This window comes from Choloepus didactylus, chromosome 1 (genome assembly GCF_015220235.1).
Source record: "Choloepus didactylus isolate mChoDid1 chromosome 1, mChoDid1.pri, whole genome shotgun sequence".
NCBI classification, from domain to species: domain Eukaryota; kingdom Metazoa; phylum Chordata; class Mammalia; order Pilosa; family Megalonychidae; genus Choloepus; species Choloepus didactylus.
Window position 1 is genome coordinate 36,006,869 of NC_051307.1, and position 72,089 is coordinate 36,078,957.

General features: G+C 36.9%; 1 pseudogene; it reads left to right on the plus strand.

Moving 5' to 3' along the window:
* Positions 1-19,400: 19,400 nt before the first annotated feature.
* On the plus strand, positions 19,401-51,063 carry LOC119506948 (annotated as a pseudogene).
* The last annotated feature ends 21,026 nt before the right edge of the window (positions 51,064-72,089 follow it).

Below are 72,089 nucleotides of genomic sequence, written 5' to 3' on the forward strand. Positions count from 1 at the left end.
TGCTTCAGCTTGTGTCTGAAAATCAGACTAACATATCGTTTGAACATAGGTGTATTTTTGGCCCCCTTACCTCACTATTCTCCATCATTTCGAAGGAATGGGGGCTCGCGCTTTAGCCACACTGCATGCTCAATAAAATTTTGATCCATTCCTTTAAACCTTCCATTTTTCTACTTCACTTTTGTCAAGTGTTCCCAATTCTAAGAAATAGTAATTCATAATGTGGGGGAGGCTGCAGATTTTTGGCTCGGGAAGTTGTGCAGATGTTATTCCTTAAGGACGGCGATCGTGATTGCCTATGTGAGTAATGGCTGTGAGTCGGCAAGAAGCCAAAAGTTCTCTTATAGCAGAATGTATAAACCATTCTCCTACTGAAAGAAGGCCCCCAGTAGGATAATATATTATTACACATGATTCAAATTACAGGATCTGCAGCAGGGGAGCTCGTGGCTGATTCAGGACAGTCGCCCCTGAATACTGATGATGGGGTGATGGAATGCTTCATGAATTAAAAGGGCCGTGGTTTAGCGTCTAAATCCTTCATATGCTTTAAAAAGTGACTACGCCTATCATTGTCCTCTTTAAGCTTCTTAAACGAATCATGCACTCTTATGAAACCCTTGTCGATGTTTTTAAAACTCCATGTCCTTGAATAATTATACTGAAAACATTCTTTTAAAAGAAGATAATGAAAACTTTACCTTCTCTGCCAGAAAGCTGTATCTCTTTAAAGCCAATATGCAATAAAGATAGGGCTTAAGAAAAATCATATTTAATTTAAGTCTGACCCAGTTTTGCTCTTCGAGATTCTAGAAAGTAACCTGAAATCTTCACATGCCACATGTTCCAGCCTCTTTAAGTTATGTATTGAAAAAAAAAATGACTTTATCCCTGACAAACTAAATATGAATATGCAATACGAAAGCATGTTTCCAAAGGTTTTCTGCTGATAAATGAGCCCATTCATGAATATTATTTCATTTGGTCTACTTTGGTTATATAACAATCTAATAAATTTGCTGAAGGTATTACGTTGGAAATGAAGAACATATATTTGTATAGGAAAAATTAAGGCAGATGTTAAATATCACACATTCTGTAAAACAAACTGCTTTGCTGCAATATATTCTGAAATAATATGTAAGCTGGACCCTTAACCTCTTTTCAAGCTGGCTCTTGTATTCAGTTTTTCTAGCAAATGGATGCAAATCAGGTGCATTGTGCTGAGATGGGAAGGGGGAGATTTGTCCAAAAATGACCTCAGTTCTATTCATTAATAAAATGACATGTTGGCTGAGAGCAGTGAAGAATAAAATATAACAAGAGTGAACTTTCCTCCGTTGTGACAAATGCACATAAAAGCTTTTTGGATAAAGCACTGTATGTAAAATGGCCACTGCAGCATAAAATCTAGAAACATTAGGAAGCACTAAGATGCAGATTGCTAGGGAAAATGGCAAATTCCATGGCAATGCACCCTTTATTCCATTTTACCTGGCGCAATTCTGAACCACGACTTGGAGAAAGCAAGCTATTCATAAGGGATAAAAATATACAAAGGTTTAATTTTTTTCTACATCGTTTTTCAGAAAGAGAAGATAATTTTGCAACGTAAAAGCAAAATAGAATTGTACCCAGAATCACTTTCAATGACGGCAGACACCAATGGGGGTGGGGGGGGGAGGAGGAAAAAGCTATCAGTGAGAATGTAGCCAGATTTTTGCATAGCCGTTAAATTATGTCGGTAGAATAATTAATGGAAGGACCTAATATGGGGAGGGGAAGGGGGGGTAACAGGAAAGGGGGGAGGCTATGTTAAACAAAGTTCATTACTGCATGATGTAAATGAGTTTCTCACCAGTGATGTCACTGATTGGCTGAGCTGCAGAGCTGGCTTCGAGCATGGCCGGATTGGCTGCTAGCTCTTCTGGTGCCTGCCTGCTTGGGCAGCGGTTGAACCAGATACTTTCTGTCTCTCTTGTTGTCGTTTGAAGCAAATCTTGTTCAGCCCAGCTGTGTCTCCATAGTAGTGGCACCCTAAGACAGAGTCTCCCTCCTGCTTCCCACAGCTCATCTGTGAGGCGGTCGCTGCTGTGAAATACCAGCCCTTGGCACCAAGCCCAGACAGCATTTTCAGATCCATCTATAACACACACATACAAAAAGAATAATAATAAAAAAAATAAATAAAAAAAAAAACAGTTCTTTCATCGGAATTGCATCCTAAGGAGGATTAAGAAAGCTTCGATTCTACTGATCTGTGTTCTTTCCATTTGATAGCTAAAATCTTTTTTGAAATACAGTATCCTCTCTTCTTTAACCATTGGCTAAAATCGGTTAAAAAGATGGGGGAAACCCCCTCTCCCATGTTTACCTTGATTACAGAAAAATAATTCTTCTATTTCCTCCTAAGCACCATAACTGATGATTTTGGTCCTCTACCAGAATTTTAAACCCTCACCAGATTCCTAATTATATCCGAGTCATTATTTTCAGGTAACGACAAGGGATCTTAATTAGCATTCTTTTTTAGCTATGCGAATTAGACAGGGCGTGAAACAGAAACAATCTATGGAGAGGCAGAGAAAGAAAAAAATCTGTGCAGCTTTTACAGTTGAGCTGACACCCCTCCTTCCCCGCTCGCCCTTTCATCCCCCTTGCAGAAAAGAATGCAGTCATATGAACTTTACCAGACAATGGAGTACCTACAGGCTTTCCCCTAGACAAGTCCTTTATAACCAGCCAGTGCTATGTGCTGCAGACAGTGGCCAATCGGCAGGCTCCTTTCTGCAGCAGGGACACAATAGGTGCATTGGCCACACTGTCCTCCTAGCCCATGACAGCAGTTCAGGTTCATTCATTGTACACTGGAAGGCACATATGTCTTTAATATTCACTGTGAAATTATCAGTGAGGCTGCTTTTATTTCACCATAATTACATCAACCTAATTACCACGCACGAACTGCAATAGCACTGTTTGCACAGAGTGGCGCATGGGCATGCATGCTGTAAAAATATGCATGAACACACTTATTTCAATAATAAAATCCACCAATTCTTTCTTTCCCAGAGCTTACTGCTTCCTCCAGAATTCTTCAGCAGATATAGTCATAATTTCTTCTCTTCAAAAGAAAAAAGTGTATTTATATATATATATATACACCCTAGTTATGCATACACACGTGTGTGTATATATATGTATATGTGTATGTATAATTTAAACATTGCTCTACTCATTTATTGGGGTAAGGTATGGGATGGAAACCAGTCAGCAAATAAAAGGTTATTAAGGACCTAAGGCATTATCCCCTTGTCACTAGGCATCAGAGTGAAGTAATAAGTGAATCTGCATGCATCACCATAGCCATGCATAGATGACAATTTATAAAGAGCCCAGCTATCATGTGCATCTGCAAATGCCTCACTTATGTATTTCTACATTATATAATTATACTATCTCTTGCAAGTCTGACTCAAAGTACTTAAGAAATTAAATCTTTGCTTTTCATGTATTAATTGCCAATGTCTGCAGCAGGAACCACCCATTAATTTATTATTTTTTTATTTTACGCATGTTGCATTTACATATTCATGAACAGAATGACTGTTATGACTGCTGATTCTGCAGCAGGAGATGAAAAGGCATGATCATCCAGCATACAGAGTGTATTAATTTCTAGGGGGGGAGAATGGCAGCATATGATGACAAGGAAGAAAAGATGTTTGGAGAATTCATTTTAGAGCTACCTCATTATATAATAAAGGACCTGGGTAGACAACCTAGCAAAAAATGTGTACGTATAATGAACTTGGAAAGCAAATCAAAATTGCATTGTTCATGGCCCTTCAGCCACACTGTAAACAAATAAGCATTTTGAAATGGAGAGCTCTGTTTCAGGTTATTGCTGGTAAAACTGTATTTTGTTTTAAGCTTACTTAGAATATCATCAAAATGGGATAAACTTAGCAGCTCTTACTGTCTCACTATTTCATAATTCACATATTTCTTGTTAAAAATCAGAATGCTAATCCTGGAGCATTGATAATTTCCTAAGATGAAATTTCACCAATGTCTACCTAAATTCACTGATGCAGTTTGATTTTTAGTTCATGATTCTCCAATCAGGAATGAGTTCAACAGGAAGTAGGCACATTAGGAGAGACAGTAAATCACCTATATCCTATAGTTCTACATGTATATAACATACAATACACCCATACCAGAGAGAAAGATTCTCAATAATGCTTTTTATCAATTTATATTTTACAGTCTGCTTTATTATTATTTGCAAATTCCCATCATAACATGTATTCAAGTTGGTTTTGCATTTTATAAGCATTTTACAAGAAATGCAAAGGCTTTGTATCTACATTTTCCAAAAATCAATTTTTTGTAGGGGAAAATGGAGGGTGGCAAACTCCTATCTAGATTAATAAGAGATCAAATTGCTCAATCATAACAAACGCAAATAACACAAGAAAATAATGCATTTTGATTCCTGGATTGCTACACTCATTGAAATTGGAATCCCTGAAATAAAAAATGTAAATTAGTTACTTGATATATGTTGTAAGATGCTTCTTCTCTAGGTGGTTGCAGAAAATGTTCAGGAAAAAAAACTTAAGCAGCCACTTGTCTGAGCTTTTTGATGGTCTTCCTGCCAAACATTAGTTTTTCTTTATCTTCAAGTAAATCATGAACATTTTGCTGAATAAATCAAACTAATATAATATGTGTAGACTTTATCCCCATTACATACACACATACATGTAGGTATACATATACATATACATATACACACACATATACAAAATTTTTCTGCTCTTTCTTATATACAAATATGCAACTCTTCTACCCAGTCACCTCAAGCTATGATACGACTTGCACAAAAGCTTAAGAATTTCAAAGAGGAATATTAAGATTCTCAATAATGCTTTTTATCAATTCATATTTTACAGTCTGCTTTCTTATTATTATTTGCAAATTCCCATCATAACATGTATTCAAGTTGGTTTTGCATTTTATAAGCATTTTACAAGAAATGCAAAGGCTTTGTATCTACATTTTCCAAATTGTTAGTTGCCCATTTTGCTAAGTAAAAAAAATCAAAATGAGAGACCAACTTCTCATGATTGTTATGTACATTTAGACTCCAATAACACATAGAATGAATTTGGAAACTTTACTTTTATACAAAGGAATTTGCTAAGTATCTTAACTTTATAAAGAAGATTGATGGATGGTTCATATTTGACCTGCTTTTAAAAAAAATATGAATCTGTAAACAAATGAACACCAAAAATAAGGGAGTCCTTACTTAAGTACTCCAATTAGTTAAACCAGGGAAGTTAGGCTTCCTATTCAGAAACACTCTGCCATAGTTTGAGTTATTGGATAGAGTACCTGAAAACAACATTGCATTTTTTCAATAGTATTCTAACATCAGGTTTTACTATCCTTCTTGTACCCCAAACACAAAATACAATTGTGAGATAATAATACAATACTCAAATTCAAAATAGTTTGGCAATAAAATCTTATTTGGAATCATTTTACTCATGATCATAGACCTAAGCTATATCTTAGAAATTTAAATCTTTAATTTTAGAAATGACATCCAAAGAAAATTAATAACTAAAGTGTATTTCCCCCCATCATGATGCCATCCCTCATCAAAAATTCAGTTTTGACCTGCTGTCAAGTTATTCTTAATTGGTTGAGTTTTACTATAGATAAGGAATTTATACTCTCCTCCCATAAGATCAAAGACATGCATTTATAAGACATATGGAGGATATCTATGTTCCCAGGATGGAGGAACGCAAAATTCTTTACAAAGATCAAAAGAATAGCCTTAAACTCATAATCATGATGATCTCACCAAAAGAGCCAAGTCAGCAAAAACTGCCCATAAAAATGTGAAATTGAAGGCAATCATGTTAATTTTATAAATAATACAGTGCATTCTGTAAGCAGAAGCCAACTTGGAAAGAAAGGCAAAAATAATAAATTGAAAAGCAACTTGCCAGTCCTCTAATGTGACTCATTCTTTAAAGAAAAAAAACAACTTTCATAAATATGGAAAAATATTAATAGTGTAATCAACATTGAGAAGTCACTGTTTATATAGCTATCTACATAATGACAAGCATCCAGACAACAAAACAAGATACAGTTATTATCAGGATGCTTCTAAATATTTGGCAGCTTTTGTGCCCACAAAATCAGCCTAAAAGTTCAGTGTCCATATTTTGGATTCCAAATGAGCAACTTTTGAATTCTTAAATAATGATCATCTTTATGGGATACAAGAAGCATAGGATTTTTCAAGGTGCCATTCGTAGAACACCCAGGTCACAAGTCTTTTTCCAAAGAAACTTTTGACTGAATAGTATAATTAATCTCTTTCATGTTGACCTCAAAAAGATTAGCATTGCATCTACTTGTGGAAGAACCACTTTATATCCTAGTTTTGAAAACTAGATTCTCTTGCAGAGGTCCCAGTTGTTTTAATTAGGGGTGCCTATTAAAGGTGCTATGAAGATAGCATAATAAATCATAACAACTAAATATCCAAATGAAAAGAAAAATATAAAAGAGATTAATCATCTAAAGAGAAACATTCTATTAGAAAAAATCAGCCACAGGTCCAGTAACTGTTAACATAATATTATATAATTACTATTATTGGTGCTACATGAAAGGAACAGCAAATCAACTTGTGAATATAAGAAAACCTTTCATCGGAGACATGGCCATCCACGAAGTATCTGAAATTATCTCACTGTCTTTGAGTAATAATTTTCATCTCAGTCAAAAATTTTTTAACATCCAGGATGATTCAGAATGAAATGTTTCACTCAAGTTATGGGATAAATCCAGAATTAAATTAACTGGTGGTTGCTAAATCAGTTGTTAATAAGAAAGTTGTCAAAATGCAATCTCATGTCCTGCATGCAGTAGGGAAGAAAACCATGCAAAGGAAATATGGTTTTTCATTTTCTAAAAATGGTCTAATTTTCTTCATATGCCCCATTCCAATGGGTAGTTGGGAGTGGGGAAGGGAAATTAAATTTACCAATGAATTTACCTTATTTTTTTGTGGGCTCAACCCATCTCTTTTGAGTGAGTCCCTCGGTGGTAGACAGAATCAGGGACCCCCAAAGATATTCACCTCCTAACCCCCAGAATCTATGAATATGTTGCTTTACATGGCAAAGGGGAATTAATATTGCAGATGGAATTAAAATTGCTAATCAGAACATCTTAAAATATGGAGATTATCCTAGATTATCACAAATGTCCTTAAAAGTGGAAGAGGAGACAGAAGAAGGAAGTTGGAGGGAGATGTGACTAGTAAAGAATGGTCAGAGAGATGCAATGCTGCTGGCTTTGAAAATGGAGGGAGGGGAACACGAGAAAGAAATGTGGGTGGTCCCTAGAAGCTTGAAAAGAACAAGGAAATGGATTCTCCCCTAGAGCCTCCAGAAGGAACAGAGCCCTGTGAACATGCTGGTCTTAGCCCAGTGTGACCCATTTTGGACTTCCAACCTCCAGAACTATAAGATAATAAATTTGATTTAAGCCACTAAGTTTGTGGTAGATTTTTATAAAATCATTAGGAAACTAATAAACTCTGTCTCTTGAGAAGTCATCCCTTCCTCTTCCAAAATGATGGAGAAGAGAGGGACTTAGAGATATTGTGCTTTAGGGAATGGGGATGGGGGGTGGGGGGTTGTGCCTTGAGGGTCTCTGATCTGATTGTGCGGACTTGTCTGGTCTGGTTTCTGGACCACTATGTAGGGTTCACTGAGACAGGGCAGAGTAGCTGATCCCACCGGGCCTTGTGGAGCAATGTGCTGGCTCACAAACCTGAAGTCCATGTATATGACCACTTTTCCCTAGTCACAGTATTCCCATGCTGTGTAGCCTCTTTATTCCAGTTTCAGCCTTCTGTTAGACCACCAGTCCTCTTAACATAATTGTATTTACCAACCAGGGCAGGTGGGAATTTTTGAATCCTCTACAAACTATGTGGCCGTAGTAAATTAGTAAATACCTACAGCCCGTCATTTTTTGACACTTCATTCAGTGATTGCTAACTATATCCAGGTTGTTCTAGCACATATTTAAACCAGGGGCATTCAAAGGGGATTAAACATTTTTCAATTCATGCTGAGGCTATCCCTTTCCCTCACTGGCACCACAAATTTAGTTAGTAGTACATTATTAAAAACATTTCTTGGGATTTTTAGTCCAAAGGAAGTGGAGGAGAACACACATATATGACCCATCACTTGCTCTTCCTCCTTTTTTTTTTCCTTTTTCCCACAATTAATTAGGCTAGAAGGGTTAGGATTTTTTGTTCCTGCATGGTAGATACTTCATTTTGCACAATATTCTCTTCATATTCATGTGCCACCCACAACTCCTCTTTCACCGAGGCAAAATGGCAGAATGGCCCTAAGAAAATATAGCAAAAAAGATGTGGAGAGAGAAAAATTTATTAGTTTATTATTTTGAAAATATTATACCCATGGTTAAAAATGCCAGATTAGGTTCACAAATATTACAAACACTATGATAAAGGTGTTTTTGTAAGGTGGGGGGAGGGCTTAGAGAAAAAAAAAGAGGAAAACAAAAAATATTTGAAAGGTAGAAAGCAGGTGGATGATTGGCGGCTGACCTACCAGACCTGAGAAAATGAGATCCCAAGCCAGGCCATCTAAATCGAAGGCTCAAGAATTGAAAGTACCAGACACTTTTGCAAACGGGAATAGCAGGGGCTAGAATTAAGAAAATGGTTAGAACATGTTTACAATGAAGTTAAATCCCTGCATCTCCTCCCCTACTCCATGTCTGTGGGCAAATTCCCCTTTCTTACTATAGCAGAAGACTGAAGGTTTCATATGTAAAGAAAGTAAGACAGAGTTGACACAGCTGAGGATGGGCTTCCCATGGTTCCCATACTAGGAAGAATGTATACACTCAAAATACTGAGACTCTTCCCACACTACCTTCCTCCATAACTAAACGGGCTCAAAAAGCTAGCTATCCCATTTTTATCCGCCAGAAAGAAGATTAGAAGAGTCTTGATGATTAGAACATTTCCATGGAGGTGTGACCCTGTCCATCCAGGGTGGGTCTTAATTAGATTCCTGGAGTCCTTTAAGAGAACATGGAGAGAAGGAGCTCAGAGAAGCTAAGATATGAATCCAGAGTTTGTCTCCAGGAGAAGCCAACAGACCAGATGCTTGGAGATGCTGGCAAATGTAGACAGAAGAATATTTGGAGATGCTAAGAGATGAAGCCCAGAGTTTGCCCTGGAGAAGCTAAGAGAAGACTCCCAGATGCTTATAGAGAAATGCCCAGGAGAACAAAGCAGAGACCTGAATGAAGCTAAGAGAGCCAGAAGCCCAGAGACATTTTAGAGAAAGCCATTTTGAAACCAGAACCTGGGAACAAAGGACCAGCAGATGCCAGCCACATGCCTTTACAGCTAACAGAGGTACTCAGATGCAATAGGACTTTCTTCAGTGAAGGTATCCTCGGCTTGATGCCTTAGTTTGGACACTTTTATGGCCTTAGAACTGTAAATTTGTAACTTAAGAAATCCCTCTTATAAAAGCCAATGTGCATAATGGTAGCTTTAGCAAACCAGAACACCTTGCAAGTTGATATTGATGCAGTTGGGGAGAATTTGGGGAAAGCTTTCTTTAAAATCCTTTGAAGTTAATTGTATCAGAATTGAGAGCTTTTGTTTTTGTTTGTCAGATGTATGTTTGTGTCTAGGTAGGGGAGATAGACAAAAAGAGCTAGGAAATAGCTCTGTGGGTTACTCAACTGGGTTATTGCTGCAAATAAATATTCCACATGCTATCACTTCCTGAGCAATGTTAGTTCTTGCTATGGTTAAAATCACTCTTCTTTTCACCAGTTATTCAGATTAATAAATCTTTTTGCAATTTAAATATTGCCCTATCTGTGTCCTACAGATCTTTGTCCATGCTAGTGGACTTGGGGGGAATAGAAATAATCTGCTTTTATCTTCTAGCTAATTCAGGCACAACTGGAGCACAACCTTTTGCTACAGATCTTTGTTTATTTGTAACCTCTGCCAATGGAAGGTGCACAGCCTTTTAGTTGTACTGTACGTGGCTATTTTTATAGCTATAAGTACCATTGAAAATTTCTATTTTGCAACCTATCAATTTCAGTAATGCAGAGGTATTCATTTCCTCTATGGAATTTTAGACAATTAGCACACTTATATCTCCTTTTATCTTCCTCTCTCTCCTTCAACATCAAGAATTTTGTTGATGTGTTCTGAGATTAGGCCTCAGTTTGTTAAATTAAAGTTATTATATTCATATTGAATTTTATATTGTATATGGTGCTTCATTCAATAATTATAATGTTGACATTTTATATTGTAACTATTGTTATGGATTGAATTCTGTCCCCAAAATGATATGTTCAAGTCTTAACCCCAGGTCCTGTGAAAGTGACCCTATTTGGAAATAGGGTCTTCCAAAATGTTAAGATGAGGACAAAACTAATCTAATAGGACTGTTGTCCTTATAAAAAGAGGAAATTTGGACACAAGCAAAACAGACAGAGAGAGAAGACAGCCATGAGGTGGAGGCAAACAATACAATGGGTTGCTGGCAAGATCCTGCCAGAACCTTGCAGACTTCAGAGGGAGCATGGTCCTGTCTACACCTTGATTATGGATATCTAGCTTCTAGAACTGCAAGACAATGCATTTCTATTGTTTTAAGCCACACAGCCTGTGGTACTTTGTTATGGCAGCCACAGGAAACTAAGACAAAGAGTTTTACATGATTATTACTTTTTAAAAAGTAATAATCATGTAATTTTTTAAAAAATGAGTTCTATACATGGGTGTTACTGTAAATATTTTTTAACCATAACATGGTGAGATAAAAATAAGGCTAGATTTAGCAGTTCCTCATAAGTTCACTGAATTCTTAAAAATAATGTGTGATAGGGAGTCTTATTGAGGGATGTATTAGTTAGGGTTCTCTAGGGAAACAGAATCAGTGAGAGATATCTATAAATATAAGATTTATACAAGTGTCTCATGCAACTGTGGGTATGCACGAGTCCAAATTCCATAGGGCAGGCAGCAAACTGGCAACTCCAATGAAGATGTTCGACAAACTCCTCAGGAAATGAACTGGCAACCTGGATGAACTCCTCAGGAAATGCTTCGCTGGTCAGCTGAAGAAGAAGTGCACGTCCTCTATCCGTCTCGCTTAAAAGTCTTCAACTGATTGGCTTAAATCCAGCTGACTGCATTCTCTCATTGTGAAAGACATGCCCTTCATTGATGTAATCAGTCACAGCTGCAGCCAATTGACTGATGGTTTAACAAACCAGCCTTCTGGTTTGTTTATCAAGCAGACGCAAACGTCCTTGCAGCAAGGGTTAGGCCAGTGCTTCCTTGACCAGACACCTGGGTACATGGCCAAGTTGACTCATGAACCTAACTATCACAAGGGATGTCTTAGTTTTCCAGGCTGCTGTCTCAAAGATCCTGCTCAAAAATGAGTCCAATCCTTCACTAATAATGTCTTCAAAGGTCCTATTTAGAAATGGGTTCTCACCCACAGGAATGCAGATTAAGACTTGAACATGTCTTTATGAACATGTCTTTATGATTCAATCCCCAACAAGGGGTATCTGCCATAGGCAGCTGATAAAAGGGGCAGAGCTATGGAGCAGGCACAGGACAGAAAAGAAGACAGTCAGTTCCACTCTTCTAAAAATTATGGAGTTCTCTGACCAGAACACCTCGAATGTCCATTCAATCTGGAGTATTATACTGTCCTTTTCATTAAATAAAGGGACTCTCAAGTTACAAAACCCTATAGACAGTCTAGGAAATTATCTCCCACTGCAAAATAACTGTTGGTCAACCACCAACCTGTCTTTAGATTCTGACGGTCAAATTCCCTGGAAGTAAGCTGGAGCCGCATCCTTTAGACACAGTCCCAACAAACTCATTTTCGGTATGTCCCCTCAAGTCAACCCCCCAATATTTGATACAACTGAATTAAGTTTTTCTCAATTCATATATAAATTAAGTCAACTTCTAAATTCATTAGTTCAATGTTTGATACATTCTTAGATTTCTTCAGATAGTTCCCCCCAACACACTGCAGAAAGAGAACTTTGAAGACACACAGTTTCCAATTTCCTGTATATTTGGGTCTTTCTGTTGTTTCAATAAGTAAATTTCAATTGAGATGAAGATAGAATTCTAGAATCGCACTCTCTTCATTAATTATCTATAGCTATTATTCCATCTTCTTCAACCATCTAATACTGCTCATGGGAAAGACGGCACTGCTTTTCACATCCTTTGTGAATGTCTTTTTGTTCTTCCATGTTTCCAGGAAAAGGCACAGGTGGATGTAGACCTCTGATAAGTCATGCTAAGGCAGAGAACTTTATAGAATCCTTATCTTTAAAAATTAATGCTTTTACCGGACCTTCTAGATACTTCATATTTTGCCAATTTTGCCTTCTACACAATGAGTGCTTTTGATCCGAAGATTCACATTTTTACTTCAGTCAAAATTTCATCTAAAACTCGGATAATGGATGGTGGTGATGGTAGCATATCATTTTGAACTTAATTAACAGCCCTGAATTTTATATTTGAATGTGGCTCAAAAGGGAAATTTTAGGTTTTATGTATGCTACTAGAATAAAAATTTTTGAAAACATAGGACTGTATAACACAAACAGTGAATCCTATTGTAAATGATGGGCTATAGTTAATAGTACAATTATAAAAATGTTCTTTCATGAATTATAACAAATGTACCAACCAATGCAAGGTATAAATAATAGGGTGGTGTATGGGAACTCTGTATTTTATGCATGATTTTTCTGCAAAACTACAGCTTCTCTAATAAAAAAAATAAAATATATTTTAAAAGATTGATTAGTATTAATAAGTTCATTTTCACTTTGCTTTCTTTTTCCACTTCTGATATTATGATCTCTGGTTATTTTTTGATATAAATTCTAAGACAAAGCTCAAGTATTTTTATATTTGGGGCAGATACATCACTTTTCCAAAACCCCTTGAACTCAAGTTTCCTTATATAAGTAATATAATTAAGATTATATAACATCTGAACAATATGCATGATTAACATAACTGATAGGTCATTCATCCATTTATTAGAAACTATGTGCGAGGTTTTGTGATTTATTCAAAAAGTAATTAGAGTGTGAGTGTGTGTGCCCAGGCTTTTAAACAACTCCTTCAATGCCAACATATTTTCATCAAATTCACTCGTTTTTTGAAGTTACCATGTTTTCCTCATTGTTTTTGCATCATTTCCACACCGTCTTACACCATATGATGCTATGTAAGGTCATAAGCAGGAGTTAGATGATGAAGACTTTTATAAAGAAATATTACCAATAACTTTCCATAATTCATGACGGTGACTAGCTCTTACCATGAATTCTGGAGTTTCTTTAGTATCAAAAATTTAAAGAATATTAGGAAATGGCAACATAAGTATACAAAACCAAGAAACAGGGCTCAAAGAATCCTTTGGAAGACTAAAATTCATCCATTTGATTACTATATTACTATAAGTTGCTTACTAAATTATCACTAAGGTGGGACAGTGATTGACAACAGAATAATCCACAAATGATTGATATGGGTAATAACAATCAAACTGATAGGATATTTGGGTTCTTGGAAGCAAGTGTGAATAAGAAACAATATTAAGGAGAGTGCTCTCTATTTGAGAAATCAAAATAGGAGGCAATAGAAGACACATTTTGCTGTAGTATGCTGGTGAAAACAAAAATTCATCTATTTCATAGTTGACTGTTTTTTCAGTCCTATTTGTTACGTTCTTTTCTTCCGAAGCAATTTATCTTGCAGATTGGACCACAACTGCATACTCTCCATTTCTTTTATCTTCTTAAAAATATTTTTTATTTCTTTATTTTTGTTCCCTTCTCTGTTGTGGAGAATTTATGCTTTGGATTTGTTTTTCCTGCAATATTGATTCTATGCTTTTCTGATTCCACAGAAATTTTCAGTATTGATACAGTTTTATTTACTTCCTTAAATTATTTTCTTAACTTTCTAATTGAAGTATAGAATAATTACAGTGAAGCTCACTAATCTTAAATGTAGGGCATTTTTATGAATATACTAACCTGTGAAACTACAACACAGCTCAAGATATAGAAAACTACAAGTTAATGCCTCTCCAAAGCAGCTAATACTCTGATCTCTATCACCATTGATTAGTTTTGTCTATTTCGAACTTCAGATAGATTGACTCATACAACATGTACTCTTTTGTATCTGGCTATTTTGCTTAATATTATGTTTATTAGATTTTTGAACATAGCAGTAGTTTGTTCATTCACAATGCTGTATAGTTTGCTATTATATGAATTCATTTATCCATTTTATTGTTCATGGATATTTGGGGTATTTCACATTTAGTGCCACTATGAATAAATCTATTCATATTCTTGAAATGTCTTGCTGCATGTATGTGTGCCTTTCTTGAAATGAAAATGCTTGGTCATAGGTCTACGGATATGCTGTGATAGATAACGTCAACAGTTTCCTAAACTGATTGCATCAGCAGTGCACAAGAGTTCCATTTGATCAATATCTTTGCCAATGATCTTTTCATTTTATCTCTTCCTTAGAGTGTAGTAAGAGCTCATTGTGGTTTAATTTTTTTCCCAAAGAATGATGATCTTTAGCATATTTCATATGCTGGCTGGCCATTTAGATATATTCTTTTGTGAAGAGCCTGTTCAAGCTTTTTGCCTTCTTTTTAATTGGATAGTTTGTATTTTTCATATTGGTTTGAATGGGTTCTTTATCCCTAAATTATTTTGCTTGGCTCTCCAAATTTCTTTTTTTTTTAATATTTATCTTATTTTTTTATATAAAATTTATATAGGTCCCTTAATATATTTAATCTTATTGAAAAACCAAAGCAAGTAGAATCCAAAATTTCATCTGCTTTTTGGAATAAAACTTCACATGTAAGATCTTCATCTTTGGACATATGACAAGTATTTTTATGGCACCTGAATAGGTGAAGAAGTACAGAGAGAAGAAACACAACTTAATTCTGGGAGACCACTTTGCAAAGTATGCTACTTACTTCTTTTACTTCTCACCTCTTTTGTAGAATTTTTGTTTAAGTATGACTTTTCCCTTATGTGTACATATTTGATTCAGACTTGGTCTATCCAGGATTACTTGGTTCTATCTGTCATCAAAATAATGTTAGTTGACCTTCTTGATGGCTGTTCCTGTTAATGTATTCTTCCAAGACCACTGAAGAATCTTTCTTAATCATACACAGCTCGTGTGACATTGGGTCAAGTATAGGTACAAGTAGTCATGGTCAGAGAAACTGGTCTTTGAAAACTCTTCTCTGTTCATAGAAATTATTGCCCTTGGCTGTCTCTGGCTTTGGGGGAGTAGCTATTTCATTGGACTTTCTGGATTCCAATTCATTCACTGTCTAAACTGGAGAGAAAACCCCTGAAACTTATGGACCATCTTTCCATCTTTTTTTTTTTTTTTAAGGCTACATATATTTGTAGCTATATCTTTTGCTGCTTTTTATCTGCAACTACAAAATGACTCTAAGTCCATTCTTATTTCTAAATACTTCAAACTTGAACCTTGGCCCCAGACCTTATCTCTCTAGGTAAGCATGGCTCCACCTAATGATGAGACAAATTCAGCTTCCTGCTAGCATTCTCAGCTGGGGGATGTACGCACACTACTCACTCACTAAAACCTTGAAAGGCTGTGGATCAATGGTGGGGAAAGAGAAGCCTTTTTCTCCCATGTCCTGGGTAATATCCCCATCTCTTGTTCTTCCAAGCTGGCTTCATCGGAATTTTCTCCATTAATTTACCATGAATTAAAATGTTCTTTGGAGAAAAGGGATTGTGTTTCAGCTTACATTGTTTTATTTCAATTTGATCCAAAATGGGCTGTATCTGATAAAATTCCCTTTATGTTTGTGGCATGTGGTTTGAATACTTCCCTAGTCCAGTATTGGAGGCATTTCCCTTTCTCTTCTTTCTTCTTTTTGGTCTTTTCAGCCATTTTTTGACATAGGGATGTTGTGATCCAATTCTTAAGTTTCTATTTTCCCCAGAATTCCCTCTCATGAGTTGCTAAACAATTTTCTGAAAGTTTTGTAGCTTGATATGTCTAGATAACAGCTTATCTCAACTAATTTACTGGTGTCCTTGTCTTTTGGTGTCCCTTTTGGCCCAGTTTGCTTTGCCTTAATTGCTTATCTTGCTCCATTAGTAATAACCTAAATGGATAAGGAAAAAATACATACGTGCAAAATCATCTTGTTCCCATAGTCTATGGGCTAGATGATATTTCAGGGTACTCTCTTCCCCAACAGTAGATTCTTCCTAATTCCCTTTCTACCAGTCTGAGATTATTTCTTGCACACATGAAATGGGGTCTCATTACTCTGCAAATTATTTTAGAATATATGTTCTATAGTCTGAAGTAGAGAGAAGTGTCAATCACACTGTTCCTGGGAAAGACTATGAAGTACATTTGATTTTTAATACATTTTTTTTTAATATTGCTTGCTCACAAGCTGTATTTGGATGAGATCAGTGTATAGTATAGACAAAATTAGTTATATTTTTCTGCTGTGAAAGTAACTGTCTTTCTGAATACATCATATCATTCTGTAGATTTAAGAACGTTCAAGCATATGATACCATAGCACTGAATATTTATAGAATTAATTTCTAGTTCTTTATTAACAGTAAGGAATTGAGGTTGGGAAAATTTCATTAAAATGAGTGAAACTTACTCCTACCTTTGTGTTGTTGGTTTTTGTTTTGGTAAAACTAAAAATTTTATATCTATCTTAACTTAGGGTGTTTTATCATTTGATTTTATCAAAAGAAAACCTAGTTTTAACATGTAAAGATATTACCAGAGAGCTTACCTTTTTAGCACTTTCAGAGAGCTTTATGCTCGAGTTAATTAATGACCATAGCCCGTTTATCAAGGAAGGAGTGCAAATAGCCCTTCACATGGGCTACCCTTTGGGGAGACCCTGCGTCACCCACAGTCAGCCCTGAGCAATGGCCTCTCCTCCCTGTCCCACAGCAGATTATTTTAGGGTACGCACTTGACCCAAATACAACTCATAAAATTCCCTCTTCAGGAAATTTGGAATGGGACCCTAGAGACTAAGTCCATTCACTAGGATTTTGGTTTGGAATTACGGAGACTTTTCTCCATTTCAGGCGAGCCATGATGCTTCATATGAAGGCCTGTATGCAAGAAATAATCTCTCTTTATAAGATCATCAGTCATATTGGATTAGGGCTCACCCTAATCCTGTCTGGCCTCATCTTAACTAATAGCAACCTCAAGATCCTATTTACAAATAAGTTCACATGCACAGGACTAGTGGTTACGACTTGAATATGTCTTTTGGGGGAAAACAATTCAATCCATAACAGTGGAGAACAAGTCACGTTACAAGTTTTTAGATGTGTATTTCTCAGAGGAATTTGAATAGAGAGTTCCTGAAGCTCCAACTACAGCTATCCTTTCCACATCATGGGGGTTAGGGGCATGGTGCCCCCACAATCTGGAAAATCCCTTCATAACACAGAAGAAGTCTGAATTTTTTTTTTTCTTTTATGGGGTGTTTACAGTACTTTATTGTAAAATTTGGGTTAAGTATTTACATTTTATGCATTTATGAGTTACTAAACTTTTTCTGTGTCATCTGCTAGCTTTCGTGTGTCATCTGTGGCTTCCACAAAACTCCCCAAAATTCCCATTTAATTTTTTATGCCAACCCAGGGATGGGGAAAGTTGTACTGTGGATGGGATAACTGCACTTCTAAAATGTAACCATTGATCTCTAGATTCCTTTTGTTGACTTGAACATATTTATTTTGTGTTCCTTTCCTGTTTGTCTTCTGTGTTGCTTTTTGAGCAAGTTCTTTATTGCATTAGGAAACAAAGTATTTTAAGTATTTTGGATATTCTTTCATTTGGTTCTCTCTCTCCCTGTCTCTCTTTTCCCCAATATTGTTTATGTATGTTAATACTAGAGATGATTTAAATAAACGTTATAGAGGTGTTTCTTTAAAGAATAAAAATATTATATTATGGGTGATAAGCATATGAGATAAAGAGAAAAGTATAAAAACACTCATATACTCATGACCCAATTTCCATAATTATCAACACATGATTAATTTTGCTTCATCTCTAGTCCTCTCAATTCCCCCTGCCCTATAGACTATACAAAAGCAAATCTTAGACATCATATCATTTTGTCTGTAAATATTTCAGTATGCAACTCTAAAAGTTAAAGTTTTCAGTGCTTCCTTTTAAAAGAGTCAAGTTGGTTTGTGATACGTATTAAATCAATTTCTAATACTTCTTTTACTGAAACTAGTGTGCTTAATGACCTCAAAAACTAAAAACTAAAATTTGGTTTTAGCAAAATGGCATTGATTTTTAGCAAAAAGGCAATAAAATGTAGCAAACATCCTTTTATTATCTCCTTAATCACTTCTAGATTTCCAGTCTCTTTTCCTTCAGTGCTTGGCTAAGATCAGCAGAGAACTGCAACTCCTTTCCATTGTTTTACATTCCATTCTAGTGATAATGTGACAATTCTCTGAAAGTTACACAGAACTCTAAAACTGTATAGCAAACCTTACTCCAACTTAATAATATGGATTCATGTTTCACTGGGCATAGTCATTAAGTACTACCCTAGAAAATCTTCCTCCAGCTGTTTCAAATTACTTTCATTTCATATGTCATGTTTAATAGCAGGGAGAAGACTATTGCTAATGGTTTTTCTTGGAAATTAATCTGTCACCCTAGTAAAAATACAAAGTTTGTACAGATGAGCAGGGACCTTTAAATTTAACATCCTACGCATATTAACAGACTTAGCTAAAGCATAACGATATTAAGTAAGAGATGAGGATTTCCATTAGGAATGGGAAAATGTAGCACATAGAGATGGAGATTAACAGCCTTTCAATGTGATGTAGTCCTAAAATGTTAAAAATAAATTTAGATTTTAGGTAGTGATGGTTGAATTATAATATTGTGTCTTGGGGCTCGGGTTGTATGTATACAGGCAGTATATAGGTTTTATTATAAAAGTTCATGATGTGATATTCTATACTGAGGCAGTGTTTGCAGCACTAGAATGAGAGTATATCATTCCTTGTTGTCTGGATATGAAATAAGTTTTCCATTTCTCTGACCATAATCACCCATAGGACTTTCAAAATTTGATTTACGATCTGGGAATTGGATGAGGATGTCCAGTACCTGGAGTGCTTTTATTAATAAGAGTTTGGAGAAATATTCCTCCACGGTAAGAACAACACCAACACAGTTTTTAATCACAGGCACATGCAAGATTGTTAAAGAATCGAAGGCAATGATCATTAATTGCATACTTCTCCCAGAATGTAGACCCTCAGACAGTTTTTGATGTCTCCCTAGCCCCAGTCATTAATGTACTGCTTTGTCTGGCATTGAATCTGCCAGATATTTTTTCTGTTTTATTTCTCATGCAATAATTTATGTCATATCCCCTTTAATTCACTTGCCTTTTCACTCTAACTTAACTCTCACATCTCGGTTTCAATTTAAAGGCTGCCATAAGATACTTTCAATTTTTCTTTATCTTTATTTTCTATAATTTTAATAGCTTATGAGCAAACCATAAATCAAAGAGACACTTACAGCATTAGAGTTCAAAACAGGTGGGCTTAATTTATCTCCTGCAACAAACAGTTGCCTCTCCAGTGCAGATAGTAGAAGAATTCCTATCTTCCTGTCTATCTTTAACCACAGATACCACAGGTACTCACTTCTTCCAGCTTTTTTTTTTTTTCCAAATCACTGTAGACCTCAAAAAAACATTATATTCATTTGGATTACTAAATTTCCCATTGAGTATGAAATAGATTTTGTTTGAAATGAGAAAAGGACAGATCTACAATATCAGAAAGGGAATGTCATTATTCTTTCCTATTCTCAGACATCAGAAGTGGATGTTTATTAATAGGTAAATAGTGGAATTCTTATTAATAGATAATATATGTTAGGTAAATAAAAAATATTTTTCTCCCACTGACACAGTAATTCCACTTCTGAAGATCTAAGGGAAAACAGATAAGAATGAAATATTGAAGCAGAAAGTGATTCATTGCAGTGTTTTTTATGATAGCAAGAAATGAAAATAGCACAAATATTATATTACAGGTGAAGGGTGAACTAATGGTTAAGTAAATTTGAGAACATGCATTCAACATGCTATTAATTATTCATTTAAAATGACAGCAAAAGTATGCAATTTTATGAAACTTGCTAAATATAATATAATAACTATTATATAAAACATTTATAATACTTATGAAAAACAAAATGAAAGTGTATAGAAAATTTCAAAAATGTTTAACAGTGGTTGTGTTTGGGTATACAATTATAGTGGCTTCTTTCTTTTGCTTTCTCTATTTTACCAATTTTCTATTACACAAATATAGCACCACTATTTAAAATCTGTCTTAGAGAAGGTTGAACAACTTCATGTAAATTAGTGTCATGCTATAAGTTTAATTCAATTTATGTAACCTAGAACAGCAGCCAGCATCTGAAGGAAAATGTATTTGATTATATTGTGATATATGACATAGCAAATACAGTAAAATTTTAATGGGAGAATCTAGGTGGCCGTGTATATACTTGTTCATTGTAAAATTCTTTCAACTTTGCTGAAAGTTTTGAAATATTTTATGATGTGATATTGGGGGAAAAAACAACAAAAATATGCTCTAAATTTTAGGTAACCAACTTACAAATAAGATTTCAAAGTACAATCTCTTTGTAAGTTGGAGGTTGCTACTATATACTTATTTACTTTAAAATATTTTTTTCCTACTCTCTGTGGGTGTAAAATATTGGGGGTTGTGCAAATCTATTTGTAACATATATTGATTTTTTTCTTGTGCTTTTTGTCATCTTGACTGCTTCTGTGATAATTATGGTAATTTATTGCATTTTCAATTAAATAATATATTATTTGCCTTTAAATTTTGATTCATATGGAGATATAATATTTGAAGAATTTATTTATTGGGAAACCAAAGTACAGCTTTCACAAATACTGTCACTATAAATATATATATATTTATATGCATATATCTGAAATATATTGCACATTACATACAGATATGTAATTTAAACATTATTAAGGAGATAGTAGCCAGCTGTTTTCCCTCTTTGGTGATACTAGAATGAATGAAAATAGGATAAATATATAGCAAAAGGGATTCTATTATGCACATGTATTTAATTTAAGGACAATATATGTTTCATTGAAGTGATGTATATGTGTGTGTATATATATAGCTCTAAAATCATTTGAAAACAGAAATAATTGGCTTGAGAAGTTCTATCCTGAAATGCATTTGTACTAAATTGACAAATTCAAATACAGTTATATAGACATTTTTCATTTATGAGCTCACAGATTGCGTTTAGGAGGCTCGAGGCAGTACATATTCAATATCCTGTTGGATGAAAGGAAGATAAAAATGGTATCATTCCTGGTGTGCTTTTCTTAATTTTTTTTTTTATTTTTCTTTTTAAGGTAGTTAACAAACTTTATTTTTTAGAACATTTTTCAATTTGCAGAAAAATTGAGCAGATAACACAGAGAGTTCTCATAAACCCCTGGAACAGTTTCCCCCATTATTCACACTTCACATTAGTACGCTACATTTTTTCACAATTAAATAACCATTATCGATAAACTATTAACTAAAATCCACACTGTATTCAGATATCTATAGTTTTTATTTGACATTGTTTTTCTGTTCCAGGATCCCATCCCCGATACCATATTTCACTTAGCTTTCCTGTCTCTTTAGGCTTATAGTAGTTTAGGTTGTGGTAATTTATCAGACTTTCCTTGTTTTAATACCTTGATGGCTTTGAAGTGTACTGGTCAGGTATTTTGCAGGATCTCTCTATGTTGAAATTTATCTGATAGTTTTCTCATGATTAGACAGGGTTTGGGGGTGTTTAAATTTGTGTTTGGGGAGGGAAATAACAGAAGTGAAGTGCCATTTGCATAACATCCTATCAAGGAGACATAATTTCAGCATGATTTGATGTTGACCTTGATCAGCTGACTGAAGCAGTGACTGTCAGGTTTCTCCACTTTAAAGTTACTCCCTCCTCCTTCCATACTGTACTCTTCAGAAGGAAGTCTCTACGTGCAGCTCACACTTAAAGAGTGGAGAACTCTTCTCCCTCTCCTTTTGACTATAGTATCCATATAATTTTATGGGGAATTCTGCATGGGGTATTTGTTTATTCTCTACAATTTATTAATTTATTTGACCATTTATTTATATCAGTATGGACTCATACTGGGTTATATGGGTTATATGGGTTATAAACCAATACTTTATTTTGTTGTTCAAATTGTTCCATTTTGGCCATTGGGAGAAATTTCATTTTGGTTCCTGTGCCCCTTTGACTTACCCTCATCAATCATCTTTTTAGTGCTGCCTTCCTTTCTAGTACTACAAGATGCTCCAGGGTCATCTTATATGTTTCTTGCTCCTATCTTAGACTCAGCCATTTCTCCAAGGAGCTTGATTCATTTTACTGGAGAAAAGTATTATAAATCAAGAGTGTGTGCTAGGTGAGGTTGTTGCTACTGGAGTGCCATTTCTTTAAGACCCTCTCCACAACAGGGCAATAAAATATATATGTACATACTAACCCATGTATATACACATGCATGTACATATTTCCATAAATAGTCATCTGCATCTATATTAAGTTAAACATGAGTTCTTATTAACGTCTCCAACTCTCATCCATTACCACATGGTTCATTCTAGCCTCTTCCCCCTCTAATCTGTAAATTTCCACTCACCCATGAGAAACCTGGCTCCTGCCATCCACCATCCATTTACTTAATTGTTCAATTCCAGTGTACATGTATAACAGCATCAGAATTGTTAACCCATACCCCCAGGGAAACAACTTTATCACCTTGGGTACAGTCTTAAATACAGTTGCTTTTGCCTTTAGTCTTACAGACTCCATTCACTTCCAATGTTGCCTCATTTCCAGTATCTGCATCTTTTCCTCTACTACCTTCAGTGAAAGTGTTTCATACTTCTGTGAAGCAGTTAGATTCTCCTGCTATAGTCTGCATTATTTCCTGGGTTCCCTCCACTGTTCAAATTACTTTTTAGGATTTGAATACATTAGAACTAACCCTGTGTTATAAAGTTCTTTGGGTTTTGGCAAATGCATAACGTCATGTATCCATGATTACAGCAACACACAGTATAGTTTTACCACCCCCCACAAAACCTAATGCTTCGCTTATTCATCCCTTTCTCCTCATTCCGAACCCCTGGCAACCACGGATCTTTTTACTGACACTACAGTTTGCCTTTTTCAGAATGTCTTATAATTGTATACTTTATGACTATGTAGCCTTTTCAAGATGGCTTATTTCATTTAGCAATATGAATTCAAGGTTCCTTGACATCTTTTTGTGGCTTGATTCTTCATTTCTTCTTATTGCTAAATAACACAATGTACTACAGTTAATTTATCCATTTATCGACTGAAGGACATTGTTAACCTAAGATCCTACTCACCCAAAGATCCTACTTGCAATGGATCCACAGCCACAGGAAAGACTGATTTTAAGAAGATACTTTTCTGGGGTACATACTGATTCAAACCACTACAGACATGACATCTTGGATATCTGAAGTTTGGGCAGTTATTAATAAATCTGCTGTAAACATTCATGTGCAGTCTTCTGTGTCACACAGGTTTTCAACTCTAGTAAGGCAAATACCTAGGAACACAATTGCTGGATCATATGGCAAGCCTATGTTTAACTTTGTAGGAAACTGCCAAGCTGTCTTCCAAAGTGGCTGTACCATTTTGCATTCTCAGCAGCAGCAAATCCAAGTTCCTCTTGCTCCACATCCTCTCCAGCATTTGGTATTGCCAGTTCTATCCATTCTAATAGAGGTGTAGTGGTATCTGCTTGTTGTTTTAATTTGTAGTTCTCTAATGATAAATGGTGAGCACCTTTTCTTAACCTTATTTGACAACTGAATATCTTCTTTGGTGACATATCTGTTTAGATGTTTTGCCCATTTTTAAATTGGGTTGTTTGTTTACTTATTGATGATTTTTAAGCATTCTTCATGGATTTTGGATACAAGGTATATCATATATGTCTTTTCATTTTCTTTGCAGTGTCTTTTTTTTTTTTTTCCCCTGATACATGAACTTTTATTCAGGGCTTACTTACAGGGTGAGAAGTCATGGAGAGATCATGATGGCTCTCTCAGGCTGGGCAGTCATCACAGTCACAGGGAAGACAACCAAGAGATACAAAGAAGACAGAAAGCCTTTTATAAGGGTTTAAGACAAAGGCCTTCCTAAGGGTGGGGGGAGCACAGATGTGGGAACAGATCACTCTGACCTGAGAAGTGGTACAGGAAGGACTAGAATAACACTTGAACAATTGTATTTTGCTCTTTTTGTGAGACTAAGAGCCTCTCACCTCCTGCCTGCTTCCCATAAAGTTACATTTTAAGGTCAATTTACCCTTTTTCTCTTTACTGGCTTAGGAAGACAATAGGTTAAACATTTAGCTGCCTAGATCATGCAGACTGCTGTGCACCAAAGATCTGCAGGTCTGTTTTGCTCAGGCTACGGGTTGCCACAATCCACCCCGGCACCCAGTTTGCACTGACCATAAAACAGACTTTACATCTAAAATTCACAACAACAATACAATGAACAACATAGTAATAATATACTGGTACAGAGAGATAATAAACCTATTAGCAAGTGGTGCTATGGCCAGGTTAGTTAATGAGTTCTACCATTTAGCACAAGTACTGCCTGGGATAAAACAGCTAAAGGAGAAAAGTAACAGGCATTCTGCTTTATTCTGCAGTGTCTTTTGCAGAGCAAAAGATTTTTTTAAAAATTTTAATAAAGTACAACATCAACTTTTCTTTCATGGCATGTGCTTTTGGTGTTGTTTATAAACTCATCCTCAAACCTTAGATGACCAAGATTTTCTCCTATGTTGTCCTCTAGAAGTTTTATCGTTTTGCATTTTACATTTGGGTCTATGATCCATTTTGAGTTACTATTTGTGAAAAGTTTAGGTCTGTGTCTAGACTGCATATGGATATCCAATTGTTCCAGCACCATTTGAAAACACTATCTTTTCTGCATTGAATTGCCTTTGCTTCCTTGTCAAACATCAGATGACTATATTTGCACAGTCTATTTCTTGCTCTATTCTGTTCCATTAATCTATGTGTCTATTCTTCTGTTAGTACCACATTGTCTTGATCGCATTAGCTATATAGGAAGTCTTGAAGCTTTTAATCATAATTTGTTTTTTAAGCACACAGATAAAAAAGATGAATGAAGCCAGTCTTCACCAAGAAGACAGAATACATAGTCAAATGCTTCTAAAGGAGTCTTTCTAAATCAACATTGTTCTTTGGCCTATATTAAGTGGTAACCTTTAGATAAACCCTTTAAAGAGATAATTTGGTTGGGACTTCACTTTGGTCAAGGTAGTGATAAGGAAATAAACTCATGACATAAATTTATATTTAACCTTCCTAAATCCAATTTTTCCAAGAAGTTTTCCTTTGGTTCCTTTCATACATAAACATTCCCTTGAAGTTGTTTACTATTTAGGTATAATAATGATACAATCCCTTTACTTTTGAAAAGTATTTTATATACACAGAGCCAATGATATAAATTTTAGCAAGACGACTGCTTAATACTAACTAAATATAAAACAAAATACTTTAATATTATTTAGGATTCTTGTTGTAACAAAAAAAACACTAAATAATGGTGTCTTGAGCAAAATAGAAATTTATTTTTCTCTCACATTCAAGAAGTCTAGAGGTCAGTTCAGGGTTATTGCGTCCTAAAAGAGATTCAAATTTCAGCTGTTGGCTGTTTCACTACGTATGATTTACATTTCAAGGTTAACTCCTGATCCAAGATGACTGCTGGAGTTCCAGGCATTACTCTATCCCAACCATCAGGATAGAAGAAGGCTTAAGGGCTCAACTTCTTACTTTAGGCACACTTCCTGGAATTTTCACAGAATACTTCAGGTTATATCTCCCTAGTCAGAACTTAGTCTACAAATAAGCCTGAGAAATACAGTCTTTATCTCCGCTGGCCATGCACCAAGCTAAAAATCAGGCTTATCTTACTGTGGTAGAAAGAATAAATCCCAATGTCTATATCCTAATCCCCAACTATAAATATGCTACCTTAATGACAAAAGAGACTGCTGAGGTGAATAAATTAGGAATTTTGAGAGGAAATTACCCTAGATTTTCCAACGTATTTACAAAGGAGGCAAGAAAATCAAAGAAAAAAAGAGATGGAATAATAGAAGCAGAGGTTGGAGTGATGTGTTTTGAAGGCAGAGGAAGGGGCAAGTAGCCAAGGCAGCCTCTAGAAGCTGAAAAAGCAAGGAAAGGGCTCCTATCCTGGACCTTCTCCAGAAGGAATCAGCCCTGCCAATACCTTAATTTTAGCCTCTAAAAATTCATTTCAAACTTCTGATCTCTAGAACTGGAAGAGAATAAATTTGTACTGGTAAACCACTAAATGTGTGATAATGTTTTACAGCAGCACTAGGAAACTAATACACTTACTAAGGAAAAAGCGAGGAATAAACATTAGGCCAATTGGGAATCTGCCATACATTCACAGAGATGTATCCATATTTTTGGTCCTTGACCCTATTCAAAGTCTTACCATAGCTGAGTTCAGCAATCTGTGTCCTAGGTAAAGCGAGTACTCTGGTCTGGTTGCCTTAGAACTTAGGGCTCAGTTTAGCCACTTGGTAATTATTTTATACAGCAATTATGCAGCCACCAGTCCTGCTGGTGAAGGCCTCCCTCAGGTACTGTGTTTAGTGTTTGCATTCACATTCCTCAATTCTAGCAGGCCAATCAAATAGGAAGGCCTGGAATGGGGCCAGAGAGAAAACAAAAAGCCTGGTCTGATGGAGGAGGAGACATGGGGGAATGGCCTAGAGAAGGAGGGCTTCTCTCTTTGGGTCTGGTGGGTTTGCCTCCCAGGCCTTCCCTGCTGCCTATCCAAGTGCACCCTCCATCCCCACTTACCAGACTAATGGTGTTTCTCCCTGGTAATCTCACTTCAAATGCTGGTCAGTCCCTTTTTGAGAGGATTTTGGTTGTCATTCTTGATCCTAGATTATTCCATCATTCTGATTTTATATATATGGTATTAATTTGCTATTGTTATTTGAAGATTTGTTCCCTATGGTAAGCAGAAAATTAGGCTCCCTGTGATACCCATGCCCTAATCCCCAGAACCTGTGAATACGTTACATTGCTGGCAAAGGGGAATTAAAGTTTTGGATGGAATTAAGATTGCCATTAAGTAGACAGGGAGATTATTTACCCTGGATTATCTGGGTAGGTCCAATGTAATCACAAGGGTGCTTAAAGGTGGTCAGAAAGAGATGTGACTGTGGAAGAAGTGTCAGAGAGGTGTAATGTGGGCAGATTTGAAGACAGAAGAAGGGGGACTTGAAGCAGAGAATGTAGGCGACCGCTAGTATCTGGAAAAAGCAAGGAAATGTTTTTTTCCTTAGAACCTCCAGAAGGAACACAGCCTTGCCAACACCTTGATGTTAGCCCTGTGAGAGCCATTTGGTCTTCTGACCTACAGAACTATAAGTTAAGTCCCTAAATTTGTGTAAATTTCTTACAGCAGCAGTAGTAAATTAATACATCTCACCACCTATTTTTAAAAAAGACTAGAAGGAGATTAGAGGTTAAAGCACTGAATAAGGGGAGATATTTAATGACAAAATGATGTTATTGAAGGAAGCAGAGCAAGTATAGATTACAACACTTGCTCAATTTTTCTTCACATTTCCTAGCATCAAAGGTAAAAAGAAAAACATCTTTGATTTTGTAGTTTTATTTTCTGAGCACAGCATACAAATACACCTGAATGTGAAACAGTTTTCCATGAAAGGTACTAGAGCTGGGATTTATTTCAGTGACCTTGCTTAGAAGACAGAGAGGAACACTGTGGACCATTCCTCCACCCACAATTTTTTTTTTTTTTTTTTGCTTTTTGCTTTTGTTTTTTTAATAATTCATTTTTATTGAGATATATTCACATACCATGCAGTCATACAAAACAAAGCATACATTCAATTGTTTACAGTACCATCATGTAGTTGTGCATTCATCACCAAAATTAATTTTTGACATTTTCATTATCACAGACACAAAAATAATAATAAAAATTAAAGTGAAAAAGAACAATTAAAGCAAAAAAAAAAAAAAAAAACACTGGGTGCCCTTTTATTTTTTTCCTCCCCCATTATTCTATTCATCCATCCATAAACTAGACAAAGGGGAGTGTGGTCCATATGGCTTTCCCAATCACATTGTCACCCCTCATAAGCTACATTTTTAAACAATTGTCTTCAAGATTCATGGGTTCTGGGTTGTAGTTTGATAGTTTCAGGTATTTATTGCTAGCTATTCCAATTCATTAGAACCTAAAAAGGTTGTCTATATTGTGTGTAAGAGTGCCCACCAGAGTGACCTCTCGGCTCCTTTTGGAATCTCTCTGCCACTGAAGCTTATTTCATTTCCTTTCACATCCCCTTTTTGGTCAAGAAGATGTTCTCCATCCCATGATGCCGGGTCTAGATTCCTCCCCGGGAGTCATATTCCACATTGTCAGGGAGATTCACTCCCCTGGTTGTCAGATTCCATGTAGGGGGGAGGGTAGTGATTTCACCTGCCAAGTTGGTTTAGCTAGTGAGAGAGGGCCACATCTGAGCAACAAAGAGGCATTCGGGCCACATCTGAGCAACAAAGAGGCATTCGGGAGGAGGCTCTTAGGCACAATTATGGGGAGGCCTAGCCTCTCCTTTGCAGCAACACTCTTCCCAAGGGCAAGTCCTGTGGTAGAGGGCTCAAACCACCAGTCCCCTATGTCTGTGAGCACATCAGCAACCATCAAGGTGGGGAAGCCCAACACCCCTGCATTCTCCACCAGCTCCTCAAGGGGGCTCTGCACATTTTCTTCATTTTTTTTAATTAACTCTTTTTTTTAAAATCAACTATACAAAAAAATTTAAAAAAAACATACAATTAAAAAAACAATTCAAACAAACCATAACAAGGGAGTAAGAAAAAGACAACTAACCTAAGATAACTACTTTACTTCCAACATGTTCCTACTCTACTCCAAGAAAATAACCTAATATAGCAACATTTCTGTGAACTTGTTCCTACCATACCCATCAGAAATTAACAGACCATAGTCATTCCTGGGCATTCCCAGAACATTAAATTTACCCACAATAGCTTATCTGTTCTTTTTGGGTTATCATTCCCCCTTCCTTAATTGCTCACTATCACTAGTTTCCCTACCTTCTACATTATAAACCATTTGTTTTACATTTTTCAATGTTCACATTAGTGGTAGCATATAATATTTCTATTTTTATGCCTGGCTTATTTCACTCAGCATTATGTCTTCAAGGTTCATCCATGTTGTTACATGCTTCACAACATCATTTCTTCTTACAGCAGCGTAGTATTCCATCGTGTGTATATACCACATTTTATTTATCCACTAATCTGTTGAAAGACATTTGGGTTGTTTCATCTCTTGGCAATTGTGAATAATGCTGCTATGAACAATGGCATGCCGATATCTGTTTGTGTCACTGCTTTCAGATCTTCTGGGTATATACTGAGAAGTACAATCGCTGGATCGACTGGTAACTCTATATCTAGTTTTCTAAGGAACTGCCACACGGACTTCCAGAGTGGCTGAACCATTATATAGTCTCACCAACAATGGATAAGAGTTCCAATTTCTCCACATCCTCTCCAGCATTTGTAGTTTCCTACAAATGTTTAATATTTAATGGAAGCCATTCCAATTGGTGTGAGATGGTATCTCATTGCGGTCTTAACTTGCATCTCTCTAATAGCTAGTGAAACTGAACATTTTTTCATGTGTTTCTTGGCCATTTATATTTCCTCTTCAGAGAACTGTCTTTTCACATCTTTTGCCCATTTTGTAATTGGGTTGTCTGTACTATTGTCACTGAGTTGTAGGATTTCTTCATACATGCAAGATATCAGTCTTTTGTCAGATACATGGTTTCCAAAAATTTTTTCCCATTGAGTAGGCTGTGTCTTCACCTTTTTGACAAATTCCTCTGAGGTACACAAACTTCTAAGTTTGATGAGTTTCCATTTATCTATTTTTTCTTTTATTGCTTGTGCTTTGGGTGTAAAGTCTAGGAAGTAGCCGCCTAATACAAGGTCTTGAAGATGTTTCCCTACATTATCTTCTAGGAGTTTTATGGTGCTGTCTTTTATATTGAGATCTTTGATCCATTTGAGTTAATTTTTGTGTAGGGTGTGAGGTAGGGGTCCTCTTTCATTCTTTTGGATATGGATATCCAACTCTCCCAGCCCCATTTGTTGAAAAGACTATTATGTCCCAGTTCAGTGGCTTTGGGGGCCTTATGAAAGATCTCAGCCATAGATCTGGGGGTCTATCTCCAAATTCTCAATTCAATTCCATTGATAAATATGTCTATCTTTGTGACAGTACCATGCTGTTTTGACAACTGTGGCTTTATAGTAAGCTTCAAAGTCAGGGAGTGTAAGTCCTCCCACTTCGTTTTTCTTCTTTAGAGTGTCTTTAGCAATTTGAGGCATCTTCCCTTTCCAAATAAACTTGATAACTAGCTTTTCCAAGTCTGCAAAGTAGGTTGTTGGAATTTTGATTGGGATTGAATTGAATCTGTAGATGAGTTTGGGTAGAATTGACATCTTAATGATATTTAGCCTTCCTATCCATGAACATGGAATATTTTTCCATCTTTTAAGGTCCCCTTCTATTTCTTCTAGTAGAGTTATGTAGTTTTCTTTGTATAGGTCTTTTGCCTCTTTGGTTAAGTTTATTCCTAGGTACTCGATTTTTTTAGTTGCTATTGAAAATGGTATCTTTTTCTTGAGTGTCTTCAATTTGTTCATTTCTAGCATATAGAAACATTACTGACTTATGTGCATTAATCTTGTATCCCGCTACTTTGCTAAATTAGCTCTAGTAGCTGTATCATCGATGTCTCAGGGTTTTCCAGATATAAGATAAAATCATCTGCAAACAATGACAGTTTTACTTCTTCCTTTCCAATTTGGATGCCTTTTATTTCTTTGCTTGTCAGATTACCCTGGCTAGCACTTCCAGCACAATGTTGACTAACAGTGGTGACAGTGGGCATCCTTGTCTTGTGTCTGATCTTAGAGGGAAGGCTTTCAGTCTCTCACCATTGAGTACTATGCTAGCTGTGGGTTTTTCATATATGCTATTTATCATATTGACCTCCAGCCACAATTTAAGAAAAGATACATAAAGGGTTTTCCCACTGGCTCGGAAGGGAGCAAAGTCTGCTGTGATTCATGAAGGCATCTTACAAAGGCTCCCAGATGATATGTTCAGGAACTTTGCTTTTTGGAGATTCTGATTTCATATAGCAATACTTCATGGAAAGGGTAGCTAAAAGAAAAGTTAGTTAGGTTGACTGAAGATCAGTTTTCTCATTTCAAGGAGGTAAAGCAGGCTCTTTCTCCTCTGGCAATGCCTTGTAGACAGAGACAGACTCAATGATCTTGAGCATCTCCTGCTCTTACCAAATCCCAGGGAGGAAGAAAGATGACCTTACGCCACTCCCCTGCCCCAGCCATGCACTTAAAGAGGGAAGTTCAGGGATACTGTTCCTCATTATTCTAGGCAAGGTAGCCTGAATAGTTGGTGCCAGGAGTGGGGATGATGACAACCCTGGGTCCTTGGAAAACCAAGTCTTTCCCTATCTATCAAAGGTTATGACCAAACTTTCAGAAGCAGGTCCCAGCAAATGAAACAGAATGAAAATTGAGTCTGCTGTCTATATAATGCTTCAGATGGAAAACTCAAATCATTGATTTTAACTTCTTTCTTTAAAATTATATGCAGTTAAAGCTAAGAATTTTATCTTATCACTGCTTACTTGCATCCTGCAATGTGCATAATTACTATTCACTTAAATTATTTTCTAATATCCATTTTTGTTTCTCCTTCTATATGTGTTAATTTTAAAATGTGTTGCTTTACTTTCAATCATTTAAACATTTTTTAATTATCTTTATGCTACTGATTTCTGGTTTAATTGCACTTTGATCAGATATAATACTTGGTCTGATTAAAATCCTTTGAAATTTGGTCAGACTTGGTTTATGGTCCAGCATAAGGGACAATTTTACAAATATTCAAAATGAAGTTGAAAATATGTGAAATGCGTATTCTGAAGTTTTTGTAATTCTGAGAGAGATGTATTAACATCATTGTCTATGATTTTGTATGCATCCATTTTTTTCTTTTAATTCTGTAAATTTTTCTTTATATATTATGAAACTGTGTTACTATTATATATAAACTTCTCAATGTTATATCTTCCTATTGAATTGACAGTTTTCTTTTTTATTCTTTTTTTTTTTTTTTTTTTTTGAAATGTCCTTTTGGTCTCTTATAATATTCCTAGCCTTAAATTCTACTTTGACTGATACGATATCAGTCCCAAAATATAGCCTCACCAGTGTGTTGTTTTTTTGTTTTTTTTTTTTAATTTAGTGTTTTGGGACTAAAATTCTTCATACTTTTACTTTCAATTTATCTCTGTCCTTACATTTAAAGTTTTCTCTGTTATAGAAAGTGTGCTGGTTTGGATGTATTATGTCCCCCATAATGCCATTATCTTTGATGCATTCTTGTGGGGGCAGACATACTAGTGTTGATTAAGTTGGAACTTTTGGATTAGGTTGTTTCCATGGAGATGTGACCCACCCAATTGTAAGTGACACCTTTAGTTAGGGTGTGACCTCTGATTGAATGTTTTCATGGAGGCGTGGCCCCACTCATTCAGCACGGGCCTTGATTAGTTCACTTGAGTCTTTTTAAAGGGGCTCACAAACAGAAGAACATCAGAGCAGCTGTAGCTAAGAGACACATTTTGAAGATGGCTGTTGAAAGCTGACACATTTTGGAGACTGCTATTTTGAAACACAGCCTGGGAGCAAGCAGATGCCAGCCACATGCCTTCCCAGCTAACAGAGGTTTTCCAGATGCCAATGGCCCTTCTCCAGTGAAGGTACCCTATTGTTGATGCCATACCTTGAGCACTTTATGGCTATAAATTTGTAACCAAATAAAACCCCTTTATAAAAACCAATCCATTTCTGGTGTTTTGCAAAATGACAGCATTAACAAACCAGAACAAAGAGCATAAAATTCAATCTTGTTTTTTTGTTTTTTTTTAAATCTTCATTTCATTGAGATATATTCACATACCACACAGTCATACAAAACAAATCGTACATTCGATTGTTCACAGTACCATTACATAGTTCTACATTCATCACCTAAATCAATCCCTGACACCTTCATTAGCACACACACAAAAATAACAATAATAATAATTAAAGTGAAAAAGAGCAATTGAAGTAAAAAAGAACACTGGGTACCTTTGTCTGTTTGTTTGTTTCTTTCTTTCCCCTATTTTTCTACTCACCCATCCATAAACTAGACAAAGTGGAGTGTGGTCCTTATAGCTTTCTAAATCCCATTGTCACCCCTCATAAGCTACATTTTTATACAATTGTCTTTGAGATTCATGGGTTCTGGGTTGTAGTTTGATAGTTTCAGGTATCCACCACCAGCTACCCCAATTCTTTAGAACCTAAAAAGGGCTATCTAAATTGTGCGTAAGAGTGCCCACCAGAGTGACCTCTCGGCTCCTTTTGGAATCTCTCTGCCACTGAAGCTTATTTCATTTCCCTTCACATCCCCCTTTTGGTCAAGAAGATGTTCTCCCTCCCACGATGCCAAGTCTACATTCCTCCCCGGGACTCATATTCCACGTTGCCAGGGAGATTCACTCCCCTGGGTGTCTGATCCCACATAGGGGGGAGGGCAGTGACTTCACCTTTCAAGTTGGCTTAGCTAGAGAGAGAGGGCCACATCTGAGCGATGAAGAGGCATTCAGGAGGAGGCTCTTAGGCATAGTTATAGGGAGGCCTAGCCTCTCCTTTGCAGCAACCGTCTTCCCAAGGGTAAAACCTATGGTAGAGGGCTTAACACATCAAACCACCAGTCCCCTATGTCTGTGGTAATGTTAGCAACCATCAAGGTGGGGTAGGCCAATACCCCTGCATTCTCCACAGGCTCCTCAAGGGGGCACTACATATTTTTTTCCTTTTTTTTTTTTTTAACTTCCCTTTCTTTTTTAAATCAACGGTATGAAAAAAAAAAAATTAAAAAAAAAAACCATACAATAAAAGAACATTTCAAATAGACCATAACAAGGGAATAAGAAAAAGACAACTAACCTAAGATAACTGCTTTACTTCCAACCTGTTCCTACTTTACCCCAAGAAAGTTACCTAATACAGCAACATTTCTGTGAACTTGTTCCTACTACATCCATCAGAAATTAACAGACCATAGTCATTCCTGGGCATCCCCAGAACGTTAAATAGCTTATCTGTTTTTCTTGGATTATTGTTCCCCCTTCCTTAATTGCTCTCTATTGCTAGTTCCCCTACATTCTACATTATAAACCATTTGTTTTACATTTTTCAAAGTTCACATTAGTGGTAGCATATAATATTTCTCTTTTTGTGCCTGGCTTATTTCGCTCAGCATTATGTCTTCAAGGTTCATCCATGTTGTCATATGTTTCACGAGATCGTTCCTTCTTACTGCCGCGTAGTATTCCATCGTGTGTATATACCACATTTTATTTATCCACTCATCTGTTGAAGGACATTTGGGTTGTTTCCATCTCTTGGCAATTGGGAATAATGCTGCTATGAACATTGGCGTGCAGATATCTGTTCGTGTCACTGCTTTCCTATCTTCCGGGTATATAACAAGAAGTGCAATCGCTGGATCGAATGGTAACTCTATATCTAGTTTTCTAAGGAACTGCCACACTGACTTCCAGAGTGGCTGAACCATTATACAGTCCCACCAACAATGAATAAGAGTTCTAATTTCTCCACATCCCCTCCAGCATTTGTAGTTTCCCGTTTGTTTAATGGCAGCCATTCTAATCGGTGTGAGATGGTATCTCATTGTGGTCTTAATTTGCATCTCTCTAATAGCTAGTGAAGCTGAACATTTTTTCATGTGTTTCTTGGCCATTTGTATTTCCTCTTCAGAGAACTGTTTTTTCATATCTTTTGCCCATTTTATAATTGGGCTGTCTGTACTACTGTCATTGAGTTGTAGGATTTCTTTATATATGCAAGATATCAGTCTTTTGTCAGATATATGGTTTCCAAAATTTTTTTCCCATTGAGTTGGCTGCCTCTTTACCTTTTTGACAAATTCCTTTGAGGTGCAGAAACTTCTAAGCTTGAGGAGTTCCCATTTACCTATTTTTTCTTTTGTTGCTTGTGCTTTGGGTGTAAAGTCTAGGAAGTGGCCGCCTAATACAAGGTCTTGAAGATGTTTTCCTACATTATCTTCTAGGAGTTTTATAGCACTTTCTTTTACATTGAGATCATTCATCCATTTTGAGTTAATTTTTGTGTAGGGTGTGAGGTAGGGGTCCTCTTTCATTCTTTTGGATATGGATATCCAACTCTCCCAGCCCCATTTGTTGAAAAGACCATTATGACTCAGTTCAGTGACTTTGGGGGCCTTATCAAAGATCAGTCGGCCATAGATCTGAGGGTCTATCTCTGAATTCTCAATTGGATTCCATTGATCTATATGTCTATCTTTGTGCCAGTACCATGCTGTTCTGACAACTGTGGCTTTATAGTAAGCTTCAAAGTCAGGGAGTGTAAGTCCTCCCACTTAGTTTTTCTTTTTTAGAGTGTCTTTAGCAATTCGAGGCATCTTCCCTTTCCAAATAAATTTGATAACTAGCTTTTCCAAGTCTGCAGAGTAGGTTGTTGGAATTTTGGTTGGGATTGCATTGAATCTGTAGATGGGTTTGGGTAGAATTGATATCTTAATGACATTTAGCCGTCCTATCCATGAACATGGAATATTTTTCCATCTTTTAAGGTCCCCTTCTATTTCTTCTAGTAGAGTTATGTAGTTTTCTTTGTATAGGTCTTTTACATCTTTGGTTAAGTTTATTCCTAGGTACTTGATTTTTTTAGTTGCTATTGAAAATGGTATCTTTTTCTTGAGTGTCTCTTCAGTTTGTTCATTTCTAGCATATAGAAACATTACTGACTTATGTGCATTAATCTTGTATCCCGCTACTTTGCTAAATTTGTTTATTAGCTCTAGTAGCTGTATCGTCGATTTCTCAGGGTTTTCCAGATATAAGATCATATCATCTGCAAACAATGACAGTTTTACTTCTTCTTTTCCAATTTGGATGCCTTTTATTTGTTTCTCTTGCCGGATTGCCCTGGCTAGCACTTCCAGCACAATGTTGAATAACAGTGGTGACAGCGGGCATCCTTGTCTTGTTCCTGATCTTAGAGGGAAGGCTTTCAGTCTCTCACCATTGAGTACTAAGCTGGCTGTGGGTTTTTCATATATGCTCTTTATCATGTTGAGGAAGTTTCCTTCAATTCCTACCTTTTGAAGTGTTTTTATCAAAAAAGGATGTTGGATTTTGTCAAATGCTTTTTCAGCATCTATTGAGATGATCATTTGATTTTTCCCTTTCGAATTTTTAACGTGTTGTAATACATTGACTGATTTTCTTATGTTGAAACATCCTTGCATGCCTGGAACGAACCCCACTTGGTCATGGTGTATGATTTTTTTAATGTGTCTTTGGATTTGATTTGCAAGCATTTTGTTGAGGATTTTTGCATCTATATTCATTAGGGAGATTGGCCGGTAGTTTTCCTTTTTTGTAGCATCTTTGCCTGGTTTTGGTATTAGATTGATGTTAGCTTCATAAAATGAGTTAGGTAGTGTTCCATTTTCTTCAATGTTTTGAAAGACTTTGAGTAAGATTGGTGTCAGTTCTTTCTGGAAAGTTTGGTAGAATTCCCCTGTGAAGCCATCTGGCCCTGGGCATTTATTTGTGGGAAGATTTTTCATGACTGATTGGATCTCTTTGCTTGTGATGGGTTGATTGAGGTCTTCTATTTCTTCTCTGGTCAGTCTAGGTTGTTCATATGTTTCCAGGAAATTGTCCATTTCCTCTACATTATCCAGTTTGTTGCCATACAGTTGTTCATAGTATCCTCTTATAGTTTTTTTTAATTTCTTCAGGATCTGCAATTATGTCAACTTTTTCATTCATTATTTTGTTTATATGGGTCTTCTCCCTTTTTGATTTTGTCAGTCTAGCTAGGAGCTTGTCAATCTTGTTGATCTTCTCAAAGGACCAACTTTTGGTGATATTTATCCTCTCTATTGTTTTTTTGTTCTCCATGTCATTTATTTCTGCTTTAATCCTTCTTATTTCTTTTCTTCTACTTGGTTTAGGATTGGTTTGCTGTTCATTTTCTAGCTTCTTCAGTTGATCCATTAGTTCTTTGATTTTGGCTCTTTCTTCCTTTTTAATATATGCACTTAGTGCTATAAATTTCCCCCTCAGTACTGCTTTTGCTGCATCCCATAAGTTTTGGTATGTTGTGTTCTCATTTTCATTAGTCTCTATATATTTAGCAATTTCTCTTGCTATTTTTTCTTTAACCCACTGATTGTTTAGGAGTGTGTTGCTTAACCTCCAGGTATTTGTGAATTTTCTAAGTCTCTGATGGTTATTGACTTCTAATTGTATTCCATTGTGGTCAGAGAATGTGCTTGGAATAATTTCAATCTTTTTAAATTTATTGAGGCTTGTTTTATGTCCCAGCATATGATCTATTCTGGAGAAAGTTCCGTGAGCACTAGAAAAGTATGTGTATCCTGGTGATTTGGGATGTAATGTTCTGCATATGTCTGTTAAATCTAATTCATTTATCAGATTGTTTAGGTTTTCAATTTCCTTATTGGTCTTCTGTGTGGTTGATCTATCTACAGGAGAGAGTGATGTGTTGAAGTCTCCCACAATTATTGTGGAAACATCAATTGCTTCCTTTAGTTTTGCCAGTGTTTCTCTCATGTATTTTGTGGCACCTTGATTGGGTGCATAGACATTTATGATTGTTATTTCTTCTTGTTGAATTGACCCTTTTATTAGTATGTAGTGGCCTTCTTTTTCTCTCAAAACATCCCTGCATTTAAAGTCTGTTTTATCTGATATTAATATTGCTACACCTGCTTTCTTTTGGCTGTAGCTTGCATGAAATACTTTTTTCCATCCTTTCACTTTCAATTTCTTTGTGTCCCCGTGTATAAGATGAGTCTCTTGTATGTAACATATTGACGGTTCATTTTTTTTGATCCATTCTGCAAATCTATATCTTTTAATTGGGGAGTTTAATCCATTTACATTCAACGTTATAACCATGAAGGCATTTCTTGAATCAGCCATCTTGTCCTTTGGTTTATGTTTGTCATACATATTTTTCCCCTCTGTCTATTAATATCCTTTATTGTACCCATACCGAATCTCTTTAGTACTGAACCTTTCTCCAAGTCTCTCTGTCCTTTCTTTGTTTCTCTGTCTGTAGGGCTCCCTTTAATATCTCCAGTAGTGCAGGTCTCTTGTTAGCAAATTCTCTCAGCATTTGTTTGTCTGTGAAAAATTTAAGCTCTCCCTCAAATCTGAAGGAAAGCTTTGCTGGATAAAGTATTCTTGGCTGGAAATTTTTCTCACTTAGAATTTTAAATATATCGTGCCACTACCTTCTTGCCTCCATGGTGGCTGCTGAGTAGTCACTACTTAGTCTTATGCTGTTTCCTTTGTATGTGGTGAATTGCTTTTCTCTTGTTGCTTTCAGAACTTGCTCCTTCTCTTCCATGTTTTACAGTGTGATCAGAATGTGTCTCGGAGTGGGTTTATTTGGATTTATTCTATTTGGAGTTCGCTGGGCGTTTATGATTTGTGTATTTATGTTGCTTAGAAGACTTGGGAAGTTTTCGCCAATAATTTCTTTGAATACTCTTCCTAGACCTTTACCCTTTTCTTCTCCTTCTGGAACACCAATGAGTCTTATATTCGGACGTTTTATATTATCTATCGTATCCCTGAGGTCCGTTTTGATTTTTTCAAATTTTTTCCCCATTCTTTCTTTTATGCTTTCATTTTCCATTCTGTCATCTTCCAGGTCACTGATTCATTGTTCAACTTCCTCTAGTCTTGTACTATGAGTATCCAGAATCTTTTTAATTTGGTCAGCAGTTTCTTTAATTTCCATAAGATCATCTATTTTTTATTTAGTCTTGCAATGTCTTCTTTATGCTCTTCTAGGGTCTTCTTGATATCCTTTGTATCCTGTGCTATGGTCTCATTGTTCATCTTTAGTTCTTTGAGTAGTTGCTCTAGGTGCTATGTTTCTTCTGATCTTTTGATTTGGGTGCTTGGGCTTGGTTATCCATATCGTCTGGTTTTTTCATATGCTTTATAATTTTCTGTTGTTTTTGGCCTCTTGGCATTTGCTGAAATTGATAGGGTTCTTTTAGGATTTGTAGACCAATTGAAGTCCTTATCTCTAATTTATCAGATCCACAGCTTCGTGGAGTACACTTTCTCTAACTAACCAGCAGGTGGCATCCACAAGCCACCTGTTCTCCACAAGCCAGTTCTCCCCTGCTTTGCCTTTGTGGTGAGTAGAGGAGTGAGTCTTGTGGGGTGCAATTGGTGTACCAAGTTTGCGTGTGTAGTTGGTGTTGCCCGCCCTGTATATGGGGCATGTATCTGGGCAGTCAGGGAGGGGGGGGTAGCTCTAACAATCAAATCTCCCTGGTGATCCTGGAGTTTTAAAGCTGCTGCAATAGTCTAATCCTTCAGTTCAGTCCTGCCACAGTTTGTCTCTGCCACTGACCCACAAGTCCTTGGTATTGGTGTATGGCTCCTGAGACTTATGAGTGGGTCCCTCTTCCAGGCCGTGTACCCCCTGGTCCTCTGTTGAGGGATCACTGTGCTACGTCACAGGTGAGTGCCGTACCCCCAGGGCGGTTCTGGGCTGCTGGGCTGTGTAGGGAGGCTCCCAGTCTGCTGAAATGATGGCTGAATGGGGCTTTGTTAATTCACACTGCTCCACCTTCCCAACTCTGGGACAATCAGCTGAGGTTGCAGGGAAGGCTAATGTCCACGCCCAGTTTTGTGGTGTGTGCCTGTTATTTGAAGCACTTCCGTCACACTGGGTTGTCTGGGGCAGCTCTGGGCTATGGGGCTGGCGATGGGCAGGAGTGTTTCCTGTCCACCAGGATGGTGGCTGTGAGCGGACACCCCCCTTTTCTTGGGAAGTTGTGGTGTTTAGTGAATTTTCTCAGCCACTGGATTATTGCCTTTTGTCTCAGAGCTCTCTTAGTTCTGCTCTTGACTTGACGTGCCCAAATTGCAAGTCTTTGAAGCTTTCTGTATTGGGCTTCTTAGAGTAATTGTTTTAGAAAAAGAAAAAAGGATTAAAAAAAAAAAAAAAAAAAAAAGGGCCCTCCTCAGAGATCTAATGGGTTATTGAAATGCTAATAGACAAAGCAACCAGGGCCATTAAGGAAAGGTCCACGGGGCAGAGAGATCAGCTTTTCTTTGGGATTTGCATATGCGCCTCAAGGCCTGAGCTCCGCTCTTCCCCTTTCTGTGTTCACCAGAACTCCAAAAATCCTCTGCTTTTATTTTGGAGTTTTTTGTGCTGTTTTTTCTATGCTTGTCTCCTCTCTGCTGGGCTGGCTGCTCTCAGATTCTCTGGTGTCTGGTCTCAGTCTATCTATGGTTGGAGTTTGGATCAGTAGAATGAGTTTCCGGTAAGAGCTGCCACTGCAGTTCTCCCTTTTCCTTCCCGGAGCTGACAGCCCCTCCTCCCACGGGACTGAGCCTGGCAGGTAGGGGTGCAGGTCCCCTGGCCACAAACACTAACAGATTTCACTGATCTCAGCAGTTCCACGTTTTCATGAGTGCTGTATGAAGTATGCCCAAAGTCAGATTGCTCTGTGGTGTCCAGTCCATGCGGTTCCTGGCTTTCTACCTACTTTCCTGGAGGAGTAACTAAAACATACAGCTCACCAATCCGCCATCTTGCCCCGCCTCTCCTCAATCTTGTTTTTGCATCTAGTCTGGAAACCTTTGCCTTTTAGTTGAATATTTAGTGCATTTACATTAGTGTAATTACTGATATAATTGGTTTCAAGCCAACAATCTTACAATTTGTCTATTTGTCCTATTTGTTTATTAATCTTTTTTGCCTTTCTTTAGATTAATCAAGATTTTAAAAACATATTTCATTTTTTTGATTAGCTTTTTTTAAGAAGACTTGTATATTTACCAAAAAGTCATGCAAAAAATACAAAGTTCCCATACATTCCCCTTCACACAGTTTTCCCTATTATCGACATTTTGCATTACTCTGGTATCTATGTTACAACTGTAGAAACAATATTACTATAATTATATTATAAATTATAATCCATAGTTCACATTAGGGTTCACTGTTTGTGTTGTACAGTCCTATGGTTTACTTTTATTATTATTCTGGTAGCATATATACCAAAATAAACAATTCAGTGGTGCTAATTACCTTCACAATATTCTGTCATGATCACCACAATCCATTACTAAAACTTTTACATCACACCAAACAGAACTCCATACCAATTAAGTAGTAACTTCTCATTTTCACCTATACCTGGCCCCTGGTAATTTGTAGTCTAATTCCTCACTCTGAATTTTCACATTAATTATTTCATATCAGTGACATCATACAAATTTATCATTTTGCATCTAGCTTATTTCACTCAACATGATTTCTTCAAGATTCATCGGTGTTGTAGCATGCAACAGAACTGCATTCCTTTTTATGGCTTAATAGTATTCCATCATGTTTATATACCACATTTTGCTTATCCATTCACCTGCTTATGGACAAAGGGATTGTTTCCACCTGTTGGCAACTGTGTCCAAATCGGTGTGCAAATATCTGTATGAGTCCCTGTGTTCCAGTCTGCTAAAGCTGCCAGTATGCACAATACCAGAAATGGATTGGTTTCTATAAAGGGAATTTATTAGGTTACAAATTTATAGTTCTAAGGCCATAGAAGTGTCCAAATGAAGGCATCAACAAGAGTATATCTTCAGTGAAGAACAATCAGTGGTGTCTGGAAAACCTCTGTCATCTGGGAAGCCACATGGCTGGCCTCTGCTGGTCCTTTGCTCCTGGGTTGTATTTCAAAATGGCTTTCTCCAAAATGTCTCTGGGCTTCTAGTTTCTTGTCTCTCAGATCCTGTGCATCCTTGCTTCCTTCTCCCGGAGTGTTTCTCTCTAAGGATTTAGGGTCCTCTCTTAGCTTCTCCAGGGCCAACCCTGGGCTTCATCTCTTAGCTTAGCATCTCCACATGTCTTTCTGTCTGCATCTCCAAGTGTCTCCAAGTATCAGTGTCTGTGTTGGCTCTTAAGCCCTCTTAAATACTCCAGTGAGCTAATCAAGATGCACCCTGAATGGGTGGGGTCACACCTTTATAGACGTAATTTAATCAAAAGGTCTCACCCATAGTTGGGTGAGTCACATTTCCATGGAAATACTCAATCAAAAGCTTCCACTCTAAACAAAAGACTAATACATCTGCCCCCACAAGATTGCATTAAAGAACTTGGCTTTTCTGGCAGACATAATACATCCAAACCAGCACACAAGGAATCAGTTCTTCTTCTTTAGCCTTTCCTACAGTAACAAAAACAAACAAACAAAAAAGCAGCAGCAGAATAACCAAATGGCCTTCAGAGGACCCCCTCTTTCCCAGGGAGGAGGATGCCTTAAGTAACTGTGTCATTCTAAGCCATTAAATGGGAGCCATTTGTACAAATGTGACAATGGACTTCACAGTAGCTGGGACCCTTAGTCAATTAAGTTTCCTTTAATTGGAGATCTGCAAAGCCATGACCACAACATTCTACTGCAGACTTTTAGAAGTAAGCAAGCTGCATTAATAAGAATTTAGGCTGTTACTTACAAAAGGGTCTTTTGTAAGGAAATTGTTTTCAAATAACTCTCTCTCTCTCTCTCTCATATGTGCATGTGAACACACACATAAACTAATGAACACTCTTCTGATAATTTATCAACTCTTGACAAATTAACACTGGGAGAAGAGTGGAAAGGAGGGTGGATCTCTTTCTATAACTTTACCATCCCTAAACATATTACACTAGTAAAAATACATAGATGGCTTGTCCCTTAACCCTCAGGCTACCTGAATTTAAAGGGGAGTGGACCTAATATTTTTTCTAGGTGTATTACATAGGTAATTACATAGCTTCTTATAACACTATTCTGATAAATGTATAATTATCTCTATTTTCAGAAATGAGGAAACTGGAACTCCAAGAATTTTTTAATTGACTTAATATAACCATAAGGCTTTGAACCTAGGTCTGGCAGACTTTAAATTCATTCCACGATTCTTCTTAGGAATCTTCCAAATGGTTTTTGACTTAGGGGAAATAGGAGGCAATTAACAAAGAAGTAAAAAAAAAAATTACTAAGCAAACTTAACTTACATTTTTAAAAGATACATAAAAAGAAAATTCCAGATATGCAGTTTACTTCAAAAATTCTCAGAGACTATGAAAAAAAAATGACCATCTAACTGAAAAAGAGAGGAGATGAAATAAAATAATTGGCATTTATCAAAGTCATTTAGTCACTTTTTTTCCCAGAATCCTTATTAACCCATATAAAAAAGAGAATAATAAAATCCTTATATCATAAAAGTATTAAAAGATTGAAATAATATATGTAAAGCTTTACTTGGTACCTGGCATGTATTGTTTTTGTTGTTGCTTTTGTGAATGTTCATAGGATACGAATTTGGAGAAAAGAGTTAAAAACAATGTAACTACTTGTTAAATCATACTTTGAAAGTTATCACCTTTTTGCACATGTTAAACTTCACAATAAGGAAACAACTGAAACTGTGAAACTATAACCCATAACATTCTTTGAAATTTGCTAGCTACCTGTTAAATTGCACTTGGAAAGTTATCACTTTGATGTATATATGTTATATACCACAATTTAAAAAAATGAAAAATAAAACATATCTGTGATATTTCCTCTCATCTCAGGGACACCAGAGAATTTGACTTTTATTAAATCCTCCTTGAACTCAAGGAATTATAGGAGCATCCTAGATAATTTGAAGCTACTGTGATCCAGACCACACATTTGTACCTCTGTCGAGATCTTTATTGAGTAACAAATAACAAAATTGATGAGATGCAGCTGCACCAGAGAATGGGGACCAGTCGTGTACTTCTGAGGAGGATGTCATATATAGCTTAAGAGAAATAAAAACTGAAAGGACCCTAAGTATATGGCTTCCCTGAATTAAGGTGGCTCATACCTGACTATTTTCATCTCTCTTGATCACATGCATTTCAAAATGAATTAAGGATATGAGAAGCCACACCTAGGAATCCCAAGACTTCTGATTTGCAGTTACCATTCATGCAGGCTTGCTCATCACATATGCCTTTTTAAAGCTAAGTAAATTTAGTCCTGGGTAAAATCCATTTTGGCTTGTGAATTTGAGTCAGTGTGAACCCAAGTGCATTCTTATGCCAGAGCAGACAAAGCATTACATGAATATTCTGTGAAACAGTTTGGGATCTTTCTTGTAATTAAAATGTGAAAATTCTACATAAATTCTAGGAAAACCAATTCAAAAGGGCAATAATTAAACGCTTTTGGTGGTAAAAAAAAAAAAACAAACAAATTCAAATGGGTTCAAGCAGAAGAAAAATTTATTATCCCACATAAATCATGAGTCTAGAACCAGTGTTGGCCTCAAGTGGAATTCCATCTGGGTTCGGTTTCAGTTCTCTGTTCTGAATTCTTCCTCTATGAGCTGGCAGGCTTTGACTTGTGTGCCAAATGGATGCAGTTGTTCCCATTATGATATCCTCTCATAAAATATCAAGAGGAAGAGCAAACATCTCTGAAGTAAAAAATCAAATAAAAGTTGTGGACCAAAGGGGTGCCATGCTCTAATGGCTTAGGCCTGCCCTCCATGTCCATCACTCAACCAAGAATTGTTGCAAGACAGGATTAATTTTGCATGTTTTTTTGTGGGGAGAAGGAAGAATTGATACAATATATTACAACTTTTTCTTTCTCTCCCAAGTTCAGAAACAACTAAAGAATATAACACAGGGGACAGGCATATGGAGAACAAACTGTCAGCCCTTTTAATGATCAGCTTAATAGATAACATGACTTAGATTGTGGCCAAATGGGTTTTCTCACACTTTACTCCATGCACTTCTGGAGACCAAGGACCTCTGTCATTGAGGCAAAGCCCTCCTTACTAAGTATACCCCACTGAAGTGGGCCGGCATGCAGTCTTGCTGAGGTGGGCAAATCTAACAAGAGAAAGGGGTTAAAGTAAAGACCCTTGGTTTTGTCTTCTAACTCAAAATCAGATGTCATTTTCCTTCCATGGGGAAAAGTGAGTGAGGGATAGGGAGTGTTACTACTGTTGAAATCTGTCCATATGAAAATATGAAGCCAAGAAATGGAGGAATCTTCACCCTCCTACCCACCAATGACAATAATGAACTAGAGTCAATGAGGGTTACTCCTCGAAACCCACATAGTTGGTAAATCTGAAGTCTTGCTAAGAGTGGGTAAGGAGTTCACTGATGGCAAGGAGTTTACTGACGCTTCCCACAATTGAGAGTATATGCTTATCGTGAAAGAGACTTCCTGAAAATCATAGCAAATACATGCATTTCTGTCTGCTCCCTTCCCAAACCCCACTGAAATGACACATAGTTTGAAAGAAATAAAAGCATTAACCAACAACAATAAAGAAAATGAGAAAAGAAATAAAAGCAGTCAACTAAGGTCGATAATGTTTTGAAGCTAGCATATAACCAGAAAAATAGTAACAGAAAGCTTTTAACTACGTGACTTCATGGAGGGAAACCAGAATAAGTCAATTCATACCATGGAATTCTAGAAAGGCTCCAGAATTGAAGCTACCAACTAACTTCAGAGGAATGGGTATAGGGATGTGGGGTGAGGCACAAAACAGGAAGAGTGGTAGGAAATCTGAAGTATTGGAAGCCCGGATGCCATTTTTGAATTCGTGCAACCAGATGATTAACCACCCCTCACCATGGCTGAATTGTTGAGTTCTGGGAAGGCAGCGCCATAGAAAGAACAGGGCACAGCTGACAGCAACAATGAGGTGTTATACTGTACCCCTCCAAACCCCTTCAAGTCCCTGACAACCACTTCAGGTAAGAGAATGGTGGGGAACTGTCCAGCCCATAAAAAATGCTGGAATCCCATTTTAATCACCCTTCAGAAAATAGACAGTCAGCAAGCATTGCCAAATCAGACAGAGATTCCCATAAACAGTTTAGGAAACCCATAGGTATGAATAGATGGCCAAATGCCATTAAATATTTGATAGAAAGCTTCTGTACAGATTACTGTTGAGCAAATATTCCCTCCCTTTCTCCCAACTCCTTTGGAGGAGTATAGCTCTCCAACTCATTGCCGTTAGACTTGACCACTTGACTTGCTTTGATCAATGGAATCTGGGTGGAAGTGGCAGTGTCCCAGTCTGATCCTGGGCTGTAAGAGGCATAGTACATTTCCACTCATCCCTCTGGGAGCATGGGACTATCTCCATGAAAGACACATGGCCCAGGGAGCTGCTTCTTACTCAGCCTGGACCCTAGAATGAAACACTTATACTGAACTTGGCCTACAGACTGAAAGAGGTCTTCCCAGCTGATACTTGAGCAAGAAATAGAGGTTTATTGTTGTATGTCACTGAAATGTAGTAGTTGTTGGTGATGTAGCAATATCATTATTATAGGAATCTGTCTCCATTGCTTACAAGCTGTATGACCTTGGGAAAATTATTTCTCTCCCCTGTCTCTTAGTTTTCTGATCTGTAAAGAGTGGTAATAATAGTGCCAACCTTGGGGGATTATTCTGAGAATTAAATGTGGTAATGTATACAACAGTGCAGCTGTTTTTACTTTATTTATCCAATTTCTGAACAATTATATATTTTAAAATTTCTAAGTCACAAAGTCTTCTTCTGTTTAATCTTATATTATTAAATTTTCTTTTTTTAATCTGAAAATAGGCAAAAGGAAAAATAGCTGCAAAAAGATTAGAAAATAGGGGTAATAAACCATTTTTTAAAATAAAAATGCAAATAAAAATGTTAGACAAATATAATTAAGAAAAAATATATATGTATAACCAAAATTAGAATAGGATGGAATGTTGAAGATATACAAGAGTTTTAAATAAGTAATATGTTAGAAGCTAACAGATTTGAAAATGTTTAATTAAATATTACACAAAACAACAAAATGAGATGGAGACGCCTGAAAAATAAATAAGAGAAATAAATTGGGAAAGTCTAAGAAATCAGTCCAAGAAATCTTCCCTTTCCTGAGTAAGTCACCAGAAAATATGATCAATTTTATGAAATTTAGTATTTAAATAATATAGAAAATTGTTCCAGGGCATTTCAGAATATCAAAACCTATCCAATTTTGCTCTTTAAATCAAACTGCCAAAATCCTCAAAATACTGTATATATTGCAGATGTGTGCAAGAGACATATTGCTGTTTATAGACTGATACATGGAAACTATAAAGAAAATAGTCATGAGGCATCTGAGTAGTATGATAGAATAATTGAACATGAACTAGAAAATTTAGCTCAGAAATTTAACAATTGTTCAATATGACAATTCATAATATACAGCAATAAGAAGTATGTGCAAAACATATAATAATCCCAATAAATACCTTCAAAATACATGTTTAAATTCAACACTTATTTACAAATGAAAAATAAATGAAAATGGAAATAGAATCCTGATGACCTGTCACTATAAGGATTATCTATTCTTAAGCAAGAATTAACATTATTCTGAAAGGAAAAGTGCATACATACAGGAAAGGAAAATGCACATCATTATAAAGAAATCATAATATTACATGTAACTAAGTATAAAAATGCGGCAGAATAAAAATTCAATATCCAACAGCATTCCTGAACAACCAATTGGAAAATAATAAAAAACAAAAATTAGCTCATCACAATATTAACTAAAATTATAATCTTAAAAAAATCTTAATTAGAAATAAATATGTCATACTTAAAATGGGAAGAAAATTTTATTTGAGTAACTGGAAAGATATAGCATGTTCCTGAATGGGAAGAGGCAATTGTGTATCAATATTGGTCATTTCTGAATTAATTTGAGAATTTAATAAAATATCAATCAAAATCCTAGGCTCTTTCCTGGACCTCAACATTCAGATGACAAACTCGACCTGGAAGATTAATTAATAGAGAATATTTACGAATAGTCTCAAAAAAATAATGGAGAAACTAGACTTAAAAGATATTAAAATATATGCTAAACTATTAATAAATGAAACTGTGGCACAAAATACATTTTATTGAAAAAGTAAGGAAAACTAAAAAAGAACACAGAAATCAAAATAAATGTTTTTAATTAAAATACGCTTAAACAATAATTTCACAAGTTTGGAAAAATATCGATTCACACTATCCCCCCAAAAATAATAACCCTTCCCTAAATACACTCTAGATGAAATATACATTATTATATAAAATGTTAACAAATCTGGAATGCCTCAAATAAATGAAATTGAACATTTAGCCAATTGTGTTAGAGAAGTAGGATGGGCTTTTTTTAGATACTTTTTTTGAAGTATCTAAAAAAAAGATATCTCCCCACAAAATAAACAAGAATTATATAAAATTTTGAAATTTCTGAATTTCAGCCATAAATTAAAATCCAAGAAAAACAGACTGGAAACACATCTAGAGCAAATGTAACAGTGTAACTATTGAATGGACAGAAAATGGAGCTACAAAAGGCAAAGAGATTGACCTGGCAAGCATCTTTTCACTTAACCCTGACCTTGTTCCTGAAAAAGAAATTGAACCCAGTCCAGAAACATCTCCATCTCCAAAGTAAACAAAATTGTAAAGAACTGATGGACTGTGGCTTCTATGAAGAATGACCCTCCTAGAAGAGATAATACAACACTTGGTTCTGCATGTGCAAGGCCTAGTCAACTTCCCAGTTCTTCTTCTGTACCACAGAATGGTAGTATTTCAGGTATATCTCTAGTTCGAGCTGCAAAAAAACGGAATTTGGACCCCCTTTATGTAGAAATCTAATTGTGTGAAAGAAGAAAAATTACAAGAAAAAAGAGAAAAAAGGAGACTGCAACATCAAGAACTTAGAAAAAAAAAGAGTCCAGGATGTTGGCGCTACAAATCCAAACTATGAAATTATGTGTATGATCTGAGACTTTAGAGGAAATTTGGATTATAGACCATTAAAACAGCAGATCCCATTGATGAGTACACAATATGTGTTTATGCAAGGAAACAGCTGCTCAATAAAGAAGAAATTCAAATGAAAGATCTTGATGTCATTGCAATCCCTAGTAAAGATGTTGTGATGGTACATGAGCCAAAACAAAAAGCAGATTTAACAAGGTACCTAGAAAATCAAACATTTCCTTTTGATTATGTCTTTGATGACTGAGCTCCTAATGAAACGGTTTACAGATTTACAGCTAGACTGCTAGTGGAAACTATATTTGAAACTGTATTTGCCAAATGCTTTGCTTATGGGCAGACTGGAAGTGGAAAAACTCAGACTATGGGTGGTGACTTTTCAGGAAAGAACCAAGACTGTTCTAAAGGGTCTTATGCATTAGCAGCTTGAGAAGTCTTTTTAATGCTAAAAAAGCCAAACTATAAGAAGTTAGAGCTTCAAGTATATGCAACCCTTTTTGAATTTTATTATGGAAAAGTGTTTGATTTGCTAAACAGGAAAACAAAATTAAGAGTGCTAGAAGATGGGAAACCAGCAGGTTCAAGTGGTGGGATTACAGGAACAGGAGGTCAAATGTGTTGAAGATGTACTGCAACTCTTTGACATAGTCAACAGTTGCAGAGCATCTGGTGAAACATTTGCAAATGCACATTCATCTCATAGCCATGCAGTATTTCAGATTATTCTTAGAAGGAAAGGAAAACTGCAAGACAAATTTTCTCTCATTGATTTGACTGGAAATGAAAGAGGAGCTGTTACGTCAAGTGCGGACAGGCAAACGGCATAAAGGTGCTGATTTATAGGTGAAACTCAGGTACCTGCATGATTGCCACAATCTCTCCAGGGATGGCATCCTGTGAAAATACTGTTAATATGTTAAGATATGCAAATAGGGTGAAAGAATTGACTGTGGATTCAACCTCTGCTGGTGATGTCCCTCCAGTATTGCACCATCCACCAAATCAGACTGATGACTTAGAGATACAGTGGGGTGTGGGGAGTTCATCTCAGAGGGATGATCTAAAACTGCTTTGTGAACAAAATGAAGAGATTTCTCCACAATTGTTTACTTTCCATGAAGCTGTCTCACAAATGGTAGAAACGGAAGAACAAGTTGTAGAAGATCACAGGGCACTGTTCCAGGAATCTATTTGATGGTTAGAAGATGAAAAGTTTCTCCTAGAGATGAATGAAGAAGTAGACTATGTTGTAGATTCATATGCTACACAACTATGAAGCTATTCTTGGGCAAAAAAAATAGACATTTTAACTGAGCTGCGGGATAAAGTGAAATCTTTTCATGCAGCTCTACAAGAACAAGCCAGCAAGCATATCAACCTGAAGAGACCCCGTGCACATTAAATCATCATTTGCTGCTACTACAACATAAATTGGTTCGCTATTGGGGCCATTTGAAAGTTTGAAATTTTAAGTGTCTGTGAAAAATGTCTTGTCCTTCTCTTGAATGACATTTCAATTTTGTGAAACATTCCTTTGTCTACAAAATGCTTCTAGTCCAGAAAGTATAACCAAGAATTGGGATCACTGAAGCATTTTGTTTCATTTACCCAAATGGTGATTTACTTTTGGAGATCCCTGCCAATTTTGCTTTCTATATGATGACATAAGATTGTGAACTTGATCCAGAAGTGGGCAGTAGGGGGAAGCCACAGCTTTCCTTTTAACTCGGTTCAATTTTTGTAGCAAGACTGAACAATTTTAAATCCTTTGCATGAATGCATAACTCATCAGTGATTGCACATACCCACTCCAAGAGACAGCTGTGCTCACCTCTTCCTGCTTTGTGCCTTGAATAAAGACTTTTGACCCTAAATTTCTGAAGCACAGCCAAGATAAATTACATTCCTTATTTGTCATTGTAAATTACCTTGTGTGTACATTTTTACTGTATTTGAGACAACTTTTGTGTGTGACTAGTTAATTTTGCAGAATGTGCCATATCATTGAATGGAACTAAAGACAGCAGACATAGCTATAGTTGTTGGACCATTCCATCCTGTAAGTAAAGTAATTTGGAATTATGATTTTCGAACCACATGACATGTGGTTATAATTTTCTTAGCACTTTCTTTGTAAAGAATTAAAATATAAACTAGTTGGTGCATAATAAAAAACAATGAAATTCTGAGAAAAAATGTAAAAGAAAAAAGATTATTTATAAATTAAACTCAGTAAGCAATTAGACAAAGCCATGAGCAAACAATTCACAAAAGGAAGAATACCATCTTAGTAAACAAGCATAAAAAACTGTAAACTCAGTGATATAACTGCTTATTAAATTAGTAAAATTAAATTAAATGATGCATGCTTTGGCAGAAAAGATCTTAAAATTGACACAAGCCAGATGAGACAAATATGTCCCCTTGCAAGGATGACACAGAAAATAATGAAGTACTATGTTATTTTAAAATAGCCTAAGAATGGAGAACAAAAGTCTCAGTCAATTTAAAAAAATACTAACATCAGAATATACTAATTCACCAAAACATGAAGTAATTTGGTGTTTACTCTAACTGGAAAAATATTTCCATTATTAACTCAAATCAAAAACCAAATATTTACTACTTACTTCATATGCATTGGGCATTGTTCTAGTGAAAATTAAAAAAAAAAAAAAAAAAAACTAAGCAAAATATATCCTGCCCTGTTTCTCCAGGAGCTTGTGATCTGCTATGAGTCTGGAACTGGGATGGTAAATAAATAAAAAAATTTAATTTAATTTAATTTAGTGTAATAAATAATGCCAGAGAGTAATGAGACTGATATTATAGGTTCTATATCATGACATCTGAATTGTTTAAAATCCCTTTTTTGAAGGAAATTTGGCTTTTCATACCATAAACCATAAGCATTCAAAATCTTTAATTCAGTAATTCTATTTCTGGACATTTAGTCCAAGAAAACATTAAAAAGAGAAAAAATCATAACAAATTAATTTGTTTATTGCAAGGTTATTTAGACAGCAAGAAACTGGCAAATGTTCCTTGGAAAATTCATTAAATTTAATGATAATTCTGAAGACCATAGTGACCAAGAGGAAAATTTTAAGACATATTTAGAGAAAAGTTAAGATACACATTTTTAAGATTGGGCTAAATATGTTTTCAAAGTATAAATTTGGAAAAAGCCAGAAAGGAAATAACACAGGAGAGCCACCTAGGCTAGGTTTAGGAGTGGTTTCCATTTCTATCCAACATTTTATTGCTTGCCAAAAATATAAACTTCCCCTGGACAAACATTCTCCATTGCCGTTCAACTGCTGTTTAATAATTAAAACGATGTAAATAAAGAAGTTTTAGACCTTTTATTAAAAAAAAAAATTTAGGACCCAGTGTGATGGCTGCATTCATGTGTCAACTTGGCAAGGTTGTGATGTCTAGTTGTTTCGCCAAACAAGCACTGGCCTGATTGTACCTATGATGTTATTTCATGATCTTAGATCATTAGCCATTTGATTGCATCTGTGGCTTATTACATCTACAATCAACAAAAGAGATTGCCTTCAGCAGTGAGAGAAGTCTCATCTAATCAGTTGAAGGCCTTAAAGGAAGAACTGATCATTTCAGCAATTAGAATTTTAGTCTCTATTTCAGCCAGCCAACTTCTCCTGGGGAAACCTCCATTGGAGTTTTCATCTTGTGGCCTGCCCTATGGAATTCGGACTTGCCAATCCCCACAGTAATGTGAGGAAATTCTTATAATAAATCTCATAATATTTACATAAGTGTGTGTCTGTGTGTGTAAGTATGTATGTATAGATCCTGTCAGTTCTGTTTCCCTGAAGAACCCTGTCTAATACACCCGGATTCCCACCTTTCACCTTCACAATGGGCCCCTTGAATATACATCTTAACTAGTTAACCAGTTAACTGTCTCTGTCAGTCCCACACTCTAGTGAAACTTGACTCCTACCTTTCATTCCCTTCATGTTTTTGCCCAATTATGTGTGGAGGATGAAAAGGAAAAAATGGAAAACCAAGTCAGATGTTGTGTACACAGGAAGAGAGAAGAGATACAAATTCACATATAGTTAGTAAGGCATTCACTCAAAAATTTATGGAGAAGAAACTCTGTTCCAGATAATAACATCATCACACTATACCCAAAACAGCCTGCTGACCCCATTCTGACTAATTAATTTATAGAGTAGTGTGATGGTTAGGTTCATGTGTCAACTTGGCCAGGTGATGGTGTCCAAGTGTCTGTTCAAGCAAGCACTGGCCTAACCATTACTACAAGGACATTTGTGGCTGATTAATAAACCAGAATGCTGGTTTATTAAATCATCAGTCAATTGGCTGCAGCTGTGACTGATCACATCAATGAACGGTGTGTCTTCCACAATGAGATAATTCAATCAGCTGGATTTAATCCAATCAGTCAAAGACTTTTAAACGAGACAGACAGAAAACCTTCATTTCTTCTTTGGCTAGCCAGTGAAGCATTTCCTGAAGAGTTCATCAAACACCTTCATTGGAGTTGCCAGTTTGCTGCCTGCATTTGGAGTATGCACATGTGCATCCCCACAGATGCATGAAACACTTTTATAAAATCTTATATTTAGATATCTCTTGTTGATTCCATTTCCTTAGAGAACTCTAACTAATACAAGTAGACACAGTCCTTTCCTTAAACATCTTCCCCTCACCCTTAAGTACAATCAAGTGAAACTTCAAGGAAATTACAACAGTTTGCAGTATATTTTTCACTGTTCTATTTATTCTGCCTTTAACAACCCACGTTAGGCACTGTTAGTCCAATCTAAATCTTTCTCTAAGGAAAACCATTTCTCCACTTTCCCAAGGACACAACTGACAAAACTCAACTCAGAAGTTCCAATCCACCAAGATGGCAGTGTAAGATACTCCAGTTGACATTTCCCTGCAGAATCTTTGAAAAAACTAGCAAACACTGGAAAAGCCATTTACCTCAGAATCCTGGAAAACAATTAAAGGGTTGCAGTATCTGGGTGAGTGTCAAATCAAGAAAACACAGCTTTTACAAATGGTGTGAGAAACTCATGGTGCCCTTGCTGGCTGCTCCCCACACCCTCCCAGTGCAGTGTGGAGCCATCCTGGGCTGCCATTGTGGGTTCTAGGCCCTGTTCTGGAGGGAGCAGAGTAACCCCTATGAACATACTGCAGCGCCTCTAAGTTGGTGCCAGTCTATCAGGTGGCAGCCTGAAAAGCCTTAAAGACTGACCAGGCGACTCTTCTCTGGCTCATGATCCCAGAACTTGCCCTAAAGGCAGCAGCACCATGTGGGCACCTGAAACAGTGTAAGAAATAATTAAGTCAAAGCAGCCTAGAGCAAAGGATTACTGATTTGAAACATACTATAAAGCACCCTGAAGGGGAAGAGAGTCTGTTTCACATGGAGGAGAGGGGGCATCTGAATGCCCATAAAAGGGAGAATTCTTTAGGCCATGAGCAAGCAGAAGCCCAGGACAAGATGCAGGCTCAGCAAAGAGGGAGAAGGTCCTGCTCCTCACTTTTTTTTTTTTATCTTCATTTTACTGAGATATATTCACATACCATGCAGTCATACAAAACAAATCGTACATTCAATTGTTCACAGTACCATTACATAGTTGTACATTCATCACCTAAATCAATCCCTGACACCTTCATTAGCACACACACAAAAATAACAAGAATAATAATTAAAGTGAAGAAGCCTTCTCCTCACTTTTGCTTCAAGTTGATCTTCTTAATAGGAAGGCTAAATTCTGAAGGAGAGCACAAAGAGCCAGCTTAAAAGACTGTAAAGGTTGATTTTTAAGTTGTTTTTTTCATTTTGTTGTTAGCTCCTGGACCTCAAGGAAATCTCTGTCATAGCACTAGCTGGATACAAAGTTATGGAACATACATTTCAGGGACTAAACCTGGAGTTAACACTTTAAAATATTAACATGTACAGAGTGCAACAAAAGATAACAAGACAAAGAAACAAGATAAAAATCCAGAAACCATCAGCAAAGAATACCAGACTTGAATTATACCAAACACTTTAAAAAAATTATCCTCAATATGCTCAAGGGGATAAAGGAAATATGGAAAAAAAACTACAGAATATCAAGAAAATGATGAATAAATAATATGAGAATCTCAATAAAGACATAGAAATTTTAAAAAGAAACCAGACAGAATTACTGGAGTCGAAAACCACAGTAACTGAAATGAAAAATTCCCTAAGGGTTTCAACAGCAGATTGAAACTAGCAGAAGAAAGAATCAGTGAACTCAAAAACAAGACAATTGAAATCACACAGTCTGGGAGCAGAAAGAAAATAGAATGAAATAAAATGAACAAAGCCTAAGAGACTTGTGGGACACCATAACACATACCAATATACACATTATGGGAGTCCCAAAAGGAGAAAAGAGAAAGGAACAAAATAAAATTTAAAAGAAATACTGGCAGATAACTTCCCAAATTGAATGAAAGACATGAATATACACATTCAAGAAAACCAATATAGCCCAAACAGGATAAACTCAAAGAAAACCATGCACAGACACATAGTAGTCAAACTGCCTAGTGCCAAAGACAAAGAGAAAATTCTGAGAGTTGCAAAAGAAAATCAAAAAGTCATGGACAAGGGTGCCCCAATAAGATTAGGTGCTAATTTCTCATCAGAAACCAAAGATGCAAGAAGGCAGAGGGGTGAAATATTTAAAATGCTGAAAGACTATCTTTCAAAATGAGGAAGGTTTTGCGACATTCACAGATAAACAAAAGTTGAAGAGCTCGTCACCACTATACCTGCCCCGCAAACAATGCTAAAGAGCATTCCTCTGACAAAAGAAAAGGGCTCTAGACAGTGGAACTAAGTGGCATAAAGCAATAAAGACCTCTAGTAAAGGCAGCCATGTAAATGATTATAAATGCTAGTATGATTGTATTGTACTTTTTGATGTGTAACTCCACTTTTTACTTCTTAAAGTTTATAAATTTCAAATGCATAAAAACTAATGACAAACCTGTGGTTTGAACATAAACTACATAAAGATATAATTTGTTACAAGTTCAACAAAAAAGTGGGAGGATGGAGGGGTATAGGAAGAGTTATGAGTATGATATTGAATTTAACATGGTATCAAATCAAACATGATTGTTATAGAATAGGGATGTTAAATTTAAGCATCATGATAGCCACTAAGAAAATATATGAAAAATATGTACAGAAATAAATGAGAAAGGTCTCAAAATGGAACATTACAAAAAAATAAATAAATAAATAATGCATATATGAAAGTAAGCATAAAGGGTAGAATTTGGTGACAAAAATGTTGTATTAGTCAGGGTTCTTTAGGGAAACAGAACTGACAGGAGATATGTAAATATTATGTAATATGTGAATATTATGAGATTTTTTAAAATAGGAAATTGACTCATATGATTGTGGGAATGGGAAAGTCTACTTTCTGTAGGTTAGGCTGCAAGGTGGGAACTCCGATGAAGGTTTTCATTGAGTTCTCCAAGAGAAGCTGGTGGGCTACAGTAAAGTTGGAAATCCTCCCTTCTGTCTGCTGAAATCATCACTTCTCCTTTTAAGGCCTTCAGCTGATTGGATGAGACTTCTACCATTGTTGAAGGCAATCTCCTCAGTTGATTGTAGATACAATCAGTCGTAGATGCAATGAACTTACTGATTATTTAAATCTACAAAATATCTTTACATAACAATCAGGCCAGTGCTTGCCTGACCAAACAACTGGACAAAAAACCGAGCCAAGTTAACACATGAAATTAATCACAGTCAATCTCTTGTCAATTTGGCAGCCACACACATCGCCTTAAATCATATTTAGCCTCCAAATAAAAAAAAAAATAACATTGGTATTTTTTTCTAACAGTATTCATCTGTCTTGTGTACAATCAGAAATGCACTAACTCTCCCCAGAATAGGGTGCAAGTACTTGGGTAATATTCACTCTGAAACCTGATATCCTGTAACTTAAATGCTATGACATGAATTAATATAACTTACGTCATAGGATAAAGGGATAAGATAGGAAAGAAAACAAAGGTATTTTCTTTATATATATATATATAAACATACACATAACAAAACAAGGAAGAAATATTCATAACCATTACAGTTCTTATTTCTTTAACTGATCATGTGGTAGTAGTCCATATTTATAACTACCTTCCTCCACTACCCATTCCATATTTCCTTTACCCTCAGCAAGTAACTCAGTTGGCTGTGGTCTTTTGTTGATGAGGTGGCCAAACCATCATTTCTGAAGATTCTGAGAAATTGGTAGTCCTGCCTGGATTGGGTTGCTGCAGTTTCCCATTTACTTTAATCATAGGGCATGGTTGTACCAAGAGATGCCTTAGGGGACCTCCTTTTTTCAGGCACTCTTCTTTACCTCCAATATGTATTAGCAGTCCTATTTCCCCTTGATAATCAGGATCAATCATGCCAGCCAACACAGGAATTCCCTTCTTTGCATATTGATTTAAAGGCATGAAAAGCCAGAGTGGCTGAGTGGCATTCTTAAATTACATTTCCATGGAATCATTGTTTTTGTGTCTTCCAGTAGAAACACTTCTCCTGTTGAAACTGAAACCTGTAGACCATCAGAGATTAAGGTACAAGGGCAGGAAGCAAAAAAAAAATTTCTAGAAGACCACTACTGGTAATAGCGAGCGGTGCCGTCTGCATTTCTGCTTCTTAATTCTTGAAGCCAAGAATACTAGCTGTGGGAGAAACAGCACCATAGAGTGGATGCTGATTTAGAGCATACACAGTATCCTGAAGAACACTGCCCCAGCACTGCAAGGTATTGCCAACCAGTTTGTGCCATAATTGAGTCTTCAAATGGCCATTCCACTGTTCTATCAATCCAGCTGCTTCAGGATGATGGGGAACATGATAAGAACAGTGAATTCCATGAGCATGTGCCCATTCCAGAATTTCATTTGCCATGAAGTGGGTTCTTTGATCAGAAGAAATGCTATGTGGAATACCATGACAATGGATACGGCATTCTGTAAGTCCACAGATGGTAGTTTTGGCAGATTTCATGCAGGGAAGGCAAACCTATATCTGGGGTATGTGTCTATTCCAGTTAGAACAAATCACTGCCCCTTCCATGATGGAAGTGGTCCAATGTAACACACCTACCACCAGGTGGCAGGCTGCCACCTCAGGGAACGGTGTAATACAGGGGAATGAGTGTTGGCCTCTGCTGCTGGCAGATTGGGCACTCAGCAGTGGCTGTAGCCAACTCAGCCTTGGTGAGTGGAAGTCTGTGATGCTGAGCCCATGCATAACCTCCATCCCTATTACCAAAGCCATGTTGGGCATGTTCATGAACCCATTGGGCAATGACACAAGTGGCTGAGGAAAGAGGTCAACTGGTGTCCACAGAACAGGTCATCATATCCACTTGATTATTAAAGTCTTCCTCTGCTGAAATTCACCCTCTGGTGAGCATTCACATCAGACACAAATATATTCATGTTTTTTACCCACTTAGAAAGGTCTGTCCACATACCTTTCCCTCAGACTTCTTTGTCACCAATTTTCTAATTGTGTTCCTTCCAACTGCCTGACCATCTAGGCAAAGCACTGACAATAGCCCATGAATCAATACAAAAATGAACCTCCAGCCATTTCTCCTTCCAAGCAAAATGAACAACCAGGTACAATACTCAAAGTTCTAGCCATTGAGAGGATTTCCCTTTACCACAGTCCTTCAGGGATATCCCAGTAGATAGTAGTACTGCAGCTGTTTACTTTCAGGTGGTACCTGTGTATCAGGCAGAACTATCTGTAAATCAGGCCTGAGTTTTCTCTTCCTTATTATAAGGAGTTCCCCAAGAGGCCATATCTGTGGGCTGGGAAAGAGAAGGTAATATGGCAAAAGTGGGGGCCATGGGCATTTGGGCCACTTCCTCCTGTAACTAATTTGTGTCTTCAGGGCTTCCTTGAACCCTATCTCATATATACCGTTTCCCTTTTATGATGGAGTGCTGCTGTGCATGTCCAACTTTCTGGCTTGGTGGGTCAGTCACCACCTAGTTCATGATAGGCAACTCAAGTCTTGGTGGCCCATGGTTAAGTGTTTGCCCTCTAGCAGACCAAAAACTGTTTCTCAAAAGGAGAGTGGTTATCTGCAGAGGATGGCAGGGCTTTGCTTCAAAATCCTAAGGGTCTGTTCTGTGATTCTCCTATATGGGCCTGACTGGCTGTCACAGAGCCTTCTTTTGCTGTGGTTCCCAATCAAAACTAGCAGCTTTTCGGGTCACTTGGTAAATGGGCCAGAGTAGAACACCCAGATGAGGAATATGTTGTCTCCAAAATCCAAGGAGCTGAACTAGGCATTGCGCATTTTTTTTTTTTTTTTTTTTGGTTGTAGAAGGGGCCAGATGCAACAGCTTATCCTTCACCCTAGAAGGGATATCATAACATGCACCGTAACACTGTACACACAAAAATTTCACTGAGGTGGAAGGACCCTAAATTTTTATTGGATTTGTCTCCCACTCTCTGACATGCAAATGCCTTCCCTATAAGTCTAGAGTATTTTCTACTTCCTGTTTACTAGGTCCAAATCAACATGATACCACCAGTATAATGAACCAGTGTAATGTCTTCGGGGAGGGAAACACAATCAAGGTCTCTGCAGACTACATAATGACAGAGAGATGGAGAGTTGATTTACCCCTGAGGCAGGATAGTGAAGGTATTTTTTCTGGCCTTGCCAGCTAAAAGCAAACTATTTCTGGTGGTCTTCATTATCAGGAATTGAGAAAACAGCATCTTCTAGATCAACAGCTGCCTACCAGGTGCCAGAGGATGTGTTGATTTGCTCAAGCAACGATACCATATCTGGAACAGTGGCTGCAATTGGAGTCACCATCTGGTTAAGTTTATGACAAACCACTGTCATCCTCCAAGATCCATCTGTTCTCTGCACAGGCAAAATAGGAGAGTTGAATGGGGATATGGTAGGAATCACCTCCTCTGTGTCCTTCAATCCTTGACGGTGGCACTAGTCTCCGCAATCCCTCCAGGATCTGGTATTAATTTTGCTTTACCATTTTCCTAGGTGGAAGCAGTTCTAGTGGCTTCTACTGGTCTTTCCTACCATAATAGCCCTCACTGCACAAGTCAGGGAACCAATGCGGGGGTTCTGCCAGTTGTTGAGTATGTCTATTCCAATTATGCATTCTGTAACCAGGGAAATAACCACAAAACAGAGACCCCCTAGACTCACTGGGAGATGGACCTCAGGTAAAATCCATTGTATGTGATTGGGAAAGCCATATGGACCACACTCCCCTTTGTCCAGTGTATGGATGGATGAGTAGAAAAATGGGGGCAAAAAAAAAAGCACCCAGCGTTCTTTATTACTTTAATTTTTCTTTTCACTTTAATTTTTATTCTTATTATTTTTGTATGTGTGGCAATGAAAATGTTCAAAAATTAATTTGGGGGATGAACGCACAACTATATAATGGTACTGTATGCTTCATATGACTGCATGGTATGTGAATATATCTCAATAAAAATGAATGTTAAAAAAAAAACAACTCCATTGTAAAAATATAGCTTGCTATAGTGTGCCCATTATAATGCATTCTTGGATACTGAGCAGGCCTTTGTTCTCTTCACATGCTCAGGATAGTGGAAAAGATGATCTTACTAGATCCCTTCTAACATCAAACTTCTATGCTTTGATGGTTCAGTGATGAACAATGGCTCGGTAAGCACTGGATCCCCTAGAGACATCCCATTAATTCCTTGGCTTGCTTAAATTAAGATCTAGGTCATGAAGAGGCAATCATCTTTTCCTTGGAATGTTGGTCTCATTTTGAATAGAGCTGTCAAGTGCTTTTAAGTAGTTATAGAAAGAGTTGATCACAAATGATTGGCTCTAGGCCAGAATGAGATCAATCGTTACATTATATTACCTTTGTAGTCAGACATTGGTCCCCTCTTTAGTGCCCAGACCAGGAACTGTCAGCCCTTACTTATCAATTGGACAGGTATTAGTCTATACATGACATTGATCTTGATGCTCTGCAATTCCAGGTAACCTTAATTATTATGATAAATCAGTCCATCCTACAATATTCATAAATGCTAAATGTCCTTTATGCCCTATACTCTCAAAAGATCTGATGATTTTACACGACCAAGATGTCAAACAGATACCTTACTCTTAAGAGCTCTCAAACAACATATGTAATCCCTGATTGGTAATTATAACAATAGCTAAAATTGATGAGCACCTACTTTGTGTTTTATTGTCTGATTTCATTTACCCAACAACCCTACAAAGTAGCATCTATTCTTACCCCATTTCACAGATGAACAAACTGTGACACAGAGATCGAAGGTAACTTGTCCCAGATCAGAAAGCTAGCAAGTAGACAAGCAATCAATTGAGCCAGCTGGTCTGATTCCAAATACTACAGCCTAACTCCAAGCCCAAGCACTTAATCATTTCAGTTATTTGAGGGTAAAGGAATGAGATGTGGCATAGTTTAATGTAAACGTATCTAGCTTGACCCAAGGTCCTTGTTTGGGATCTTCCCAACAGCGTGGTATAAATACTAAATAACACTGGAATCAGACTGGGATTTGAATGATAAATGATACTTAGGATAGCTTCCTAAAGGGTCTTCCATCCTAACTCTTTTTTTTTCTAAAGCCTAGAATTCATTTTATATAAAATTTTTAAAAAACTGGCTAAACTAAACTCCGGATTCTAACATTGTTAGGAAAACTATAAGGAAAAGCAAAGATGTGGCTGTTATTTATGATGGTGGACATCTCTTTGGGAAAAGGAGGAAGTACTAATTGGAAAAGGCATTAAGGTGGCTTTTGGGTTGTGACAAGGTTCTATTTCTTCACCTGGATAGTATCTACACTAGTGTTCGCTTTTTGACACATCATTGAATTGTATATTTTGATTTTGTGCACTTTTTTGTATGTATGTGATATTTCACAATAAAAACCTGCATAAAATGCCTTTAAAAATAAAATACAAAATCTTGGGTCCTTTTAGATCCCTAGTTTATGACAAACCACTGTCATCCTCCAAGATCCATCTGTTCTCTGCACAGGCAGATAATTTCCATGTCTTTTAGATAGCTTTATGGAGGCAAACACAAAATTAGGAACTTGTTAAGATACTTTTCATCCCTAAGATTTTAGAATTTAATATATTGTGATAGAAGAATAACACCCCAAAGATGTCCATGACTTAATCCCTGAAACCTTTAAATCCCCTAGAAAAAGGGATTTCACAGATGTAATTAATGTTCCGAACCTTAAAGTCAGAGATTATCCTGGATTACTTGAGTCCCTAAAAGCAGAGAACTTTCTCTGGTTTGAAGCAAGAAAGGTACAGCAGAAGGAAAATATCTAAGAGATTTGAAGTGTGAGAGGGCCTGCACCTGCCACTACTGGAGAAGGCCACACAGAAGAGAAGAATGCAGGCAGGCTTAAAGAGCAAAGACTTGTTCCCAGTTTATAATCAGCAGACACCTAATCAAACAATCTTAAGAAACTAAATTTGGCAGATACACTGAGTTAATTTGGTAGCAGATTCTACCCCAGAACCTCCAGAAAGGAACTTGGCTGTGTTGACACCTTGATTTTAGCCTTAGAAGACTTGAAACAGAGGACCCAGGTAAGCCATGCTATACCTGGACTTCTGACCTATAAAACTGTGAGGTAATGAATTTATATATGTTAAGCTGCTAAATTGGGGATAATTTGTAGAGAAGCAATAGGAAAGTAATTTACATAGTTCAAAACTGTATTATAGTATAAACCATATCAGAGTTATGGGCTGAAGCATATATATATAAACATACATAAATATATATATATATATATACACATATATATCCTTTATATATCTACCTACACTTTCTGTTTAGGCCTTTAAAAAGGCCTGTGCCAAATTCTGAAATGAGGTAGGGTAATATTTCCTTCTTAGGCATAGTATTAGAAAGAGTTGCTTGCATTTTACTACTCTGAATGTATTATATTTATAGGAAAAATCACTTAATAAAGAGTGACAGAAAAATAATAAAACTCTTCAGAATTCAGAGATACACAAAATAAAAGAAAAATCTTTAAAGGAAATGAAAAAAGCTAAAAGCAACCAGAGTTCAAATATACAATGTGATGGACACAGAAGATATGTAAATGAAAGAAAAAACAAGTTAAAGGAGAATATTGTTTCCATTTCTGCTTTATGTTTTGATTATATGCAGTCTTATAAATAATTCCTTTTTTAAATCAGATAGACCTTTATAGAGAGACTATTTTATCAGATAGACAAAGTATCTTTGCTTAACTTTTTTTTGAGATTTTTACATAGATAACTTGATAAATTATACTATTTATAATAAAATTTGGTCTGTTAATTTTTATGCAAGCTGAAATAAACAAGATTGAGATATTGACCTTTTCACACTGCAGCATTTTTAGTGACTGTTTTATAAGCTCTAAATAAATTTTTCCAAGGAGGAATTATTTGTTTCATATAAAATGTTGACTTTAGAAAGAACACCAATTCTCTGTAATTTATCTGTTATATAAAGAAAAAGATACTGAAAAAGAAAACAAATCTTACAGTGGATTTGGTAAATTTTAACAATCACTCTATCCAATTAGTTATACATAACTTATACGATAGAAGGAACAAATCATATTCTGATGCTATAATAGAAATGGAACAAATGCATATTTAAACTGCTTAAATTAAATTTCTGACCTTTCCCACAAAATTTCTAGTTCAAAGCCCTATATACATAGGAACACAACTATTTTTTCTCACCCAACTCCATCTTTCTACAGATTTCTTCTCATAGGCCATGTCATCAGTACATCAGGCCCCAAATATTCTCTGAAAAGAATCTGCAGAAACAGTGCTGAAATGTTGGACTCCATTTCATTCTCTTAACATATGGTGACTTCTTCCTTTTTCTAAGCAACCTAAAAAATGCCATTTCTTAGCTAAAATAACTACATGCAAACTGCTATGATATCATATGATTTAAGGTACACAATTTAAACCTGCTCTCAGGTTTCAGAGACCACAGCACAAGGACTTTTTCTTTGTCATTTAGTTGACTCAGAACCAAAAACATGTTTTGTCCCTTTTATTAGTAAGCCAGATAGTATGGCAATCATTCATAAAAAAGTTCCTTTCTATTTTACCAGGAGTCAAAAAAAAATTCACATGATGATTTATATGAAATTTTAAAAGTCAAAGTTTCAATCTGCCTTTTGGTCAAAAAGGCATTCTCAGCCCCTTGATGCCAGGGTCAGGCTCATTTCTGGAATCCATGTCTCACATTGCCAGGGAGACTCACTCACGTGGGGGGTCCTGTCCCACGATAAGAGAGGGGGTTGATGAATTTATTTGCACAGTTAGGCTTAGAGAAAGTCCAAATTTGAGCAACAAAAGAGGTTATCTGGAGGTGACTCCTAGTCATTATTATAGGTGGCTTAGCCTCCCCTTTACAACCATAAGTTTCACAAGAGCAAGCCTTAAGATCGAGGGCTTGACTTATTAAGTAGGGGGTCTTGGGCTGGAAGAGCGAAGTGGCCCACACACATGGAAAGGGTAAATTTGCCCTGGAGGTCGAGGATGGACCTTCCACCTCAATGTTCAGGAAGAATGCTCTCACACCAGGCCCCAGAGAGGGTGGAGCACATTCCCAGGTAATTTGGGAGAGCTTGGGCACCACCCCACTGTTCTGAAGGGGTTGAGCATGTGCAGCAGAGATGGAAGAGAATCCGGTGCTGCCCCAATGTTTGAGGGTGGGGCTGAGAAGGTGGTCTCTCCAAGTGTGTGGATATTTTGGAGCACTCACCACAGTGTTTGGAGAGAAAAGAGTTGCCACAAAGAGCCTTAGGAAGGGTTAGACTCCTGCTTCTCAAGCCCCAAGGATAAAACTTCATTCTCTAAATGACTCATACTCTGAAATCTAATGGAGTTTGCCCTGCAGGTTTTAGGAATTGTTTTGGTCCCTTAAACCCTGTTTTTCTTTGTTTCTCTTTATGGCAATGGGAATGTTTATCCTGTGAATGTTCCTCCTTTGTATATTGGAAGCAGATAACTTGTTCTAAGTTTCACAGGTACAGAGCCAGAGGGGAATTTTGCATTAGGACAGACCTCGCTTGTAATTGATTTTGATGGGATCTTGTACTTGCCTATTGCTATGGAAATGATTTAAGTTTTTGTGATATTGTGATGGAATGAGTGTATTTGTATATGGAAAGATCATGTCATTTTGGGGTCCAGGGCATGGAATGTGCCAGTTTGAATGTATTATGTCCCCCAAAATGCCATTATCTTTGATGCAATCTTGTGTGGGCAAACATATTAGTGTTGATTGAGATTGTAATTCTTTCAGTGTTTCCATGGAGATGTGACCCATGCAATTGTAGGTGATACCTCTGACTGGATAATTTCCATGGAGGCATGGCCTCACCCATTCAGCGTGGGCTTTGATTAGTTCACTGGAGCCCTATAGAAGCTCAGAGAGAAGCAGCAAGCTTGCTACAGCCAAGAGGGAGACTTTGAAGAATGCACAGGAGCTGAGAGAGTAGCTGCAGCTGCAAGACATATTTTGAAGATGGTCTTTGGAAGCTGACACTGACATTTTGGAGAACGCTTTAGGAAATGCAACCTAGGAGCAAGTGGACACCAGCCACGTGCCTTCCAAGCTAACAGAGGTTTTCCGGATGCCAATGGCCATCCTTCAGTGAAGGTACTTTATTGATGCCTTACCTTGGACACTTTATGGCTTTAAGACTGTAACTGTGTAACCAAATAAACCCCCTTTATAAAAGCCAATCCACTTCTGGTATTTTGCTTAACAGCAGCATTAGCAAACTAGAACAAATGTTCAAGAACAATAGCATGAGTGACACAAATATTTGGAGGTGGGGGGAAAAAGGACAGTCAAGAAAAAAGTCTGAGAAGGACAGTCAGAGAGGTCAAAAGAGACTCAGGTCAGAGTGATGTCCAAAAAGCAAGGAAGAAGAAAGGGTCAAGAAGAGAAGAATGATCAACAATTTCAAATACAGGGATCAGATGTGCTGAGGACTAAAAAGAATTCACTGGACAAGTGCCCCATGTTTGTACAACATAATGACTTCTCTAATTTAAGTATCTTGCCAATCATTGAGGCAAAATACTTTTGTTTCGAAGTACAGCACTCTTGTCCCACTGTTAATTCCATTTTGACTAACCATTATGCTTTTTTTCCAGCTCTCTCACAATCCTTAGTAAAAATAGTGATCTTGGAGAAGGAGCTAAGATGGCATCATAAAGAGGTGTGGAATTTAGTTAGTCCCTGGAACAACTAATAAACAAACAGGAACAACCAGTAAATAATCTGGAACAACTGCTGAGGGACAACTGTGACTGCCCACACATCATACACCAACCTGGACTGAGTGGAATGGCTGAGATTGCAGCATAAAATCTGTAAGTAAAAACTGTGGAACCACACCAGAAGCTCACCCTGCCCCAAGGCAGGCTGAGCTGCAGGATCTCCCTGTGGGAGAAAGCAGCATTCTCGGAGTGAGCAAATATAGCTCAGGCCAGCTCCAACTGGGGTTTTAATTAACAGATGTGGACTGCTGAATATAAGCTACAAACATAGACAAGAAGTAAAGTACTCTGAGGTCACTCCCAGTGGAGATGAGGTGTGGCTGATGGAGAAGAAAAAATTGATTAAAAAAAGGAAAAAATACAAAGACTTTTAGAGACTAAACTTAGAGAGCTGGAAAACACCTGTGCCCTGGGAGGGGGAGCCCAGAAGACCAGGTACTCTACCTGAGCGATGGGCTAAACTAGGGGCATTGACTGGATCTGAAGAGGGGCTTTCTTTCCCTTTTCTTCTCTCTCAACCTGAGTGGCTTGGTGGCGCCTCAGACATTTTCAGTTCACAGCACACTGACCCAGTCAGGGGTGCAGTTGACAGAGTCAGAGGGACAAAGAACAATTCAACTGCAAAAGATAACTCCCTAGGGGGTGTACCTTCCCTAAGAGGAAGGAGGTGGGGCCCACCTCAAGGGCCTGCCCTCCCCTCAGAACTCAGACCCCAGGGCCTGAGGGAAAAGAGTCAAAACAGAAACAACCTACACCGGTCCAGAGTGACAAGCTGACAGGTGCCACCTGCTGGGCAAGTTAGGAAAAGCACAGCAGCCAGAGACCTCACAGGAAAGTCTGTCACACTCTAAGACACACCCTCAGGGAGACTTGAAACTGAATATAACCCCATTCTGAGATCTGAACCCGTTCTGGTCTGGGAAAATCTGATGGAGGTAACTGGAGAAGCCAGATGCCTAGAAAACAGAGGACTACAAACTACACTGGAAAGCGTGGAGATATGGCCCAGTCAAAGGAACAAGTTTAGACCTCAATCAAGATACAGTGGAGATACTGTTTCACTTTGATGAAACAGTCAATTAAAGACTTTCAAAGAAATCTGCTAAATCAAATAAAAAATCAGATCAACAAATTCAGGGAAGATATGGCAAAAGAGATGAAGAATATATAGAAAACACTGGGTGAACATAGGGTAGAAATCGAAAGTTTGAAAAGACTACTGGCAGAATCTATGGAAATCAAAGGCACAACACAAGAGATGAAAGACACAATGGAGACATACAACAGCAGATCTCAAGAGGCAGAAGAAAACACTCAGGAACTGGAGAACAAGACATCTGAAAGCCTACACACAAAAGAGCAGATAGAGAAAAGAATGGAAAAATATGAGCAACATCTCAGGGAACTGAATTACAACATGAAATGCAGGAATGTACATGTCATCAGTGTCCCAGAAGGAGACGAGAAGGGAAAAAGGACAAAAACAATAATAGAGGAAATAATCAATGAAAATTTCCCATCTCCTATGAAAGACTTAAAGTTACAGATCCAAGAAGTGCAGCACACCCCAAACAGAATAGCTCTGAATAAACCTATGCCAAGACACTTAATAATCAGATAATCAAATGTCAAAGACAATGAGAGAATCCTTAAAGCAGCAAGAGAAAAGTGATCCATCACATACAAAGGAAGCTTGATAAGACTATGTGCAGATTTCTCAGCAGAAACCATGGAGGCAAGAAGGAAGTGGTGTGATATATTTAAGATACTGAAAGAGAAAAACCAACCAAGAATCCTATATCTGGCAAAACTGTCCTTCAAATATGAGGGAGAGTTTAAAACATTCTCTGACAAACAGACAATCAGAGTTTGTGAACAACACACCACTACAGACAGACAGGAAAACAGGAGTGAGAGGTATGGAACACAATTTTGGGTAATGGTAGCACAACAATGTAAGTACACTGAGCAAAGATGACTGTGAGTATGGTTGGAAGAGGAAGGTTAGAAGCATGTGGGACATGAGAAGGAAAGAGGAATGATAAAGACTGGGACTGTATAACTCAGTGAAACCTACAGTGTTCAGCAATTGTGATAAAATGTACAAACATGTTTTTACATGAGGGAGAACAAATGGATGTCAACCTTGCAAGGTGTTAAAAATAAGGTGGTATTACCGAGGGAAAAAAACAATCAATGCAAACTAGAGACTATAGTTAACAGAAACATTGTATTATGCTTCCTTTAATGTAACAAACACAATACACCAAAGCTAAATGCCTATAAGCGGGGCATAAAAGGGAGGTGTATGGGACTCTTGGCATTGGTGATGTTGTCTGACTCTTTTATTATACTTTAGTTTAATTCTATCTTTCCTTTTGGTGCTTTTTAGCTGTCATTTTTTTTTCTTTATTTTTCTTCTTTTGTCTCTCTACCTTCTTTGACTCTTCTTCCTCCTTTGTGAAAGAAATGGAAATATCCTTATATAGATAGTGGTGATGGTGGTGAATGTATAAATACATGACTATACAGGGAACCACAGATTGTTTACTTAGGACAGAATGTATGGTGGGTGACCAAAACCATCTTTAAAAAAATGAGATGATGAAGAAATCTTGAGGGCATTATATTGAGTGAAATGAGTCAGACACAAAAAGACAAATTTTGTATGGTCTCACTGATATGAACTAATTATAAGTAAACACATAGACATGAAATATAAGAAAAAATTGATTAAAAAAAGAAAAAAATACAAAGACTTTTAGAGACTAAACTTAGAGAGCTGGAAATAGAATGAGGCTAAAGAATGGAGAGCGGTTGCATATTACAAACAGAATTTTAAGTAGGTTGAACTTAAGTATTTGGAAATGGACAGAGATGGCAGTAACATGATATTGTGAGAACAACTAACAGTGCTGAATGGTGTGTGAATGTGGTGGAAAGGGGAAGCTTAGAGTCATGTATGTCACCAGAAGAAAAGTTGGAGGTTAAAAGATGGGAATTTATAAAACAGTGAATCTTGTGGTGGACAATATCCATGATTAACTGTACAAATATTAGAAATCTCTTTCATGAACTAAAACAAATGTATGTCACTATAACTAGAAGTTAATAATAGAGGGGTACATAGGGAAAAATACACCTATTGCAAACTATGTACTACATTAGTAGTATTTTAACATTGTTTCAACAACAGTAAAAATGTACTATACCAATAACATGAGTCAATAATGGAGAGGATGGTTAGGGGTATGGGAGGATTTGAATTTTCTTTTTTGTTTTTATTTGTTTTCTGCAATAATGGATGCACAGCTGTATGATGGTACTGTGAGCTATTGATTGTGCACATTGGATGATTGTATGGTATGTGAACAATCTCAATAAAATTGGATTAATAAAAAAAAGAGTGATCTTGTGCTTCCAATAATTGTAACAAAGGCAATAAACCAAAGCTAAATGTCTGTAAGAGGGGGATTTAGGGAGGGGCATGGGATTCTTGGAGTTGTTGTAGTCATCTGATCTTTTCATTGTATTTTAAAATGTTTTATAGATTATGGTGGTGAATGCATAACTATGTGATTATACTGGCAATCATTGTTTACCTAGGATGGATTGTATGGTGTGTGAATAAAACTTTTTAAAAAATAGAGGGATAAAAGTAATGGAGAATATGTGGAGAGAGGGATGTACCTATTTCCTTTGGTGGGAAGTAGAATGGTGCAGCCCATCTGGAAGGTAGCATCGTGGTTCCACAGGAAGCTAACAGTATGTCACTATACTTGCCTTATGATCTTGCAAGCCCATTTTTAGGTATATACTTGGAAGAACTGAGAGCATGGACATGAATGGACATTTGCACACTGATGTTTATGATGGCAGTATCACAATTCACAATGGATAGAGGTGGCCAAAGGGTACATCTGAATGATAAACAGAATAGTGAAATGTTGTGTATACACACAGTGGAACATTGAGCAGTGGCAAGAAGGCATGAAGTTGTGGGGTATGCAACTAGGTGAGTAGACCTTAAGGACAGTATGTTGAGTGAAATAAGCCAGAATTGAAAAGATAAACAGTATAAATGCCTCATTAATATGGACTAACTACAAAGTGCTAACTCTGAGAACTGAATCTGAGAGCATAGGTTATCAGGGGGAGGCTTCTTGTAAAGGTTCCTAGATTGTAAGCTGTTACAGCAGTCACAGCCATCCTTGAGTTGTAATGGTTATTTCTGAATTCTGAGATGTTGAGCTGTTTGTGTATAACCTAGTCAGTCCCTAAAACTTTGGGTATTTGTGTGACACCTGAATCACAGCCAGAGTTCAGCAGCTATGAATGTCAGCATTACCCCAAGGAGAAATTGTTTAAAAAGCTGAAAAAGTGATCAGCCTTCAATTAGAGATATGAACAAAATGGACTTGGTTGGGACTAAGGTAAATTGGACTAAAGGGTAAAGGATGATATTGTCTGTGTTTTAAAACTTAAACTTCTATGTGAGACCAAAGGAAGAGATGTTTATTTTGTGCAAAATCTTTATTTTCTGTAGCACACTATATAATTTAACTTGTATGGTCAGTTTATTCAAACACCATAATTACATGGAACCTTGAATAGGGGGTGAGATATGGTTGGTTTGCACAGGTTAGCACGAAGCCCCAATACATCCCAAAGTAATTTGTGCAGACAATAAAAGTATTTACAAAGCCCCCTTGAGGGACTTGGGGGAAATGTGGAAATATTAAACTTCCCCACTTGGGGAATTCCTGGTATTACTGAAAGCATTGGAGACTATTTTAGTATGCTGACCCCTTGATCTTGGGGCTTGCCCTTATGAAGCTTGTTACTGCAAAGAAGAGGCTAAGCCTATTTATAATGTGCCTAAGAGTAACCCCCAGAGAACCTCTTTTGTTGCTCAGATGTGGCCTCTCTAAGCCAAATCTGCCCTTCTCTCTACATGGGACATGACTCCCAGGGGTGT